At 51.2% G+C, this 71,281-nt stretch overlaps 1 protein-coding gene and 1 long non-coding RNA gene across 2 annotated transcripts; one reads left to right on the top strand and one right to left on the bottom strand.

Moving 5' to 3' along the window:
* Window positions 1-33,983: 33,983 nt before the first annotated feature.
* Window positions 33,984-62,051, bottom strand: LOC142069526 (uncharacterized). Its single transcript, XR_012665389.1, has 3 exons — window positions 61,496-62,051; window positions 55,253-55,319; window positions 33,984-34,484 (listed from the first exon to the last, which is right to left on the bottom strand). It is a non-coding gene; the product is annotated as an uncharacterized LOC142069526 (long non-coding RNA).
* A 415-nt stretch (window positions 62,052-62,466) lies between these two features.
* SVBP (small vasohibin binding protein) lies at window positions 62,467-70,518 on the top strand. Its single transcript, XM_048824975.2, has 2 exons — window positions 62,467-62,876; window positions 70,057-70,518. Exons 1-2 carry the CDS (start codon window positions 62,760-62,762, stop codon window positions 70,141-70,143), a joined length of 204 nt encoding a protein of 67 aa, XP_048680932.1. The 5' UTR covers window positions 62,467-62,759; the 3' UTR covers window positions 70,144-70,518.
* The last annotated feature ends 763 nt before the right edge of the window (window positions 70,519-71,281 follow it).

Here is a 71,281-nt window from a genome sequence, read left to right as displayed (position 1 = left end):
GTGGTTTCATAGAATCATAGAATATCAGGGTTGGAAGGGACCCCAGAAGGTCATCTAGTCCAACCCCCTGCTCGAAGCAGGACCAATTCCCAGTTAAATCATCCCAGCCAGGGCTTTGTCAAGCCTGACCTTAAAAACCTCTAAGGAAGGAGATTCTACCACCTCCCTAGGTAACGCATTCCAGTGTTTCACCACCCTCTTAGTGAAAAAGTTTTTCCTAATATCCAACCTAAACCTCCCCCACTGCAGCTTGAGACCATTACTCCTCGTTCTGTCATCTGCTACCATTGAGAACAGTCTAGAGCCATCCTCTTTGGAACCCCCTTTCAGGTAGTTGAAAGCAGCTATCAAATCCCCCCTCATTCTTCTCTTCTGCAGGCTAAACAATCCCCTGAGGAACCAGGGGCCAGATGGACATATCACTGACGAGGAGATAAAGGGTGGAGGCCTGTCAGGGCTGTGCCAGTGATAAACAAGACACAAAAATCACGTGTTCCCTTCAGAGGACATCAGTCCTGGAAAGGCAGCAAAGACCTAGGGCTGGAGGGGACCCCCTGGCTCTTCAAATTCAGGCCCCTGCTCACACAGACAACCCAACAATATCCTCCCATGCACAATGCTAAAAGGAAACCTGAAAGGGGCTGCCTTGTTCCCCAGGGCTCACCCTCCTTTACTGTGGTCCTCAACCCATCTTCAGATCAATGCCCCCCTCCACCTCATCTTCATTTCTCATAGGCCACAAGGCCATCACTATCTGCCATCAACTGGCCTGTGCCCACCAAACCAGCATAAAGCCAGAAACTCAACCCGCTCCCCAGAAATGCTCTCATTAGTGGCCTGAGATCATACCATGTGCTCCAGACACCACCCTCCCACCCACTGTCTTGCCATGAGCTGGGGAACTCCAGCTGCCTCCTCAACCCTCCCATTGACTGGAAGCCAGATGGTGCCAATCCCATTTACCATCTCATTCCAGAGACAAGCCTAGCCTCCCTTGCATCCTGTGCTCTCCCTGTCTGTGCGATCCTCCCAGGAGCTCCAGGCAGACGAACAGGAAGAGCACATGTGCCAATTCTACTTTGCTGCCCCTCCCATTTGTGAAACTTCAGTTTCAGACACTCTTCTCTTACATGTTTCAGAGTAACAGCCGTGTTAGTCTGTATTCGCAAAAAGAAAAGGAGTACTTGTGGCACCTTAGAGACTAACCAATTTATTTGAGCATAAGCTTTCATGAGCTACAGCTCACTTCATCGGATGCATCCCAATGAGCAAGCGAGCTGTAGCTCACGAAAGCTTATGCTCAAATAAATTGGTTAGTCTCTAAGGTGCCACAAGTCCTCCTTTTCTTTTCTTACATGTGGATGATCAGCTCCTTGGGGCAGGAACCGCTTTGACTTCAGTGTCTGCAGCACCTGGCTAACAGGACCCTTGGCCATGACCTGTTCCTTGGAGTTCACACAGCACAGATCATCAATGTCACTGAAAAATGACTACACTAATGGAGATCTGTATTCGTGAGTGGCATCAACTAGGGACATCAATGCTGCAGTCCCAGTAAAATGGCCCTCGGGGTCCCACAGCAAGACAACACATCACTCTGTCGTGCTAGTTGGAAAACAAGTTTCCATTTTGCAAACAATGTTGAGGTTCCAAACTTTATTTTTGTTCCCCATCAGAAAAAAAGCAAGACCTTCCAAAGCGTTCCTGTAAATCACCTGGGAGAGAGAGCCCCCATCCAGAACAGCCAATCCCACAGCAGTTAGGGCTCTTGTGAGAAAGTGAGGTTCAGGTCCCTGCTTTGAAGCAGGTAGAGAAAGGACTTGAACCTGGTGTGCTCTCTCTTTCTCTCTCTCTCTCTCATTTTGATCAGAAATCCCATCCTGTACCTAAGGAACCTTCCCAACAGACGTGACAGCAAAACCTTGGGGTTTCGGTAAAACGTTTAGGTTTCAATGAAAACACATTTTGCTGAAAAATTACCAGCCAGTTCTATGTCCCCGTTCAACCCAACCAGACCTAATTGGCATGACAAGCTACATAGGTCTGGGCAAGGTGTAACAGAGTCAGACCCATCAAGTATTCATTCCCCAAGGCACGTAAGATCTGCCATGGAGATGGCTGCCTGGGGACTTGGGGGTTCACCCCCTGGGCCTGTTTGTCACTAATGTCCATGCCTGAGTCAGAGCGCTTAAGGCCAGAAGGGACCATTAACTCATCTAGTCTGACCATCTGCTTAACACAGGTCAGGGAATTAACCCACTTATTCCTGTAATGAGCCCCACCCATCCATGGCAGGGAGATTGCTGCATAACACAATATTGTCTCTCTCCTGCCCCTGCCCCCAGAGTGGGGCATGGTCTGTTGCCATTACTTTCTGATGAGAAGTCTCACAGTTTTGGACCATTTGATGAAGTCTTTCTTGTGCTCGCCAGGTGACTTTTCTCCCCAGGTTCTATGGCTCAGCTTAGCTAGCCCTCCCCAAAACCAACACTCGCACTTTGGTTTTAGTTTTGGCTGGTTCAGTGGTTTGAGCATTGGCCTGCTAAAAACAGGGTTGTGAGTTCAATCCTTGAGGGGCCCATTTAGGGATCTGGGGCAAAAATTGGGGATTGGTCCTGCTCTGAGCAGGGAGTTGGACTAGATGATCTCCTGAGGTCCCTTCCAGCCCTGATATTCTATGGCCTTGTCTACACTATGAAATTAGGTCAAATTTATAGAAGTCGGTTTTGTAGAAAGCGTTTTTATACAGTTGATTGTGTGTGTCCCCACACAAATGCTCTAAGTTAACGTAGTCGGCGGAGTGTGTCCACAGTACCAAGGCAACCGTCGACTTCCGCAGCGTTGCACTGTGGGTAGCTATCCCACAGTTCCCGCAGTCTCCGCCGCCCATTTGAATTCTGGGTAGAAATCCCAGTGCCTGATGGGGCTAAAGCATTGTCGCGGGTAGTTCTGGGTACATATCGTCAGGCCCCCCCTTCCCTCCCTCCCTCCGTGAAAGCAACAACAGACAATCGTTTCGCTGGTTACCAATGCAGACACCATACCACGGCAAGCATAAAGCCCGCTCAGCTCATCGTCACCGTATGTCTCCTGGGTGCTGGGAACGCAGTACTGCATTGCTACACAGCAACAGTTTATTGCCTTTTGGCAGCAGACAGTGCAGTGTGACTGGTAGCCGTCATCGACGTAATCCAGGGTGCTCTTTTAACCGACCTCAGTGAAGTCAGGGGCGCCTGGGCAAACATGGGAGTGAATCAGCCAAGTCATTTCCCTTTTAAGTTTCGTCTCATGGCAATTCAGTCCTACCGGCAGTGCACTGTCTTTTAATCTGCAGCCAGCAGAAGATGATGGCCAGGAGTCATACTGCACCATCTTCTGCTGAGCACCCAGGAGATAACAATGGCTAGTGGTCGTACTGCACAGTCTGCTGCCAGCAAGATGTATAAAGATAGATGAAGTGGATCAAAACAAGAAATAGACCAGATTTGTTTTGTACTCATTTTCTTCTCCCTCCCTCCGTGAAATAAACGGCCCGCTAAACCCAGTTTTGAGTTCTATCCTTGAGGTTTTGAGTTCTATCCTTGAGGGGGCCATTCTGTTTCTCGCAAAGCCACCCCCTTTGTTGATTTTAATTCCCTGTAAGCCAACCCTGTAAGCCATATTGTCAGTCGCCCCTCCCTCCTCCAGAGCAACGGCAGACAATCATTTCACGCCCTTTTCCCTGGATTGCCCGAGCAGACGCCATAGCACAGCAAGCGTGGAGCCCGTTCAGCTCACCACAGCAGTTATGACCATTGTAAACACCTCACGCATTATCGTGCAGCTTATGCAGAACCAGCACCTGTAAAACCAGGCGAGGAGGCGACAGCAGCGCGGTGATGAGGACATGAACACACTTTTCTCTAAAACCGTGTTCCCCCGAAATTTGGAGATCATGGTGTTAATGGGGCAGGCTCATGCGGTGGAATGCCAATTCTGGGCCAGGGAAACAAGCACAGACTGGTGGGACGGGTTGCAGGTCTGAGGTGATTCCCAGTGTCTCCAAAACTTTTGCATGCGTAAGGGCACTTTCATGGAACCTTGTGACTTGCTTTCCCCTGCCCTGAAGCGCCAGAATACCAAGATGAGAGCAGCTCTCGCAGTTCACAAGCGAGTGGCAATAACCCTGTGGAAGCTTGCAACGCCAGACAGCTACCGGTCAGTTGGGAATCAATTTGGAGTGGGCAAATCTACTGTGGGGGTTGCTGTGATGCAAGTAGCCAACACTATCACTGAGCTGCTGCTATCAAGGGTAGTGACTCTGGGAAATGTGCAGGTCATAGTGGATGGCTTTGCTGCAATGGGATTCCCTAACTGTGGTGGGGCTATAGACGGAACCCATATCCCTATCTTGGCACCGGAGCACCAGGGCAGCCAGTACATAAACTGCAAGGGGTACTTTTCAATGGTGCTGCAAGCACTGGTGGATCACAAGGGACGTTTCACCAACATCAACATGGGATGGCTGGGAAAGGTTCATGACGCTCGCGTCTTCAGGAACACTGATCTGTTTAAACAGCTGCAGGAAGGGACTTACTTCCCAGACCAGAAAATAACCATTGGGGATGTTGAAATGCCTATAGTTATCCTTGGGGATCCAGCCTACCCCTTAATGCCATGGCTCATGAAGCCGTACACAGGCAGCCTGGACAGAAGTCAGGAGCTGTTCAACTACAGGCTGAGCAAGTGCAGAATGGTGGTAGAATGTGCATTTGGATGTTTAAAGGGTCGCTGGCGCAGTTTACTGACTCGCTCAGACCTCAGTGAAACCAATATTCCCATTGTTATTGCTGCTTGTTGTGTGCTCCACAATCTCTGTGAGAGTAAGGGGGAGACGTATATGGTGGGGTGGGAGGTTGATGCAAATCGCCTGGCCACTGATTACGCGCAGCCAGACACCAGGGCAGTTAGAAGAGCACAGCAGGGTGCGCTGTGCATCAGAGAAGCTTTGAAAACCAGTTTCATGACTGGCCAGGGTACTGTGTGACACTTCTGTTTGTTTCTCCTTGATGAAAACCCGCCCCCTTGGTTGATTCTAATTCCCTGTAAGCCACCCGCCCTCCCGCCTTCGATCACAGCTTGCTTGCAAAGGAAATAAAGTCACTATAGTTTAAAAAACATGTATTCTTTATTAATTGATTATAAAAATAGGGAGATAACTCACAAGGTATCCTGGGTGGGGTGTGGGCGGAGCCTAGGAGGGAAGGAAAAGGCCACTTTAAAACTTGCTGAATGACAGCCTTCTGTTGTTTGGGCTGTCCACTGGGGTGGAGTGGTTGGGTGCCCGGAGCCTCTCACGCCGTGTTCTTGGGCGTCTGGGTGAGGAGGCTACGGAACTTGGGGAGGAGGGAGGGCGGTTAAGCAGGGGCTGCAGCAGCAGTCTGTGATCCTGCTGCCGTTCATGAACCTCCACCAGACGCCAGAGCATGTCCATTTGATCCCGTAGTATCCCCAGCGTTGCCTCATGCCTCCTCTGATCTTCCTGCCGCCACCTCTCCTCACGTTCATCGGCCACTGTCCTGTACTCTGCTATTGTGATCCTCCACACAGCTCTGACAGTGCCGGACGACTGCATGAGCTCAGAGAACATTTCATCGCGTGTGCGTTTTTTTCACCGCCTTATCTGAGATAGCCTCTGGGACGGAGGAGGGAGGCTTGAAACATTTGCAGCTGCTGGAGGAAAAAAAGGGAGTGAAGTATTTTAAAAGATACATTTTACAGAACAATAGCTATACTCTTTCACGGTGAACAACGCTATTCACATTACATAGCACATGTGATTTTGGTACAAGGTCGCATTTTGCATCTTATTTTGAGTGCCTGCGGCTTTGGTGTTAGAGATCACACATGCAGTGCTGGGCAACAGAATTCGGCTTGCAGGCGGTCATGGTAAGCCATAGTCTTTTGGCTTCTGCAACCTTCATAACAGCAGCGCCCTCCTCTCCCATACCAAGCAAAGCACGTTGAGTTGGCCATTTGGTGCTGCGGTTTTCCTGTTAACGTGTAGCAGCAGAAACCAAACTAACCCCCTCCCCCCATCCAATTCTCTGGGATGATCGCTTTTCCCCTCCCCCCACCACCTGGCTGCTATCAGGGAAGATCCCTGCTAGCCAAACGCGAACAGCTCAGCGCCAATGCCCCCCTCCCCCACGTGGCTAACTGCAGGGAGGATTTATTTTCAGCCACAGGCGAACAGCCCAGTAGGAACAGCCACCTCTGAGTGTCCCCTTAATCAAATTCCCCTATTTCAACCAGATTACCATGAACGATATTACTCTCCTGAGGATAACACAGAGAGATAAAGAACGGATGTTGCTTGAATGCGAGCAAACACCGGGACCATACACAGCCAGGCTTTGTCATGCAATGATACCAGATTACTTACTACTAGCATGGCATGGTAAAGTGTCCTACCAAGGAGGACGGAATAAGGCTGCTCTCCCCAGAAACCTTCTGCAAAGACTTTTAGAGTACCTCCAGGAGAGCTTCATGGAGATGTCCCTGGAGGATTTCCGTTCCATCCCCAGACACGTTAACAGACTTTTCCAGTAGCAGCACTGGCCACGAATGCATCCCAAGTCCTCAGGACTACTTAATCATTAAAAAATGCTTGCTTTTATAACATGTATTATATTTAAAAAGGTACACTCACCAGAGGTCCCTTCTCTGGCTTCGTTGGGTTAGGAGGGTATTTCAGTCAGGGTGATAAAAAGATCCTAGCTGTTGGAGAGAACAGTGTGCTGTGTGCTCTCCTCAAGCTCCTTCTCCTCCTCCTCATCTTCCCCATCTGCAAAATCCTCAGCCATGGCGGATAGTATCCCATCCTCAGAGTCCACGGACAGGGGTGGGGTAGTGGTGGCGGCCCCCCCTAGCATTGCATGTAGCTCAGCATAGAAGCGGCATGTCTGGGGCTCTGTCCTGGAGCGTCCGTTTGATTCTTTGGTTTTCTGGTACACTTGTCTGAGCTCCTTAAGTTTCACATGGCACTGTGTTGTGTCCCTGCTGTAGCCTCTGTCCCTCATGGCCTCGGAGATTTTTTGAAATGTTTTGGCATTTCGTCTTTTGAAACGTAGTTCTGATAGCACGGATTCCTCTCCCCATACAGCGACCAGATCCAGTACCTCCCATTCGGTCCATGCTGGAGCTCTTTTTAGATTCTGGGACTGCATGGTCACCTGTGCTGATGAGCTCACCTGGCCAAACAGGAAATGAGATTCCAAAGTTCCAGGGGCTTTTCCTGTACACGAGGCCAGTGCATCCGAGCTCAGAGTGCTGTCCAGAGCGGTCACAATGGTGCACTGAGGGATAGCTACCAGAGGCCAATACCTTCTAATTGCGTCCACACTAACCGTAATTCAAAACAGCGATGTCGATTTCAGCACTAATCCCCTCTTTGGGGAGGAGTACAGAAATCGGTTTTAAGAGGCTTTTATGTAGAAAAAATGGCTTCATTGTGTGGATGGGTGCAGGGTTAATTCGGATTTAACGCTGCTAAATTCGACATAAACTCGTAGTGTAGACCAGGCCTATGATTCTACGGGTTTTGGTAGGAGACAGAACATCGAAAAAGAAGACTGGGTGTAAATAAGGAGCTCAATAGAAGCAGGGAAAAGCTGTACTGTACAAGAGGGCAAAGTGGCTGCTTTGTCTGACTTGCATAGGGCCTTTGCCTTTTCTGTTCATAAAACCTATTTGCTATTAAAAGCTTTTGGGGGCGGGGAAAGGTAGGAAATAACTTAGCAATATAACGTGAAAGCTAACAAAGGTTTCGTCTAGGATTTGTTTTTTTAAATACTATGATCATGACATCAATACAAGCACATAGCTCATGGTGAACAAACAGATTTTATTTTCTAGGTAAGTAGTGATGACACCCAAAGTTTCAAAGTCAAAGTGTGTTTTTATTTTGTCCGCGAGAAGCAAGGACAATTGTACATCTGAAGCTCTGTTCTCTCGCCAGGTGACATCAATCATGCTGGCAACCCAAAGGCACAGAGAGTACTGCAGTCTTTCTGAAAAAAACAAACATGTTTTTGGTCAGGAATTGCTGGTGCTTATTCTTCTCATTGCCACAGTCGTTCAGCAATATCTAGTTTGACATTTATTCCCACTAAGCTCATTTCACTGCAAGCTCCTTGAAGATAAATCATTCCATTGTAAACGGATGCAGAGTAATTTCTCCAGACTCACAGGAGATATACATTCAATAACATTTTTATCAATAAAACCAACCCCAGTTCATTTCAGATTGCAACCCAACCTTGTTCAAGATGAATCATTTCTCACAAGTTGTACTTATAGTCCTTGTCGAAAACCTTTTCTTTTTGGAAGAAAGCTCAATAAAATACATGCTTTGTTCATCAGGAAATTATGTCGCCTTGCTGTTTCTCAAGAGGAACCTGAGGCCTCTTTTATTGCAAATTTGTTCACAGTTAATCATTTCAGTGCACACTTAAGAGGAATTGTTTCATTGGTAGGTGTCCGATATAAAAGATCAGTTTGGTTCAAAACGATCCTATCCATTAACTCTTAGGAAGGGAACTTCAGGCTAGATTCACAAAGGGACTAAGGTGCCTAAGAGTACGTCTACACTGCAATACAAGACCCGCGGTGTGGCTGTGGCTGGCCTGGCTCAGCTGACGCAGGCTCACTATAAAATCGCCATGTTCAGGCTCTGGCTGGAACCCAGGTTCTGAGGCCCTGCGAGGGGGGAGGGTCTCAGAGCCCAGGCTCCAGTCCCAGCCCAAATGTCTACACTGCAATATTATACCCCACAGCCCGAGCCAGCTGACCCAGTTCTGAGACTGAGCGCTGCAGGGCTTTTATCACAGTGTAGACGTTCCCTCAGTCCCAGAATCAGGCCCCCTGGGGATTTGCATGATCCTTGCCCAGCTTCACCCAAACCATGTAGGTGCCTAAAAATCACTCAGCGCCTAAACGTTCGCAATAGGAGCTCTCTAGGCACCTGTGTTTCTGCCTCTGGGCACGTGCCCAGCCCCAGAGACAGCTGAGCCCCAGCTCCGGGGGGAGGGATAGCTCTGTGGTTTGAGCATTGGCCTGCTAAACCCCAGGTTGTGAGTTCAATCCCTGAGGGGGCCATTTAGGCATCTGGGGCAAAAGTTGGGGCTTGGTCCTGCTTTGAGCAGGGGGTTGGACTAGATGACCTCCTGAGGTCCCTTCCCACCCTGAGATTCTATGATTCTATGAAGCCAGTGAAGATGGACATGCCTCCACCTACCTCACCTGCAGGGTAAGCCTGCTGGATCGGGCTCCTATAGGTGAGCTCACACAATGGCTGGGGAGGGCCTCCTACACAACGTTTACCCCACTAGTTAGGGTATTCCTCAGGGACATGGCAAACCCTGGAACAAGTCCCCACCACCTGCGGGGGAGAAGCAATCTGAACAGGGATCTGCCACTTCAGGCATCAAGCTATGAGGTATTCGGCTGTGGTGCTCCTTCAGTCCCTACTGAGGATAAATAATGACAGAACCATTTTGCCAGAGTGAGCGAGAGCATGCGCACGCAAGCATGAGAAGGGCTCTGCAGCCAGGTGGCTGGAGCACTCCACTGGCAGCCCCTGGATCCAGTCCCCTGCTCCAGTCCCTCTTCCATTATTTATCCCCAGGGGACCAGCTTACCAGGAGGGACTGAGGGAGCCCCCCCAGCAGAATACCTGCAGCCCAGTGGTTAGAGCACCCGCCTGAGAGCTGGCAGCTCCCTGTTCAAATCTTCTCCCCTCCTCGGCTGGAGGGGGAACTTGAAGAGGGGCTTCCCGTGTCCCAGGCATATGCCCTAACCACGGGACTAAGAGCTATGGGCAGAGGGAGCGCCCCTTCCCCTGCCTAATGCCGAGACAGGGTTCAGCTGAGGCAGTTGGTGCCTTCCTGCAACCTGGACTTTAAGGTGCATCGCTCCAGGAAAGGAACAAGGCTCAACAGTTAGCACAGACCCCTCAGCGTGGCACCTCTCATTTAGGTCAGGCACTGCCTACCATGCTGGCCATTGTGAATCCCACTAGGAGGCCCTGGTCTCTCCCCAGTCACGGCACAGGGTGCCTGGGCCCTTAACTCTGGCTTTGTAAGTCCCAGCGATTTTCTAGGCACTGGAAAGGCTGAGTGCTGCCATGCCTATGGTTGTGTGTGAAGCCAGCCCTTCGGGCACTAGCTGCGAAGAGTCTGGGAGTTCAGGCTTCCCAGATCAGACACTGGCCACATTTACACTGGGGTTGGTCAGCTCGCTGGGGGAGGGGCCATCTTGTTGTTCTGTGTTTGCACAGCACAAGTGCAATGGGCCCATGGCTGGGGCACACACCAAAGAAATAATAACAACCCCTTTTGGAGCCAAGAATGAAATTCACGCCCCCCACCCCCACCCCCACCCCAAGAAATCCAGATAACTGAGGATTTAGACCAGTTCTGAAAGCAACGTACCTGAGAAGACTTTAGCAGCAGATCTCACCTCCTGGAGCCCAGAGAAAGTCCCAGGTGCCACAGGTGGGCGTCAGGTGTAGCTTGATGGGGAGTCCATGCAGTGAGACAGTGAGTTTGTCTGCTGGGTTATTGTTACATCACACAGGCTGGGAACTCAAGGAGACAGGCAAAATGCCCTAGAAAGCTGGTGTCTGGCCATGTGGGAATATATTTACACAAGGCGGGTTTTTTTCCAGGTTTACACCTAAAAAATAGGGTTATTGAGCCAAATTCACAGCTGGTGTAACTCTGTTAAATCAGTCAAATTTCTCCCGGGATAAATCTGGCACCATAATTATAAGGCACGGAGAACAGAGATTCTTAGAGATGAGACATGGAGAGCAGACAAGTCAAGAACCGTGTGCTCTGTGTATTGCATGTATCACCGTCGTAACTACAGCTCCCGCCCTAGGCCTGTTCTACGCTGGCTCAGTAAATTCTGGGGACACAGAATCTGGGGTCAGAGGGAGGAAGGCAAGTGGGTTTGGGCAAGAGCTTCTCATCTCTGGAGAGCTACATTCAATCCCTGGTCTAAGCCAAGTTCAATGAGACCGATGGGTCACTGGCTAGTCCAGGTCACAACCCCCCTGAGTATGGTTCCCAGGCAGCATGGCAATGAGCTTGCCCGGTGGCATAGGCGCCGACTTCTACTGGAGCCGGTGGGTGCTCGACCCCCCTCTGCCTCCAGCCCCAGTCTGACTCCACCCCTGCCCCGCCCTCTCCCACCCCCATTCCAACCCCTTCCCCAAAGTCCCCGACCTGGCCCCGCCTCTTCCCCGCCTCCTCCCCTGAGCGCGCCACATTCGCGCTCCTCCCCTCTCCCTCCCGGAGCCTGCTACAGCTGTTTGGCGGCGGCAAGCGCTGGGAGGTAGGCAGAGGAGCGGGGACGCGGCGCGCTCAGGGGAGGAGGCGGAGGTGAGGGGGGCGGGGAGCTTGGGTGCCGGTGGGTGCAGAGCACCCACTAATTTTTCCCTGTGAGTGCTCCAGCCTCGGAGCACCCACGGAGTCGGCGCCTATGCCCGGTGGCTATTAGCACATTATCTGCCCTGCCTTTCCTCTGTGTGCCACGTGCTACTGACAGCTACAGCAAGAGAGTGGAGAGGCTGCGTGAGCCCCACGCGATCTCTGCAGGCGGGTGCAGAGATTACTTGGCAGGCCCCCAAGGCTGCCACAGCATTGGGAGCTCTCCAGGGCATCCTCCCTCTTTATAATTATTTCCTGCCTGCAGAGAAAGAGGAAAGAAACAACAAGAGGCTACAAAGTACTAAACTTGATGCTGCTCCTCTGGAAGCCAATGGAAGTTTCCCAGAGTTCAATGGGGGCTGGATCAGGCCCGCCATAGACTAGAGACAACAAATAAAAGAGTTAAATAGCACATGGAGTCCTTGAACTTGAGCCCGATACCCAAGTGCCACATCTGCAATCATAAAACCGCCTGCTCTTAAACCTTTGCCCAGTGCTTCATGTCGTAACCTACCCACCAAGGCATCTGCATGTGGGAGAGGGCTCCCAGGTTACCTGAGCAGCTGGAGAAGAGAGGGAAGTGGCCAGGCCCTGTAGCATTACAGGGCACCCAGTTCCCTTCGCTGACACACACTTGCCTTTCCTGCTAGGAGCCCTGGAGCTGGGGCAGGTTGAGCCACACTTGTTGGACTTCTACACTTGGAAGAGGACACTCTCCAACGGGAAGCCAGCACCCTCACTGCAACTTCTCCAGTGGAGATTATCTCTGCATAATGATAGGTTTCAGAGGAACAGCCGTGTTAGTCTGTATTCGCAAAAAGAAGAGGAGTACTTGTGGCACCTTAGAGACTAACCAATTTATTTGAGCATAAGCTTTCGTGAGCTACAGCTCACTTCATCAGATGTTTACCGTGGAAACTGCAGCAGACTTTATATACACACAGAGAATATGAAACAATACCTCCTCCCACCCCACTGTCCTGCTGGTAATAGCTTATCTAAAGTGATCAACAGGTGGGCCATTTCCAGCACAAATCCAGGTTTTCTCACCCTCCACGCCCCCACACAAATTCACTCTCCTGCTGGTGCTAGCCCATCCAAAGTGACAGGACAGGCCTAACAAAGAAAATAACAGAACGCCACTAGCGGTCACCTTCAGCCCCCAACTAAAACCCCTCCAACGCATTATTAAGGATCTACAACCTATCCTAAAGGATGACCCAACACTCTCACAAGTCTTGGGAGACAGGCCAGTCCTTGCCTACAGACAGCCCTGCAACCTGAAGCAAATACTCACCAACAACCACATACCACACAACAGAACCACTAACCCAGGAACTTATCCTTGCAACAAAGCCCGTTGCCAATTGTGCCCACATATCTATTCAGGGGACACCATCACAGGGCCTAATAACATCAGCCACACTATCAGAGGCTCGTTCACCTGCACATCCACCAATGTGATATATGCCATCATGTGCCAGCAATGCCCCTCTGCCATGTAGAATCATAGAATCATAGAATCATAGAATATAAGGGTTGGAAGGGACCCCAGAAGGTCATCTAGTCCAACCCCCTGCTCGAAGCAGGACCAATTCCCAGTTAAATCATCCCAGCCAGGGCTTTGTCAAGCCTGACCTTAAAAACCTCTAAGGAAGGAGATTCTACCACCTCCCTAGGTAACGCATTCCAGTGTTTCACCACCCTCTTAGTGAAAAAGTTTTTCCTAATATCCAATCTAAACCTCCCCCACTGCAGCTTGAGACCATTACTCCTCGTTCTGTCATCTGATACCATTGAGAACAGTCTAGAGCCATCCTCTTTGGAACCCCCTTTCAGGTAGTTGAAAGCAGCTATCAAATCCCCCCTCATTCTTCTCTTCTGCAGGCTAAACAATCCCAGCTCCCTCAGCCTCTCCTCATAACTCATGTGTTCCAGACCCCTAATCATTTTTGTTGCCCTTCGCTGGACTCTCTCCAATTTATCCACATCCTTCTTGAAGTGTGGGGCCCAAAACTGGACACAGTACTCCAGATGAGGCCTCACTAATGTCGAATAGAGGGGAACGATCACGTCCCTCGATCTGCTCGCTATGCCCCTACTTATACATCCCAAAATGCCATTGGCCTTCTTGGCAACAAGGGCACACTGCTGACTCATATCCAGCTTCTCGTCCACTGTCACCCCTAGGTCCTTTTCCGCAGAACTGCTGCCTAGCTATTCGGTCCCTAGTCTGTAGCTGTGCATTGGGTTCTTCCGTCCTAAGTGCAGGACCCTGCACTTATCCTTATTGAACCTCATCAGATTTCTTTTGGCCCAATCCTCCAATTTGTCTAGGGCCCTCTGTATCCTATCCCTCCCCTCCAGCGTATCTACCACTCCTCCCAGTTTAGTATCATCCGCAAATTTGCTCAGAGTGCAATCCACACCATCCTCCAGATCATTTATGAAGATATTGAACAAAACCGGCCCCAGGACCGACCCTTGGGGCACTCCACTTGATACCGGCTGCCAACTAGACATGGAGCCATTGATAACTACCCGTTGAGCCCGACAATCTAGCCAGCTTTCTACCCACCTTGTAGTGCATTCATCCAGCCCATACTTCCTTAACTTGCTGACAAGAATACTGTGGGAGACCGTGTCAAAAGCTTTGCTAAAGTCAAGAAACAATACATCCACTGCTTTCCCTTCATCCACAGAACCAGTAATCTCATCATAGAAGGCGATTAGATTAGTCAGACATGACCTTCCCTTGGTGAATCCATGCTGGCTGCTCCTGATCACTTTCCTCTCATGTAAGTGCTTCAGGATTGATTCTTTGAGGACCTGCTCCATGATTTTTCCAGGGACTGAAGTGAGGCTGACTGGCCTGTAGTTCCCAGGATCCTCCTTCTTCCCTTTTTTAAAGATTGGCACTACATTAGCCTTTTTCCAGTCATCCGGGACTTCCCCGGTTCGCCACGAGTTTTCAAAGATAATGGCCAATGGCTCTGCAATCACAGCCGCCAGTTCCTTCAGCACTCTCGGATGCAACTCGTCCGGCCCCATGGACTTGTGCACGTCCAGCTTTTCTAAATAGTCCCTAACCACCTCTATCTCCACAGAGGGCTGGCCATCTCTTCCCCATTTTGTGATGCCCAGCGTAGCAGTCTGGGAGCTGACCTTGTTAGTGAAAACAGAGGCAAAAAAAGCATTGAGTACATTAGCTTTTTCCACATCCTCTGTCACTAGTTTGCCTCCCTCATTCAGTAAGGGGCCCACACATTCCTTGGCTTTCTTCTTGTTGCCAACATACCTGAAGAAACCCTTCTTGTTACTCTTGACATCTCTGGCTAGCTGCAGCTCCAGGTGCGATTTGGCCCTCCTGATAACATTCCTACATGCCCGAGCAATATTTTTATACTCTTCCCTGGTCATATGTCCAACCTTCCACTTCTTGTAAGCTTCTTTTTTATGTTTAAGATCCGCTAAGATTTCACCATTAAGCCAAGCTGGTCGCCTGCCATATTTACTATTCTCTCAGCCCAGCAGAAGCAGCTGTTCTATCTCGGGGCCTCTCCTTCTGCCCCTCCACCCCCACGAACATGATACAGTTCTGTGGTGACCTAGAATCCTATTTTCGACGTCTCCGTCTCAAGGAATATTTCCAAAATACCTCTGAACAACATACTAATCCACAGAGGTCTCCCTGCCAACACTACAGAAAGAGGGATTCTAGATGGACTCCTCCTGAAGGTCGAAACAGCAGACTGGACTTCTACATAGAGTGCTTCCGCCGACGTGCACGGGCTGAAATTGTGGAAAAGCAGCATCACTTGCCCCATAACCTCAGCCATGCGGAACGCAATGCCATCCACAGCCTCAGAAACAACTCTGACATCATAATCAAAAAGGCTGACAAAGGAGGTGCTGTTGTCATCATGAATAGGTCGGAATATGAACAAGAGGCTGCTCGGCAGCTCTCCAACACGAGTTTCTACAAGCCATTACCCTATGATCCCACTGAGAGTTACCAAAAGCAACTACAGCATTTGCTCAAGAAACTTCCTGAAAAAGCACAAGATCAAATCCGCACAGACACACCCCTGGAACCCCGACCTGGGATATTCTATCTACTACCCAAGATCCATAAACCTGGAAATCCTGGGCGCCCCATCATCTCAGGCATTGGCACCCTGACAGCAGGATTGTCTGGCTATGTAGACTCCCTCCTCAGGCCCTACGCTACCAGCACTCCCAGCTACCTTCGAGACACCACTGACTTCCTGAGGAAACTTCAATCCATCGGTAATCTTCCTGATAACACCATCCTGGCTACTATGGATGTAGAAGCCCTCTACACCAACATTCCACACAAAGATGGACTACAAGCCGTCAAGAACACTATCCCCAATAATGTCACGGCTAACCTGGTGGCTGAACTTTGTGACTTTGTCCTTACCCATAACTATTTCACATTTGGGGACAATGTATACCTTCAGATCAGCGGCACTGCTATGGGTACCCGCATGGCCCCACAGTATGCCAACATTTTTATGGCTGATTTAGAACAACGCTTCCTCAGCTCTCGTCCCCTAAAGCCTCTACTCTACTTGCGCTATATTGATGACATCTTCATCATCTGGACCCATGGAAAAGAAGCCCTTGAGGAATTCCACCATGATTTCAACAATTTCCATCCCACCACCAACCTCAGCCTGGTCCAGTCCACACAAGAGATCCACTTCCTGGACACTACAGTGCTAATAAACAATGGCCACATAAACACCACCCTATACCGGAAACCTACTGACCGCTATTCCTACCTGCATGCCTCCAGCTTTCACCCTGACCACACCACACGATCCATCGTCTACAGCCAAGCTCTGCAATACAACCGCATTTGCTCCAACCCCTCAGACAGAGACAAACACCTACAAGATCTCTGTCAAGCTTTCTTACAACTACAATACCCACCTGCAGAAGTAAAGAAACAGATTGATAGAGCCAGAAGAGTTCCCAGAAGTTACCTACTACAGGACAGGCCTAACAAAGAAAATAACAGAACGCCACTAGCGGTCACCTTCAGCCCCCAACTAAAACCCCTCCAACGCATTATTAAGGATCTACAACCTATCCTAAAGGATGACCCAACACTCTCACAAGTCTTGGGAGACAGGCCAGTCCTTGCCTACAGACAGCCCCGCAACCTGAAGCAAATACTCACCAACAACCACATACCACACAACAGAACCACTAACCCAGGAACTTATCCTTGCAACAAAAGCCCGTTGCCAATTGTGCCCACATATCTATTCAGGGGACACCATCACAGGGCCTAATAACATCAGCCACACTATCAGAGGCTCGTTCACCTGCACATCCACCAATGTGATATATGCCATCATGTGCCAGCAATGCCCCTCTGCCATGTACATTGGTCAAACTGGACAGTCTCTACGTAAAAGAATAAATGGACACAAATCAGATGTCAAGAATTCTAACATTCATAAACCAGTCGGAGAACACTTCAATCTCTCTGGTCACGCAATCACAGACATGAAGGTCGCTATCTTAAAACAAAAAAACTTCAAATCCAGACTCCAGCGAGAAACTGCTGAATTGGAATTCATTTGCAAATTGGATACTATTAATTTAGGCTTAAATAGAGACTGGGAGTGGCTAAGTCATTATGCAAGGTAGCCTGTTTCCTCTTGTTTTTTCCTACCCCCCCCCCCCCAGATATTCTGGTTTAACTTGGATTTAAACTTGGAGAGTGGTCAGTTTAGATGAGCTATTACCAGCAGGAGAGTGAGTTTGTGTGTGTATGGGGGTGGGGGGGATGTGAGAAAACCTGGATCTATGCAGGAAATAGCCCGACTTGATTATGTAAAGAGTTGTCACTTTGGATGGGCTAGCACCAGCAGGAGAGTGAATTTGTGTGGGGGGGTGGAGGGTGAGAAAACCTGGATTTGTGCTGGAAATGGCCCACCTGTTGATCACTTTAGATAAGCTATTACCAGCAGGACAGTGGGGTGGGAGGAGGTATTGTTTCATATTCTCTGTGTGTATATAAAGTCTGCTGCAGTTTCCACGGTATGCATCTGATGAAGTGAGCTGTGGCTCACGAAAGCTCATGCTCAAATAAATTGGTTAGTCTCTAAGGTGCCACAAGTACTCCTTTTCTTTTTATTATCTCTGCAGTAAATCCTGTACACTTCCTCTTGTCTAGGCTTCTTTGGGGTGTTCTCTGTGCATAGTCCTAATCTGTCTAGGCCTATCACCGAGCAATGGCAGCCACTCCAGAGCAAAGTTGGAAGCTAGCTTCCCATTAGATCCACGTACCAAACTCCACTCCTAACTTCCTCAAAAAGAAACCGGATCCCCTGATGGCACATGCCACCTCTCAGCCCAGGGGAGAGCTTGACTGGGAAGTTTTGGGAAAAAATATCAAAGTTGTGGTGTTTAAATCTTTACACCAAGTCACAACAGGGAAACGTGACCTAATTTTTATTTTTATTTTGGCTCATCACATCTTTAAACACCTTATTTTGTGCTTGGGTCACAAACACCCTATTACTAGTAATTATGTGTTACAATAACTTTCTAAGTGATTCTAAATGGAAACTGATACTCCGCTGCCTCGAGCCTGTGCTCCTTCCTCCCAGTGCTGTACAGAGGAAAGGCAAAGGGGCTGGAGCCAGGAACAGAAAATCTGGAGGGACCAATGAGGTGGGGAAGGGGAGAATACTGGGGGGCAAATGGAGGGGTGGTTTCAGAATGATCTCTAAAGGGGGAATTGGCAGGACATGGGGGTCAGTGAAGGGGCAAGAGCAGAGCTGGCTGGAAAAAAAACAAGAACATTTTCAAAAGTTGGAGAGTTTTAATACCAAGGATTTTATGGTTTTCTTTCTTTCCCCCTGAAAAAGAAGAAGGGAAGAAAAATAACCAGAAGGTCTGAACATTTTTCAGAGTTTAATAGAAACATTTCAAAATCAAAACACAAAAAAGTGACAACATTTTCATTTTTGAGAAAAGGCCAATTTGTGATGAAAAAAAATTTGTTCCAAACGTGTTGCTCAGGTGTTGGTACAAGACCCAGCGGTGGGGCAGAAAGGAGAGGGGGCATGGAGAGACAGGGGCTTTTATCCCGGTTTGAAAACCAGAAGCCTTTTAAACCATTGACGGCTTAAAGAGCTTCTCTCCCTTCCATTGTCCACCCAGAGAGTGGGTCACTAATGTTTGCAGGTGGAGAGTCCTTTGGAGGGCTCATGATATCAGACAGAGCAGAGCTGGCTGGCTTTATCATCAGCCAGACGATGTCTTTTACACAAACAAGGAAATTCCTAATCCAATAACTTGGTTGTGAGAGGAGTTAATGCTGAAGACATATTTTATCCTCAGCTCACGCCCCACTTACGAGAATGTTGCACATTTAAAAACAAAAATTAAGTGTGGCAATGAACAGTCACTCCCCACCCCAGCCCACGTCCCCTCCCCTCCCCTTCAGGCAGTCCAGCTATCACCATGACCACACCCCATTTATATACCTCACTCTCAACTTGAATTTTGCCCCCTTGTATTTGCAGAGTGAACATGCCAAGGTCAAAATAATGAGTTACTAGATTATAAAATCCCATTCCCTACTCAAAGGCTACGTCTGCAATGCACTCTAACACTAGCGTAATTTGCAGTGCGACACCCTGCACACTACCTTTAGTTGGTACACAATAGAGCTGAAATAGTTCAAAATACAAACGTGCAAGCTCTGTGTACCTTATCCAGCCCTATGGCATCACACACTCAACACACATCACAACACCAAGCGAAGCAACCGTGCATTGCATTCCTACAGGGCCCCTGCTGTCCCACCCACACATCACACTGAGAACACGGAGGATAAACTCCTGCCCTACTGAAATCCTTGACAAAGGCCCCATTGACTTCCCTGGCAGCAGGATCTCACCCATACAACCCAGTATTGCCACGCACAAGCATGGAAAAACAGGAGAGTTTTTAAAATACTGACACACCTGGAGTTGAGTTTGGCCTGCACTTCTGAGCCTTTTGGTTGCACTCAGGTCACATTCTCAAGATCTCCTCTGCAACCATGAGGCCTAAATGAAAGCTGAGATTCTCCTGCAATCTCCTGCTTTCAGCAGCTGCGCTGGTAAGAAACACACCCAAAATCGCTAGATGTTTAATAAAATCGTTTGAGTGGGGCAGCATAGACACCCCATCATCACCTAGGAGACTGCACTGTGGGAGTCTATGGAACTGCACTACACATTCAGGGTCTGATATTCAAGAGCTCCACACTCACAACTGAAGCCTGGTTTTTAGGAGCACTCGGACCCCGATCTTCAAAGGTGTTTAGGCACCTAACTCCCAGTGAGGATCTGGGCCTCCGCTCCCAGCAGCTGCCCCTGTGAGGACACAGATGGCCAGAATTGTCAAGGGTTCCCCACTCTGAACACTGTGTGCTAAGCTCTCTTGTGGAAAATATCCGGCCTTAATAAACAATACATAAAAAAACCTCAGCAGTCCCCTGCCAGCAGCAGCTCCCATAAGAGAATGCAATAAGAGGGCTGCTTGAAGGTTAGCTGGATGGCAGAAGTCGGGGATATTTGGATGCAGGGGATTAGACTTGGGCCATCTGGATTTTCCTCCAGTGAGGAAAAGCCACTAGAATGACTCTTCAGTCCGACACGTCACCTTGGAGGTGGGTTTCCCCTCTTGAGTCTGATTATTTTCTTCCTGGATATTTTCTCCTTTTGCCCTCCAGAAATCTTTCAAATGATCAATTTCCCTCCCATTCCTGTGTCCCATCTCAGAAGAGCAAGCAGTAGAGGAGAGCGGCACTGGCTTGAGCAAACAGAGTCTCTTTAGTCTCCCATTCAGGAGACACCTGCTGAGAAAGAGCTTTGCTCTGGGAATCTTTCAGCTCCTCAGCACTCAGACAGGAGGAATCCGAACAGGTACTCCAGCCAAATGGCCTCTTCAGAGCAACCGCTGATTGGTTCTACGAGACTTACAGGGCCAGCCCTGGAAGTCATGCAGGAAAGGGATTTCTGTAAGACGGCAGGTGCTATGAAGAGTGGTAGATACTTTAGAAGAAGAAGAAGGTGATTCTGGGGAAGAGCCTCAGTGGATCATGCACCGTTTTCATCTGCTCTCAAGAGCGTGGTGAGCTGTGTGAGTCATAGTTAGGTCCTTCCCTTTGGAAAACTCATTTGGGAGGAGGAGGATGGTGTCTGTTGCTTTCTATCTGGTTAAGGGGGCAGCCTGAGACACGTCTCTTCCCAAGAAATACCCTTGCTAGTCCATCTTAAAAGTAGTCCATTGCATTCCAGTCCAGGACTGGGGAGGAGGGGGGAATGCCAACAGCTGGGGTGTAACTATAGTCAAAGCAGGGGTGTCAAGTTTTCCAGTGCACTGCACCCAGCCGGGGGCTGGGGCACATGACTTACGAGGAGAGGCTGAGGGAACTGGAGTTATTTAGTCTGCAGAAGAGAAGAGTGAGGGGGGATTTTATAGCAGCCTTCAACTACCTGAAGGGGGGTTCCAAAGAGGATGGAGCCCGGCTGTTCTCAGTGGTGGCAGATGACAGAACAAGAAGCAATGGTCTCAAGTTGCAGTGGGGGAGGTCTAGGTTGGATATTAGGAAACACTATTTCACTAGGAGGCTGGTGAAACACTGGAATGCATTACCTAGGGAGGTGGTGGAATCTCCATCCTTAGAGGTTTTTAAGGCCCGGCTTGACAAAGCCCTGGCTGGGCTGATTTAGTTGGTGTTGGTCCTGCTTTGAGCAGGGGGTTGGACTAGATGACCTCCTGAGGTCTCTTCCAACCCTAATCTTCTATGATTCTTTCTCTAAGCCCTGGTCTACACTACGAGTTTAGGTCGAATTTAGCAGCATTAGATGGATTTAACCCTGCACCCGTCCACACGACGAAGCCATTTTTGTCGACTTAAAGGGCTCTTAAAATTGATTTCTGTACTCCTCCCCAACGAGGGGATTAGTGCTGAAATTGACATTGCTGGTTCGAATTTGGCATAGTGTGGACACAATTCAACGGTATTGGCCTCCGGGAACTATCCCAGAGTGCTCCATTGTGACCACTCTGGACAGCATTCTCAACTCTGATGCACTAGCAAGGTACACAGGAAAAGCCCCGGGGAACTTTTGAATTTCATTTCTTGTTTGGCCAGCGTGGCCAGGGTGGTTAGCATGCAGTCCCAGAATCGCAAAAGAGCTCCAGCATGGACCGAATGGGAGATACTGGATCTGATCACTGTATGGGGAGACAAATCCATGCTATCAGAACTCTGTTCCAAAAGATAAAATGCCAAAATATTTGCAAAAATCTCCAAGGGCATGAAGGACAGAGGCTACAACAGGGACCCGCAGCAGTGCCGTGTGAAAATTAAGGAGCTCAGGCAAGCCTACCAAAAAACCAAAGAGGCAAATGGCCGCTCTGGGTCAGAGCCCAAGACATGTTGCTGTTATGATGAGCTGCATGCAATTCTAGGGGGGCCCCCTACCACTACCCCACCCTGTCCGTGGACACCTGCAAGGGGGGAGTCTCATGCAACAGGAATGAGGATTTTGGGGACGAGGAAGAGGAGGAGGAGGAGGAGGAGGAGGAGGAGGAGGAGGATAGCACACAGCAGGCAAGCAGAGAAACCATTCTCCCCGACAGCCAGGAACTGTTTATCACCCTGGAGCCAATACCCTCCCAACCCTCCCAAGGCGGGCTCCCGGACCATGAAACTGGAGAAAGCACCTCTGGTGAGTGTACCTTTGTAAATATAATACAGGGTTTAAAAGCAACTGTGTTTAATTATTAATTTGCCCTGAAGACTTGGGATGCATTCGCGGCCAGTACAGCTTCTGGAAAAGTCTGTTAATGTGTCTGGGGATGGAGCAGAAATGCTCCAGGGACATCTCCATGAAGCTCTTCTGGAGGTACTCCCAAAGCATTTGCAAAAGGTTTCTGGGGAGGGCAGCCTTATTCCATCCTCCATGGTAGGACACTTTACCACGCTAGGCCAGTAGCACATAGTCTGGAATCATTGCATAATAAAGCACGGCAGCGTATGGTCCCGGTGTTTGCTGGCATTCAAGCAACATCAGTTCTTTATCTCTCTGTGTTATCCTCAGGAGAGTGATCGTCCCAGAGAATTGGGTGGTGGTGGGGGTTTAGTTGGGTTTGTGCTGCACGTTAACCTGAAAATCGCAGCCCCTCCTTTTAAATGGCCAACCCAACGGGTGTTTGGTATGGGAAAGGAGGGCACTGCTGTTTGAAACCATTCCCACATCTTATGAAGGTTGAAGAAGCCGAAAGACTGTGGCTTACTATGGCTGCCTGCAAGGCAAATTCTGTTGCCCGGCCCTGCGTGTGTGATCTCTCACACCAAACCAGCAGGCCCTCAATATAAGAGGCAAAATGCGACCTTGTACCGAAAGCACATGTGCTGTGTAATGTTAACAGCTTGGTTCACCATGAAAGAGTCTACCCATTGTTCTCTAAAATGTGTCTTTTAAAATACTACTCTCCCTTTTTTCCCTCCCACAGCTGCAAATGTTTCAACACTCTCCCTATCATCTCCATCCCAGAGGCTAGCGTAGATAAGAAGGCAAAAAAATGCACTCGTGATGAAATGTTCTCTGAGCTCATGCAGTCCACCCAAACTGAAAGATCCCAGCAGAATGTGTGGAGGCAAGCAATGGCAGAGTCCAGAAAAGCACAAAATGAACGCAAGGACAGGAGGGACACGTGAGAGAAGTGGTGGGAGCAAGAGGAGAGGTGGTGGCAGTGTGGTAAGAGGAGGCAGGAGGCAATGCTGAGGATCCTCCCTCCTCCCAAACCCCACCTGGTGCTTCCCTCCTCCCCCACCCCTCCCAGGCTACCTTGGCAGTTATCCCCCTATTTGTGTGACAAATTAACAAAGAATGCATGAATTTGAAACAACAATGACTTTATTGCCTCTGCAAGCGGTGATTGAAGGGGGGAGGGGAGGGCGGTTGGCTTACAGGGAAGTAGAGTGAACCAAGGGGGCGGGTTTTCATCAAGGAGAAACAAACAGAACTTTCTCACCGTAGCCTGGTCAGCCATGAAACTGGTTTTCAAAGCTTCTCTGATGTGCAGCGCATCCTGCTGTGCTCTTCTAATCGCCCTGGTGTCTGGCTGCACGTAATCAGTGGCCAGGCGATTTGCCTCAAGTTCCCACCCCGCCATAAACATCTCCCCCTTACTCTCACAGATATTGTGGAGCGCACAGCAAGCAGTAATAACAGTGGGAATATTGGTTTCGTTGAGGTCTAACCGGGTCAGTAAATTGCGCCAGCGCGCTTTTAAACGTCCAAATGCACATTCTACCACCATTCTGCACTTGCTCAGCCTGTAGTTGAACAGCTCCTGACTACTGTCCAGGCTGCCTGTGTACGGCTTCATGAGCCATGATATTAAGGGGTAGGCTGGGTCCCCAAGGATAGTATAGTCATTTCAACATCTCCAATAATTATTTTCTGGTCTGGGAAGTAAGTCCCTTCCTGCAGCTGTTCAAACAGACCAGAGTTCCTGAAGATGCGAGCGTCATGAACCTTTCCCGGCCATCCCACGTTGATGTTGGTGAAACGTCCCTTGTGATCCACCAGTGCTTACAGCACCACTGAAAAGTACCCCTTGCGGTTTATGTACTCACTGCCTTTGTGCTCTGGTGCCAAGATAGGGATATGGGTTCCGTCTACTGCCCCGTCGCAGTTAGGGAATCCCATTGCAGCAAAGCCATCCACTATGACCTGCACATTTCCCAGAGTCACTACCCTTGATAGCAGCAGCTCAGTGATTGCGTTGGCTACTTGCATCACAGCAGCCCCCATAGTAGATTTGCCCACTCCAAATTAATTCCCAACTGACTGGTAGCTGTCTGGAGTTGCAAGCTTCCACAGGGCTATTGCCACTCGCTTGTGAACTGTGAGGCCTGCTCTCATCTTTGTATTCTGGCGCTTCAGGGCAGGGGAAAGCAAGTCACAAGGTTCCATGAAAGTGCCCTTACGCATGCGAAAGTTTCTCAGCCACTGGGATTCATCCCAGACCTGCAACACTATGCAGTCCCACCAGTCTGTGCTTGTTTCCCTGGCCCAGAATTGGCATTCCACGGCATGAGCCTGCCCCATTGCCACCAGGATGTCCAAATTGCCAGGGCCCGTGCTTTGAGAGAAGTCTGTGTCCATGTCCTCATCACTCTCGCCACCGCACTGCCTCCTCGCCTGCTTTTGCAAGTTCTAGTTCTGCACATACTGTACGATAATGTGCGAGGTGTTTACAATGCTCATAACTGCCGTGGCGATCTGAGCGGGCTCCATGCTTGCCGTGGTACGGCATCTGCAGGAGAGCAGAGTGCGAGCGGAAGCGGTGGCTGACGACGGATGCCACAAGAGTAGATATTTATAGAGTACGACGAGAGGACCTGCGAGGCGGATTCATGAGAGCAGGAGAGCAGAGTTGCAGTGGAAGTGGTGGGGGACGACGGTTAGCACCGCGCACATTTCCCGAGAAAGAACACAAGTACCCGGAAGCCCATGACAGACAACATGGAGAAATTCACCATTGAGACAATAGCAGCAGAGCAGAGTTGCAGTGGAAGCGGTGGAGGACGACGGTTAGCAGTCCTACTGCACCGTCTGCTGCCAGCAGCACCCAGGACACAACAGCGGCGGTGGGGGTGAGCTGAGTTGAGCAGGCTGCACGCTTGCTGTGGTATGGTGTCTGCGTGGAAAAAAGGCACAAAACGATTGTCTGCCGTTGCTTTCACAGAGGGAGATGGCGACTGACGACATGTACCCAAAACCACCCACAACAATGTTTTTGCCCCATCAGGCATTGGGAGCTTAACCAGAATTCTAATGGGCGGCGGAGACTGCGGGAACTGTGGGATAGCTACCCACAGTGCAACACTCCGTAAGTCGATGCTAGCCACAGTAGTGAGGACGCACTCCGCTGACTTAATGCGCTTTGTGGTACATATGCAATCAACTGTATAAAATCGATTTATAAAAATTGACTTCTATAATATTGACCTAATTTCGTAGTGTAGACAAACCCTGTGTGTGTACCTGGAGTGACGAGTACAATGGGGCCTTGGTCTTGTTTGGGAGCTCTAGGCATCACTGCAATATAAATAATAATACTATTTTCCACAATAATAATAAATAATAACACACATCAATAAACCTGAATTTCTAACCTAAAAAAGAAGCAAGGGGGGAGAAAAGACTTTAAACACACTCTCAAGCCTTCTGTATGCCTCATAAGGAAGCAAAAAAATCCCAAACCCGTTTTTCTGGGTTGGAGGTCATCTTTAGTACTGGGACATCATCATTAGCCCTGGTCTACACTACACAGTTAGATTGACATAAGGCAGCTTATATTGACCTAACTATGTCAGTGTGCTCACTACAGCCTTGCTCCTGCTGATGTGCCTTCCTACACCAACATCATAACTCCATCTCCAGTTTAACAGTGAGAGTAAATAACCACTGGAACAATTTACCCAGGGTTGTGGTGGATTCTCCATCACTGTCCATTTTTAAACAAAGAAAAGTCTGCTCTAGTTCAAACAGGAGCTATTGTGGGGCAGGTCTCTGGCTGGTGCTCTCCAGGGGTCAGGCTAGAATGATCACAATGGTTTCACCTGGCCCTGGAATCTAGGAATCAGTTGAGGCTTCAGCACTGATAAAATCTGGCCTCCCTCAAATTGCCCTTTTCTGGAAAATATTGAATCTCTGTGACCATCAGACACTAGGAAGTTTTCTTTCTTCCAACTTCCCCAGCCATGTACCGGTGAGCGTACTCCAGCAAAGCACCATAGCCCTCCTGGCTACTCACTGCTAGAGCAAAGTGACAGCCCTCGTTCCCCTCTGATAAGTGGACTCTCAGCATGCCTGCTACTTTTCAATCGCCCCCAGCTGCTTCCTGGGAGCTGTAATAGTGGCTGCAGCATGTGTGGGTGGGTGGCCGGTGGCCTGCGTGGAGTGGTGTGGGTTGTTGGTTTTGTTTTTAAGTTAAAAGGGAGGTAGCATTAAGTAGCAGTTAGACCACAGGCCTGGGAATCAAGAGACCTGGGCTCTAATCCCAGCTGTGCCACTGATCTGCTGGACAGAGATTTAGGCAAGTCCCTTCTCCCCTCCATCCCTAGTGCCTCAGTTTCCCAATCTGTAAAATGGGGTAATGCCACTGACCTGCTTTAGTGAAGCCCGTTGACACCTGTGGGTGAAAACTGCTGCAGAAGTGCTACATCTGATTGGCAAGGGATGAAGTGTTTGGCAGCATGAGAGTGGTTTGCACTTGCCATGATCCGCCTGCTCCAGGGGAATGGGGCAGGCAGGGGTGTAATAGGGTACGTTTGTACGAGACAGATAACTCACAAGGGAACACAGCTCTTCCACTGGAATGGAGGGGCATTTCCCCCCAAAACAACTTTCCTCTAAGGCAGGGGTGACAAGCACATACCCACGCTAGCTGTGATGAAGCTAGTCACTAAAAATAGCAGCACAGCTGCAGCTGCCTGTGTGGTGGGATGGCTGAGCAGCCCTGAGTACGTACGGTCCCATGTGTGGCTGTGCACCTCCAGGGTAGATGGGCCCCGAGGTCCCGTGCGTGGGATGCACTGTGAGGCCCTGAGAATCTGTTGCGCAGCCCTGACTCCTGAAGAGAAGGGTGAGAAAGGGCCTGACGGCCTCTCTGTCTCCATCTTATCCGGGTGCCTGTGGCCAATCAGACTCAAGCCAATGGCATCTCCTTAGAGGCCAAGCAGGGATGTGCTTGGCCATAGGGTCCGACTCCTTGCCCAGCCTTTGTACCATCGGCCATTGCACCTAGCTCCTTGGGACTGACTGGGAGCTGCCAAGGGCTCCTTGCCAGCGCCGAGAGGGTCATCTCTAGCATCTCCCCTGGTTCTTTGTTGCAGATGAAAATGGGGTGTGGCACGCAGTGGTCGTTATCCCCTCCTTCCTGGCCTCCTCCATGCTGCTGGCGGTGGCAGCCATTGTCTGGAAGATGTGTCGGAGGGGGCGGGATGCTGAGAGGGAACCCATCGTCTTGCTGGAAGGTAAGGACACGAGCTCTGCAGCTTTGGGTCTCACTCCCGAAACAGGCCTTTGCCCATCTCCAGCCCCAGCGCCTGGATCTCGCCAAGATCCTCCAGTGAGCATGTCAGCAAAGCTTACTAGGTGAGTCCAAATTAGGAGAGTTTTCAAGCCCTAATGAGCCTCACAGCTCCCAAATGGCTTGTCTGGATCCCCTCCCGAAGCGACAGAACGCTGCCAGCTGCACACATGGCCTGCACCCAGGATGGGACGTGGAAAGGAGTGAAAAGGGGGTGTGCACAATGGTGCCTGTAAATCTCAGCCAAACCTTTGGAGTGGCTGCTGCTGTGTAATTCAGCTGCACAACCCCTCTGAGAAGTAGGTCAAGATGATCAGTGCACGCAGGAGTTGTGAGTCCAAGCCCTCTTTTCTGACCATTATGTCGCACTTCCTGCTGGCTAGAGATTGGTCAAAGTCAGCCAGTCATTGAGGGTGTAAGCTGAGCAATAGAGGAATTTCCCCCAGGTTACAGTCCTGTTCAGTTGCAGAGGTTCAGCCTGTGTAGCACACTGAAACAGGAAGCAAAGATTCTGCTAGACTGTATTCAGAGTAACAGCCGTGTTAGTCTGTATTCGCAAAAAGAAAAGGAGTACTTGTGGCACCTTAGAGACTAAAAAATGTATTTGAGCATAAGCGTTCGTGAGCTACAGTGCTCACGAAAGCTTATGCTCAAATAAATTGGTTAGTCTCTAAGGTGCCACAAGTCCTCCTTTTCTTTTTGCTAGACTGTAGAGATTCAGCCCGGTTTCTGTTGCGTCGGTCAGGGAGATGCCATGGCAGCAGGGATCCCAGCCCTCCCCTCACAGGGCTCTTGTGTGGCACCAAGACTGATTTAGTTCCAGGCCACAATCATTTCTGGGGACAGCTCTCTTGGCAGCGCCGGCCCTGGAGCCTCTGCAGTGGCAACATACAGTCCAAGCAGAGAAGATCTGGATCCTGAAGTAGCAGCCAGCCTGGAGGGAGCTCGTCAGTCCTGCCAGGGTTGAACATTTCCACTGAAGGTCATGTGTGTCAGCTCCACTTGTAGACAGAGATCAGCCTACAGCCCAACCCTGCTGAGGGCCAGCTGAAAGAACATCCATGAAAATACAGCACTGGAGACAGCCTGGCGGTTTAGCATGTCCCTTCCTCCCTCCTTGCGTTATCATCACATTTCATACCTCACCAGGCACAGCCCACGAGAACAGCATTACAGAGCCCTTTGCGCTAAATCACAAACGTAAGGGGAAAAGAAAGAGAAATACAAAGAACTGAAGCAAGGCCCAGAGCCATTCCACCTCCTCTACACCTCTCTCAGATCTGTGGTGCTGAGGGCTATCGAGGTACCAGGAAATCTCCCAGATTTAAGTGGTAATTTTATTTATGTCTGTTATTGTCCCAGGGGTTTGTTGCCATGTTAACAAACACCAACCAAAAGCAAACAAATTATTTGAGGAACAGATATTGCGATCATATCCAGATGGTATGCAAAGGTAATGGTAATACTACATTGCATCATTAGTTAATAGCCAATATAGTTGAGTGGTTAGTTGATTTTTTCAGTTCAGTGGCCAACCTGAAAAACCCGGGGAAAAAATGGTTTGTTCGAAACAAAAATTGTGGGTTTTTTCCCCTTGCCAAAGTGAAAATCCCCCAAAAATATTTTCAGGTCAAACAAAACATTTTGAATGTCGATTTGAAAATTATATTTACAAAAGAATTTGTTTGCATTTTCAAAAGAAAATGTCAAAACCATTCGTTTAGAAAATGTCAAAATCAAACATTGTGACATTTCCCCAAAAAACATTTTCAGAGTTGGAGGGAGGGGATTGGCCTAAACAATTTGACCTAGATTGGTGAGTAGTTTTGGTGTCTCAAAAATGGATTTTTCAATAAATCTACTGTGACCCGAGGTGCCTAGGGCAGCCTACATTGAAAATGCCGAGGGCAAGGCAGACTTCAAAGGGAGAGCAGATTCTCCCAGAACTGGAGGTTAACACTGTAGTTAGATTCACCAACCAAGCACAAACTGTGTTCCTGATTCCCCACATTGGTTATCAAGAAGCTAAACAAAAAAATAAATAAATCACCCAGCCCTCTTTATTGCATTCCAGTTCCCTGACTAGGTCCAGTAAGATGAGGAGTTATTTAAAACTCTGCTCACTATACAAAATGTTCTTCTGATCATAGAATTGTAGAATATTAGGGTTGGAAGGGACCTCAGGAGGTCATCTAGTCCAACCCCCTGCTCAAAGCAGGACCAATCCCCAACTAAATCATCCCAGCCAGGGTTTTGTCAAGCCTGACCTTAAAAACCTCTAAGGAAGGAGATTCCACCACCTCCCAAGGTAACGCATTCCAGTGCTTCACCACCCTCCTAGTAAAAAGCTTTTCCTAATATCCAACCTAAACCTCCCACACTGCAACTTGAGACCATTACTCCTTGTTCTGTCAGAGGGACAGAAATCCCCAAAGGGATCCAAAATACCATGCTGCCAGCCAGTCCTTTAGTAACTAAAACTAAAAGTTTATTAGAAAAGAACAAGAAGAGAGTTGTTAAATGGTCAAAGCCATCAGATACATACATAAGACTTCAGAGTCCATATATCAGGTTCTTAGCAGCATTGGTGAGTTTGCTGGCTTGTAGAGTCCCTCTGGAACACATCCAAAGCTTGGATGGGTCATTCAGTCCTTTTTTCAAAGCTTCAGTTTGTAGAGAAGTTGCTCCAGAGGTAAGAAGCCAGATTGAAGACAAAATGGAGATGGTGCAGCTGCCTTTTCTGTCCTTTGTCATGAGGCTTGTACATTCTCTGTCCCAAACACAAGCTCACAACACATGGGCCTGGAAAAACACTTGGAGTCCCCTGTCCACAGGCATGTCCCGACTTGTCCTGCTGACTCATAGTTGTAGCCCTTGGCTTCTCTCAATAGGTTCATTGTACAGCTGATTGCCATCAAGCAGGCCATCAAGAAGGCTGGATAGTGCTGATGCCAATCTGTCTGGGGGTGTGTGACGTTATTGACATAAGCTGGGACCGTATAGATCATTGTTGCAACCAAGGTCCTGTAGTGGCCCCAAATCTTGTATAAAGGGGGTCAAATAAGGTGTCTAAAATGAGGTTACGGTTTGCAGGTTAGGATTATGCTATCTGTATATGTGTATCATTTTTGTAGTTGAAGTTATGAATATTGTCTCTATACTGTCTGTAGTTCAAACTTATGCTATGTTTCTGGGTGACACCCCAGACAAGTTGGGGTCAGCTCTGCCTAGCCTGCTTGATGGCCCATTAAGGACCATCAGCGATACAAGTGACCCATTGAGAGAAGGCAGACACACCTTGGGACTCAGTCAGGTAGGCAGGGACCTGCCTAGGGACAGAACTCTGAGGTGTTTCCAGGCCATGGGATGGACAGCATGTCTTTGGGACAAAGAAAGACAGACCACATGGCAAGAGGCTATAAAAAGCTGCTGCAGCTCCTCCATCTGGTCTTCAGTCCTGCTTCCTGCCTCTGGAGGGACTTTGCTACACTGAAGCTTTGAACCAAGGACTGAACGACCCATCCCAGCTGGGGATGTTCTCCAGAGACTTGATTTGAACCTGCAGTTTGTTCTATCACTGCTGCAAGCCTGAACCAAGAACTTGGCCATCACTGTATGTCATCGATTCCATTGAACCAATTCCAGCTCTCGTCTCTATCCTTTTCCTTTTATGAATAAACCTTTAGATTTTAGATTCTAAAGGATTGGCAACAGCGTGATTGGTGGGTAAGATCTGATTTGTAGATTGACCTGGGTCTGGGGCTTGGTCCTTTGGGATCGAGAGAACCTTTTTTCTTTTACTGGGATATTGTTTTTCATAGCCATTTGTACCCATAACGAGGGGCACTGGTGGAAATACTGGGAAATTGGAGTGTCTAAGGGAATTGCTCGTGTGACTTGTGGTTAGCTAGTGAGGTGAGACCAAAGTCTGCTCCATTTGGCTGGTTTGGTTTGCCTTAGAGGTGGAAAACCCCAGCCTTGGGTTGTCACTGCCCTGCTTGAAGTAATTTGTCCTGACTCTCAGTTGGGTCCCGCCAGAACCAGCATCATAACAGGGTGTCACCCAGAAACACAGCACAAGTTTGATATACATGTAACCCTTCTGCCAGGCCAAGTTGATAGCAGCAAGGGCCGGGTTCAGTACACAGGGGTTCCCTCTCATTAAAGCAAATGCAAAACTGGCTTGAGCCCCCACCCAGTGACCTGGGAAAATCTTACACACCCCCTGGGCGCCTCAAGGAGGCAATACTTCCCCTCTCGCAAGCACAGAGTCTTGGTGTAGTAGAGAATCTTTAATAACATGAGGTAAACAACATCAGCATTAAATTGGGGAAACACCACAACTAGTGTTCATTAACCAAACCATGAACACCGACCCACCCCAGAAAAATTGGGCCACATCCTTTCCCTCAGGCTCTTGAGTCCCAGAACCCAAACGTCTCTTGAGTCCAGCAATCCACAAATCACCCAAAGTCCAAAAAAAAGTCCAGCCCCGGAGTTCAAAAGTTCATCTGCAGAGTGTTACTCCCCAGTCTGGCTAAAATGTGCCTGGGTGTGGGGGAAAGAGGTAAGGGGCACCTTACGTGTCCTGAAGTTGACTGCCCCACAGGGCTCTGCTCCGCTCCACCACGACCGGCTCCGCTCTGCACAGCTCGCCGTCTCACGACCGGCTCCGCTCAGCTCGCCGTCTCACGAACACACCGCTGTCTCACGACCGGCTCCGCTCAGCTCGCCGTCTCACGAACACCCCGCTGTCTCACGACCGGCTCCGCTCAGCTCGCCGTCTCACGAACACGCCGCTGTCTCACGCCCGGCTCCGCTCAGCTCGCCGTCTCACGAACAAACCGCTGTCTCACGCCCGGCTCCGCTCAGCTCGCCGTCTCACGAACACCCCGCTGTCTCACGACCGGCTCCGCTCAGCTCGCCGTCTCACGAACACACCACTGTCTCACGCCCGGCTCCGCTCAGCTCGCCGTCTCACGAACACCCCGCTGTCTCACGCCCGGCTCCGCTCAGCTCGCCGTCTCACGAACACGCCGCTGTCTCACGACCGGCTCCGCTCAGCTCGCCGTCTCACGAACACGCCGCTGTCTCACGCCCGGCTCCGCTCAGCTCGCCGTCTCACGAACACGCCGCTGTCTCACGAACAGCTCCGCTCAGCTCGCCGTCTCACGAACACCCCGCTGTCTCACGACCGGCTCCGCTCAGCTCGCCGTCTCACGAACACCCCGCTGTCTCACGACCGGCTCCGCTCAGCTCGCCGTCTCACGAACACGCCGCTGTCTCACGACCGGCTCCGCTCAGCTCGCCGTCTCACGAACACGCCGCTGTCTCACGCCCGGCTCCGCTCAGCTCGCCGTCTCACGAACACGCCGCTGTCTCACGAACAGCTCCGCTCAGCTCGCCGTCTCACGAACACCCCGCTGTCTCACGCCCGGCTCTGCTCACCCCGCCGTCTCACGAACACCCCGCTGTCTCACGACCGGCTCCGCTCAGCTCGCCGTCTCACGAACACGCCGCTGTCTCACGCCCGGCTCCGCTCAGCTCGCCGTCTCACGAACACGCCGCTGTCTCACGAACAGCTCCGCTCAGCTCGCCGTCTCACGAACACCCCGCTGTCTCACGACCGGCTCCGCTCAGCTCGCCGTCTCACGAACACCCCGCTGTCTCACGCCCGGCTCCGCTCAGCTCGCCGTCTCACGAACACGCCGCTGTCTCACGACCGGCTCCGCTCAGCTCGCCGTCTCACGAACACGCCGCTGTCTCACGCCCGGCTCCGCTCAGCTCGCCGTCTCACGAACACGCCGCTGTCTCACGAACAGCTCCGCTCAGCTCGCCGTCTCACGAACACCCCGCTGTCTCACGCCCGGCTCTGCTCACCCCGCCGTCTCACGAACACCCCGCTGTCTCACGACCGGCTCCGCTCAGCTCGCCGTCTCACGAACACGCCGCTGTCTCACGACCGGCTCCGCTCAGCTCGCCGTCTCACGAACACGCCGCTGTCTCACGACCGGCTCCGCTCAGCTCGCCGTCTCACGAACAAACCGCTGTCTCACGCCCGGCTCCGCTCAGCTCGCCGTCTCACGAACACGCCGCTGTCTCACGAACAGCTCCGCTCAGCTCGCCGTCTCACGAACACCCCGCTGTCTCACGCCCGGCTCTGCTCACCCCGCCGTCTCACGAACACCCCGCTGTCTCACGACCGGCTCCGCTCAGCTCGCCGTCTCACGAACACGCCGCTGTCTCACGACCGGCTCCGCTCAGCTCGCCGTCTCACGAACACGCCGCTGTCTCACGCCCGGCTCCGCTCAGCTCGCCGTCTCACGAACACGCCGCTGTCTCACGAACAGCTCCGCTCAGCTCGCCGTCTCACGAACACCCCGCTGTCTCACGACCGGCTCCGCTCAGCTCGCCGTCTCACGAACACCCCGCTGTCTCACGCCCGGCTCCGCTCAGCTCGCCGTCTCACGAACACGCCGCTGTCTCACGACCGGCTCCGCTCAGCTCGCCGTCTCACGAACACGCCGCTGTCTCACGCCCGGCTCCGCTCAGCTCGCCGTCTCACGAACACCCCGCTGTCTCACGAACAGCTCCGCTCAGCTCGCCGTCTCACGAACACCCCGCTGTCTCACGACCGGCTCCGCTCAGCTCGCCGTCTCACGAACACACCACTGTCTCACGACCGGCTCTGCTCACCCCGCCGTCTCACAAATAGCTCCGCTGCACACTAGATCTTCTGGCTCCCCACTACTTGACACAGTGCTCAGTGATTTTAGCTCTCAGTGATTTCAGCTCATAGTAGTGGGAGCCTTAGTGCTGGTGCACCATAAGGCTGAAGTGAATTCAGCACAGTACCTGTAACAAAACTCTTAATAGACCCAAAATTAGCTCTGACATTCCACAGTGGAGAGAGACAGAGGTGCAATTGGTGCTTCAGGCCCTCACAAAGAAGCCTACACCACCAGGCACTAATACCTGTCTCAAGTCTCTCTCAATTCACAGAGTTTTGGAACCCATGTCCCTTGCCTAGTGAGTGCTACTCAGTTGATGGTGAGTCCCTCCATCATAACAAAAGGCCAAGTACAGTTCCAAGCACAGTTCCCATAATCAGGGTAATAACAATTTATTCTTCCCGCCCCAATAACAGAGACACTGGGGATCCCACAGCAGCCAAAGTGACCATTTGGGCAGTTATGGCCTCATTCTAGGCGGGGTGGGTGTGCCTATGCAAATGAGATCAGCCCCTGAAGTTCTTTTCCACAACTTGCCACACCTCACCACCCGATGTCAGGGTGGAGCCCACCCTGTCTCTGCTTACATACAAATATATCACACATTTATAACTCGCAGTACAAAGATGATATATACATATAAACGTGATTAACATATTTAGCCAATCATAACTTTCCCACTAATACCTTACATGCAGTGATGAGCTGAACCCAGTTCGCACTGGTTCACTAGAACTGGTTGTTAAATTTAGAAGCCCTTTTAGAACCGGTTGTTCTGCAAGGGAGAACTGGTTCTAAAAGGGCTTCTAAATTTAACCGGCCAAAAGTGGCGCCTTAGGCGCCGACTCCACGGGTGCTCCAGCCCTGGAGCATCCAAGGGAAAATGTGATGGGTGCAGAACCCCCACTGGTAGCTCCCCGCCCCACCCCCCGCCCCAGCTCCCCTCCACCTCCCTGGGCCTGAGCGGGAAGCCACGGCCTGCTTCTCAGCCCGCCCCAGCTTCCCATGCAAACAGCTGATTCGCGGGAAGCTGGGGGGGCGGAGAAGCAGGGCGGGGTGGCACGTTCAGGGGAGGAGGCGGAGGCGGAGGTGAGCTGGGGCCGGGGGTGGGGCGGGGAGCTGCCGGTGGGGGTTCTGCACCCATCACATTTTCCCTTGGATGCTCACCACCACGGTATCCTGTCACCTTAAAAGACTTAAATTCAAACTCTCAGGTCTAGAAACCAGGCTCCATGCAGCAGAACTAGTCGGCTTGGGAAGCAGGATTTAAGCAGCTTAATCCAGCTGGGCAAAGAGGCATGTCTAAGAGCTGCCACATTCCTTTTGGTCGTATTTCAGCAGGGAGTGGATCCCAGAGGTCACTGCCAAGGAATCTCTGTTGCCAGCCTTTATAGGGTTATAACAGCACCGTTCCTTTGAAGACAGGGCTTTGCGTCTGCCCACCACCTTCCACTGGAGACCTCGGAGTGCTTTACCAACAATAACACAATCCCTGTGTGAGATGGGGCAATAGCTTCCTCCTCCTGTCACTGGGTGGAAAGTATGGAAAGGAATGGTGGCCTAGTGGTTAGGATGCTCGTTTTGCCCTTTGGAGAGCTGGGTTCAACTCCCTGCTCTACTGCAGACTCCACGTGGGACTTTGGCAAAGTCTCTCTGGGTCTCAGATCCCATGTGTACACTAGCAATACTAGTCCTGCCCTGCCTTGGGGGAGGGTGTGAATATACACACTGAAGAAGGTGAGGTGCTCAGATACTCTGGTAATGACAAGTACCCAAGCTAGATGTGCTGTGTCTGAAGTTACACAGTGAGTGTGTGCTGGAGCTGGGAACCGAACTCAGGCTCCCTGCCCTCAGTGCTGGCTGATGTCTCTTACCGTGTTCCCACGTATGCTGATTCTTTCTTGGCAGACGATGTTCCAGGGCAAGACAGGAAGGAATATGACTCCCTACCCACTGCCACTTCAGCAGAGAGAACACTGGAGTTTAAGGATTCCCCCCTCGCAAAGTGGGAGCTGCCTAAGGACTGGCGCACCCAGGAGGAGGAGTTTTTGTGCATGGGGCAATATGGACAGATTTCCCGGGCCACCCTCATCCAAACAGGTTCTTTGGGGCCTTCACTGTCTGTGATTCTGAGGAAACTACCAGGTGAGCAAGTTGGGGAGAGGAGCTTTCTCTCACTGCCAGGTCTGGGCTGTCTGGTGCGTGATAGCCCGGATGGGATGCCTAGAACAGGAGACGGGTCTAAAAGGAAAGTAGCAGGCATTAGCTAGAATTATACTTTAGCCATCTAAGTAAATGTCACAGCAGCCAACTTGGCCAACATAACAGGGCTTGAACCAGGGACCTCCAGAGCAAATGCATGAGCTACTACACCTTGAGTGAAGCCTCTTGCGGGGGGCTGCAACAGACTCGGGTCCTCTGTGACTCAGGCACCACGGGGAGAGGAGAGGGGGTCCTGTACACCACTTATTAAATAAGAGCATGTGACCAGGGAACACTAAGCAGCTTTAGAAATTCCTCCCTCAGTGTCTCTAGCTCCAGGATTCTTTGGAGACCACCAACAGCAGCAGCGACAATCTGATGGTGCAGGGGAAAGGCTCAGGCAATGCAGCTCCTATTGTGTGCATGACGGAAGCCGGAGACTTTCAGGGCAAAACATTCATAAACAGATGCCTACAAAAATGCATGTGTACAAGTGAAATTATTCCAATTTGCACACACGTGACCCCTTTTAACCCAGTAAAGGTCTTTGTCTCCCTCTAGTGGCTGGACAGGTAAAATGTTTGAGTCCACTACAGCCCCAAGATGCCTGTATCAGCTCCGATGGGTCAAAGAGTAGACATGCTTTTAGAGCCAGAGGTCCCTGGTTGAGTCACTGCAGATGACTGAGCCGGAGGCAGGGGGCACAGTGGATAACTGTGTGCACAGTAAGGGGCATTTTTGTCCACCAGCCTGGCTGCCTACAGTTTGAAAATCAGCCCCTCCAGTTTGTTGTGGGATAAACTCTGTTACTATTTAAAGGTAAGGCGGGTGAGAGGTTAGGTGCAATGGCTGAGTGGTTAAGGTGCTCAGCTACAATCTAGACGGGTGTGGGTTCAAGTTTGGTTGATCTCCCACTGAAAGCCTGCTTCCAGTTCACCCAGCTACAGCATGGGTAGCTGCTCTGCTGGGTCAGGGTAGCCCAAGGTGGTTGGCTGTTTCACATCCTCGGGTACTGTTGGCTATGAACCTTTTGTGTCTTAGCCATGGCAGCCCAATGAGCTGTTGGGTTAGGAGACCTTTGACTGTCAAAAGCAATAGATTCATGTTGGTACATTCTTTCTGTAGCCTGGCTATTGTGCTCTAGTTCTGGGCCACAGCCAACACACCTTGTCCAAATCAAGAGCAGATAATCTTCATATCACTAGAATGGGGAGAACCAAAATCATGGATCTAAACAGGGCATGTGATAGACCAAGGCTCATGTAGCAAACCTGGCTCTGTGCTGCAAATCCAACCCGTATCTAGTCCCTGTTGAGCCCCATTTTGCTCCTCAAGGGATAGTCCCCTTTCTTGTAGGCCATTAGCTTTCCTCCTCTTAGTGCCCATGCTTGGTATTAACGTTGCTTTTGGTTCCTTTCCATTAATGGCCACCAGCCCTCAGGAAATGAAGGATTTTATAGAAGTGATGAAGTTTCACATCAAGATCTGTAAACATGACAGCCTGGTGAAGGTCCTGTGGTGTCAGAGCCAAGCTCTGCCCCTCTGCCTCATCCTGGAGGCCATGAGCCTAGGAAATTTACTGCACTTCCTTTGGCAAGCTCGTCAGGTGAGAGGAGCTGTTTGGTTTTGACGTGGGCAAGCTGTAATGGGGGAAATGCCAAGCATTGCGCCACCCTCAGCCCCCTTCCACTTCTCTCTGCATTGCGGCCTTTTTAGGGTTAATGTAATTCTCCAAGCAGAAATGGGAAAACATTTGACTTTAGCAAATGCACTCCAAGCTGTGTTGGGATAAAGTCAGGAGAGTTGGAAAGTCTCATGATATCTGAAGTTTGTGTGAAAGTCCCAATTTGATAGAGTTCAAGGCCAGAAGGGATCATTGGATCACCTAGTCTGACCTCATGGATAGCCCAGGCCATTGCATTTCACCCAGTTACCCCTGTGTTGAGCCCAAAGACTTTAGTTAGACTAAAGAATTTCAGTCCTGGAGACCAAACTTGTGAGGCAGAGAACGGTAGTCTGAGGTGCCACCAATGCTTGAGGCCCCGGGATTGATATGTGAGATTTGCCCTGATGATTCCAGCAGGCGACCCATGCTCCATGCTGCAGAGGAAGGTGAAAACCCCCAAGTCCCCTGCCAATCTGATCTGTGGGGATCTGTCCTGACCTGGAGTCATGTTATTCCATGAGAAGCTCGCTTTCGTTTTTTTTAAAGTGCATCTTTAGCCCGCTTGGTGTAGAGAAAAGTGGGAAAATGCAACTCGTGTGACCTACAGGCTCTGACACCAGAAGGGGAAGGAGAAAACAATTCTTTAATCTCATGATTTTTGAACACTTGGAGTTGGCAACTCTGCAGCTGTACTCTGAGAACAGCCTGTAAATCTGACAATGTGAGGGCTCATTTATTCTCTCTGCTTCTGAGTGGAACTTGCTCACTTTACAGCGTAAGTCAGGACTCATGCTAGCTGCGAGCACCACAAATTCCAACTGGGATTTCAAATCCCATTTTTGTTTTGTGGATTCTCATTCCACCTCATCACCATAGTTTCTGAATGCCTTGTGCTTTCTGCCTCTGCACGATCACCAGTAAGAAAGCTTCTGCTGTCAGGGTTTAGCTGACAGTTCTGTTCATACATGAGATCAAATAGAATACAGGTCTCTTTCAAATAACTGCAGTGTGAAAATGAATAACAACTTAATTGTGTCAGTAAAGTGAACAGATATCACTAAAATTCTACAGAGCATAAGATACGATTTTTACCATAGTTACACCTATAAATGCGCTTTACAGGAGATGGGAATTCATGTTAAACATACTCAAGACTAGATGTGATTATTCCTAAATACTATGTGGTGACTGGTGCCCTAGCGAGACCTAAGATACCATAGATATCGGGAACTCTTTAAGAATAATCAAATCTCTCCTAGTCCTACCACAAAGCAGAGAGTAGGAACTAGACCAAAGGTGGGCAAACTACGGCCCATGGGCCACATCTGGCCAGCAGGACCCTCCTGCCCGGCCCCTGGCCTGGGAGGCTGTCCCCCGGCCCCTCCCCCGCTGTCCCCCTCCCCGCAGCCTCAGCTCACTGTGCTGCTGGCGCGATGCTCCGGGCAGGGGGCTGCGAGCTCCTGGGGCAGAGCAGCTGCAGAGCCCGACCTGACCCTGGGCTCTGTGCTGCGCAGTGAGGGGGCAGGAGAAGGGCGGGCTGGCTAGAGGGCAGGGGAGTTCGGGGTGGGGGGGTGGATGGGGTCAAGGTGGTCAGAGGGCGGAGAACAGGGGGATTGAATGGGGGCAGGGGTTCCGGGGGGGCAGTCAAGAAGGGGGGGGTTGGAAGGGGCAGGGGTCCCAGTGGGGAAGTCAAGAAGGAAAGGGGGGATTGGATGGGGCGGCGGGGGGGCAGTCAGGGGACAGAGAGAAGGGGTGATTGGATGGGGCAGGGGTCCCGGGGGGGCCGTCAGGGAACAGGGGGGTTGGATGGGGCAGGAGTCTCGGGGGTGGGCTGTCAGGGGGCGAGAAGAGGGTGGGCCACGCCCCCCTCCCCTAACCGGCCCTCCATACAATTTCCGAAACCCAATGTGGCCCTCCGTCCAAAAAGTTTGCCCGCCCTGATCTAGACGACTTACTCGAGGTCCCAACTGCCTTCGAACCCAAATGGCTCTATTTTGTACTGCAGCATATAGAAGAGAGTTTTGAGCAGAGCAAAGAAATCACTATTAATACCCAACAAGGAACTATAACCAGAGGATTATTGTATTTAGGTATTTTGCCTGTTTTCTGGTTAACCAATAAATTGTGCCTTGAGGTGACAGCCTGAGTCAAACTCTGGTGTGATGCTTCCCAGGCTGGTGGGCTACCCACCTGGAATTCTGACACTCAAATTTGGCGGGGAGAGGGGGGAGTCTAAAACTGAGAGGGTCTTGATCTTTAGTCTTCCCCATCTTGTCCGCAGTTTGAATTGGATTAGGATGTAATTATTGCGATCCCAAGCGGAAGATGTCGTGGAACATGGCAGTGTTTGTGGGGAGGCGGAGGCTGCCTGAGTGAGCTGTCTCTTCCTCTTTTGACTTGGTAGGGGGACTTACCCGATAAGGGACGTGTTTATGAGCTGACAGAGAAGAGCATGTTCACCATGGCAATCCAAATTGCACGCGGACTGGTAAGTGTTGTGTATTTGGTGGAGGAGAGTGGGTCAAATACACTGGTTTGTTTATTTCAAGGTCAATTCATTAATCTTTAGAGAATAAAGCATGGCTTGTTCCTGCGGTGATCTCAGTCCTGGAGGACAATCAATGGGCAAAACCTTGCCACAGCTGTTGCTTTATTTAGCTGATCCTACAGGAAGTTCCTGAGCTCACTTCCCAGCTGGGAGAGCACATAGATCATACTGGGAACAAAAGGAATCTCTTGGAGCGTTATTGCCCCTTCCCTACAAGACAAATGTAGGATTCAGCTAAGTAATGCTCCCAGAAAGGGGACTGGAATTTACACAGACATGCCCATGGCTAGGCCAACACCTTAACCTCTAAGCCATTCTAGATTACAGGCAGGATCCTCATTTGGGAGAGCACAGTTGCAGTAGTTAACTCTGTGGCTGCTGAGACCAGGGGTGGCAGACCACTTGCTACTCACGCAGTCCCAAAGTCTCCTTTGCAAATGTGAATGTGGCTCTTCTCATTTCAGGAATATCTGACAGCGAGCCAGAAGCTGATCCATGGCGACGTAGCAGCTCGAAATGTCCTGATCCACCAGGATATGACAGTTCGGCTCTGCGGCCTGGGGCTGGCGGGAGAGGTCTACTGCAGGGGCATGCTGCCATCTAGGAAAGCAGCTGAGGTGCCCATCAAGTGGCTGCCACCAGAAAGGATCCTGAAGCGCCCAGTCACAGCCAAGGGCGATGTGTGAGTTACTAAGGCCGGCTAGAGCACACCCAAAAGCAAGTTGTTCTCCAGAGCTGACTGGGGCATAGCAGAGGGGCAGCCTAGGAAACGCATGCTGGCTTTTAGGGGAAACCTGGGCACTAAAGCCTAGATGTTTGGGCTAGATTAAGGCCTTACAGGAGGGTTCCTGATGGGCTGCCGAGCTCTGGTCCTGTGTGCTGTGAGGAGCGTGTTAGAAACCAGGCTCTCTGGGGAGCGCGCACCCCGGCCAGCATCTAGGGAGATCTCACAAGCCCCTTCCAGCTCCTAGCAGCACTCTTCCCTCTTCCTGGCAGTGATTTGAATCCACAGTGGTGCATCCTCGCCTCCTCTCTGGTCTCCTGGGGCCCTTGTCTGTGGTGCACCCTACTGAGCTTCCCCTCAGCTCTGCAATGGCCTTTCCAAGCCTTCATCTTCTCCTGGCTCCTCCTCTGGGTACTCTGGTTTGGCCCACCGGCCCACTCATATGAAAGTCAAAACCGCTCCAGCGTAAGGGGAACAAGTCCAAATGAAAGTCCAAACAAATCTTCAAACTCAGAACCCTTCCACCCTGTTCAGACTCCACTGCAGATCCCTTGTTGGCCCTGCCTCAGGGCTCCCTGCAAGGGCCAGACCTGCACCCGTAGAGTTCTTCCCCATTGTTTCCTGTCTGTTAAACCCAATCCTGGGGCTTCTCTCCAGCAGGGACCTGTCTCCTCTGAGCTCCCTTGGTCCACTTACAAGGCCCAGCTCCACCTCCTCTGGCCAGGAGACAACTGGTTAACCACCCCTGCCCAGGTGCAGAGCATGACAAATTGGGGTTCTTTCCCTTGCCTTGCAGGTGATGGGGGTAAGCCCCGTCACAGAACCCTCTAACAATGACCTGCCACCTAAGCGTGCTCGAAGAGCACAGTTTGGTGCGATGGAGCTTCCTGCATGGGAAGCTGAGATAGGTCTGAGATAATGTTACTCTCCCGACCTCCACTTCTAGCTGCCTCCGCCCTTTGCTGTGCTTGGTATTCCCTCTCCCTTTCACAGTAGAAACCTACAGCTGCTGCTTGCTCTTCTGCAAGCAGTTTGACAATAGCCAGAAGGCCCCAGCTCTGCGATTACTGATGTATATGGCAGCTTCATTCTCAGCTGGGTTAAGCCTGAAGACTAGAAGGGGAACGAAGCTTCTAGGTGTGAGGAGAGAATGTTTGTTTGCAGGAGCTGTTTCTACCGGATTTAATGTGGCAAAGCTTTCAACAAGTGTTTTCTCTTGGAAAATTAATCATTAGACCATGAGCTCAGTCTCTGCCTAAGTGTAGCTCTTCTGAGAGTGAGTTTTATACCTCGCGAGCATGGGCGGTGGGTATCGTAGGCCAGGGGCGGCTAAGCCTCCCCTAACCCAGACCCTGGCCTCACCCATGCTCCATCCTGAAGCCCCACCCTCACTCCCCCTCTCCCCTGAAACTGACAGGGGTTCCTCCAGCCATGGCTGGGGGGGGGTCCCTTGGAGCTGCAGTGGGCAGGGCCTCCAGTGGAAGGGGCGGGAGCTAACCTCCCCAAAGGGGAGGTTCACCCGCCGCCCATGCTTACGAGCCTCCTGCTTTGCTAAGGAGGCCCCAGACAGACAGGGCTCCTGCAGGTGACCTGAAGTTTCAAACAGCAAAGTTATTCTCTCCCCCACGCCCTGTGCTCAGTGTTCTAACAACACACCTGGGGCTGGGGGAGCCTCAAAGGGTTCACAAGTTTGATTCCTTTGACCGGGAGGTGAGATTTTGATCAGTCCCTTCTCATGAGATTCCTCGGCTGTAATCAGGGTAGAATCACCCTGAAAATTGTATTTGTCTGGTTCTCCTGCATCTGATCCAAACCATCACATGTGGGTTAAGGCCAAGACTCATGTTACTTTTTACATCATTAGAAGGAGTTTATCCCATCCGTAACGGAGTATAATGACTGCCCGAGGTCTTCTCGGTGGCCTCAGAGTCCTGCTAAGGCACGAGCTCCCCCCACACATATGACCTACCAGTCACAAAGCCACTGCTGTATTCATTTAGATGGAATACAGGGGCCCAAAGATGTTAACATAATTAGGTGACTGTCCGACATTAGACAGTGTTAAACAGGGTTCAGGGTTTGGTAGAAAGAGACCTCAGCCTGCTTGGTACCATGGCAAACAAAATTAAACATCTGTTAACCTTTTAGTAAAGATACAGAGATGAAGGAAAAACAGTTAAAGCATCTGAAATATAAAGTATTAAATAAGGCTTTCATTTTAACAACATCCATTGTTCTCTTTCCCTTTATCTGGAGAATTTTAGAAGGAAAACCGCCTTGTCTGACAGTCTCCGAGATGGTAGCAAAGCTGGGGATAACTGTCTTTGGGGAGAAGAGAAGAAGTTAGCTGAGGTGGGCAGGGCTGGTTTGCTGCTAAAGTCCGATCCCATTTCATCTCAGGTGGTGGCTGGGATTCAGCTGGTAGAGGTGGAGGTATCTGGGTGCCTCTCTCTGGCCCTGTCTGGGCAGGACAATCCCTCTTGATTGGAGCAAAGAAGGACCAGGGTCCATGGAGGTGGTGGGGTGCCAGCCGTAATGGCAAAGCTTGCTTCAGCAGACTGTCTGTTCTTCCGTATTTCCCTCTCCCCACCAAATCTCTTTCTTTTAGGACCCAAAAAGGGAGTGGTGGGTGGAATAGCCCATCCCCTCATTATTTTGTCCACCAGTTGGGCCTAAAATCCGACTCACCAATTTTGGTTCATTAATTTCCAGATAACATTTTCTTGTTTACCAGGCATGGTCTTAACACAGTCCTTGAGATATACTAGTCGGCCTTTTTGTTTGGACTAATTCCGTCTGTCTCCCTTTCGTGTCTTCTCCCATCAACATTTGTTGTTATCGGTTATCATGACATTTTAGGAACTTGCACATACTTTTTACAGTTGAGCTCACAATTAGAGTAAATTTGTAGGCCCAGTTATCACAGCTCTACTAACAAGGCTCTCAGCTACTCCCATCCCACTTCCATTTCAGATCTGTGGGCTTACTTCTCTGCTGCTGCCTTGTACATCTTTTCCTGGAGCCTGTGTAGCTCACCACATGGCCTCACAAGCAATGGAAAGAGGGACACCACAGCCCAGGTAGAGCTGAAGCAGACAGGGTCTCAAGCCTCTATTTCTGGCTTTAAACTGGCTGCAGACAGAGCGACGTTGACAACTGATCATCGGTTCAAAACGACTCCCCAAACGCTAATTCTCGACCTGTACAGTGCTTCCAAACCACATGTTGCAAGTATTCAAAACTGAGCAGTCTTGACTGGACACATAGATGTCATGTACTAGGATTCCACTCCCTGACTGGATAAGTGTAACTCTGTGGCAATGCTCGCAATTCTGATTCTGAATTCAGACCTTCCACAAATTAGCACTAGACAATATCAGTGAAGGACATGTTAGACTAAGAACAGGCTAACTGATATATCCCAAAGGCAGTCGTCCATGGGAAATAGTTATCAAATAGGGGGTGTTTCTAGTGGGGTTCTGCAGGGATCAGTTCTGTTTCTGATGCTGTTCAGTATTTTCATCAATGATCTGGAAGTAAATATAAAATGTGCGAATGACAAACTTTTTATCAGCAAAGATCAATGGAGGGGTAAATAATAATAACTGGGCAGCCACACAAAGTGATCTGGATCACTTGGTAGGCTGGGCCCATTCATACAAAATATGTTTTAATACAGCCAAATGCAGTTATACATCAGGACCAAGGGATGCAGGTCAGACCAACAGAATGAGGGACGGGAGTACTTGTGGCACCTTAGAGACTAACAAATTTATTAGAGCATAAGCTTTCGTGAGCTACAGCTCACTTCATCGGATGCATAGAATGGAACATATAGTAAGAAGATATAGATATATACATACAGGGAAGGTGGAAGTTGCCATACAAACTGTAAGAGGCTACAGAGTAACAGCCGTGTTAGTCTGTACTCGCAAAAAGAAAAGGAGTACTTGTGGCACCTTAGAGACTAACCAATTTATTTGAGCATGAGCTTTCGTGAGCTACAGCTCACTTCATCGGATGCATACCGTGGAAACTGCAGCAGACTTTATATACACACAGAGAATATGAAACAATACCTCCTCCCACCCCACTGTCCTGCTGGTAATAGCTTATCTAAAGTGATCATCAGGTGGGCCATTTCCAGCACAAATCCAGGTTTTCTCACCCTCCACCCCCCCACACAAATTCACTCCCCTGCTGGTGCTAGCCCATCCAAAGTGACAACTCTTTACATAATCAAGTCGGGCTATTTCCTGCACAAATCCAGGTTTTCTCACATCCCCCCCACCCCCATACACACACAAACTCACTCTCCTGCTGGTAATAGCTCATCCAAACTGACCACTCTCCAGGTAGCCTGTTTCCTCTTGTTTTTTCCTACCCCCCTCCCCAGATGTTCTGGTTTAACTTGGATTTAAACTTGGAGAATCCAACTTACAATGAAGAGTTTCGAAGGCCAGAAGGGACCATTGTGATCATCTAGTCAGACCTCCTGTACTGCACCGGAGAGAGACCTGCCCACAAATAATTCCCAGAGCAGATCTTCTAGAAACACATCCAAGCTTGAGTTAAAAATGGACAGTGATGCAGAATCTACCCTGACCCTTGGTGAACTGTTCCAGTGGTTGATTACCCTCACTGTTAAAATGCTACACTTTATTTCCGGCCTGAATAAGAGTTATTGCATTATCTAAAATAAGGGGATGTTCCAGGGCTAGGGGAAGCAGGGTGACCTAGAAACCCATGGGGGGTTGACATATTTGTGTGTGGCTGGTCACAGCATAGCCCGTTCTTACCAAGTGCGGTGAAAAGGCTTGAACCCGTCACCATCCCTGTAACCAACAGAAGCAGTAAAACTTGACTGGCCAGGCTCTGGGGTGGGTTGTCCAGGTCAGGAGGCTTTGCTGGAGAGAGAGTGAGCAAAGCTAAGGCACTTTAATGGGGTGTCAATGGACCAGAGGTCCAATACCTGGTGGACTTGCACATCAGGCAGCCTAATAGTGTATAACTTGATCTGTAGCCTTTGAGAACGGGGCGCTCCTGGTGCAACACCCAATGCAGAATGCTTTCACTGTGCTTGAGAACACAGAGTCTGGAGCCAGCCACACAGGAGTCAGAATCAAGGTTGATCCCCAGCCCCACAAAGCAAGGTCTTGTGAACTCCTCACTGGGAGGCAGAGCACTCTCCAGTGGAATAGTATTTGCTGAATGCAGCCTGGCACTGCCAGGAACCCATGGATTATCAGCGAATCTATTTGCTATTCAGAAATATTGGACAAAAAGCAGCAACCAGCAAAAGGCCAGAATGTCCTGTGTGGATGCTAGAGCTTTGGAACCAGTCATTTGTGTTACGGTGGCAGCTGAGCTCAGGGTCCCATTCTGCTGGGTGCTGCATAAACATATGGAAAGAGACAATCCCTGCCCTGAAAAGCTGAGTCTAAATGTAGAAGACAAAGGGCAGGCAGAGAAACAGAGCAGGGAAGTGACTGGCCCCGGGTCATCCAGCAGGCCAGCGGCAGGGCTGGAGATGAAAACCCAGGTCTTCTGAGGCTATGGCTATACTAGAGAGCTTCAAGTGGCACAGCTATACTGATGTAGCTGCACTGCTGTAAGCTCTCTGGTGTAGCCACGCTCAGCTGATGATATCACAGTGCTTGAACTCAGTTACATCAGACAGAAACTGGTGTTTGCAGAATAGTCACAATTTCCACACACACCCCACCCCCAATCTTTATGCATCTCTCATGTCTGCACTCAGTGATGCAACAGGGTCAAGCCATTCAACTATCTTAGCTAGGCAAAATAACAGAGCCCCTGACGCAGGACACCTGGGTTCCCTCTTGGGGTAGGCCTCTTTCAAGGGCCGGTGCCATCCATCTAGGCAGCCACATGAATCCTGCCGGGATGGAGGGATGCGCAAGAGCACAGATGTGGTTAAGGAGCCATAGATACAAGGTGTGGAAAAGAGGAGGCTGTTGGAATAAACTCAGGGTTTTAAATGCATGAGAGGAGCTGTTTTGACTTTGTCTCACTCATGTTTTCTCCCCAGATGGTCGTTTGGGATTCTGCTGTATGAAATGATCACACTAGGTAACTGCTCTCATCTCCCTTGTCTTTGTTGTTGTAACTGAATTGATCAATGACTGTTCAAGGAGAAATCCCATCACATGGCCACGTTTCCTCTCCACTGCACCAGCCATCTGGAAGAAAAGCAGCCCCACTCTGGGAAGGTGGCCTGCGTCCAGTCCCCTAAATTCTGACAGTGACTTCTGTACAAATCAAACTGTCATACCGCAAATGCCAAAACTGTTTCCCTAAGAAATGGCTTGAGAACATGTTTAGCACATCTCTAGCCCCTTCGGAGGATCCCAAAGCACTTTGCAAGGGAAAGTGTCATTCCTAATTTAGAGATGGGAAAACCGAGAGACAGGTGTGAAGTGACTTGGAACAGTACCCAGACCCTGCATCTCCCTGCCCTGTGCCCTAACCAGTAGACAGCACTGCCCTCCTGAAAAAATACTGGTTTGTAACCTTTGCGAACGTGATGATGCAATCAAACCTGCAGCATACAGGCAGTGGGGCGTGTGATGTAGGAGTTAGAGTACAACACTAGGAGGGGTTTCTCCCTGGCTCTGGCTCTGCCTCTGACTTCACTAAACTATCTGTGCCTCTGGTCCCTCTTGAAATGTCACCAAGGGTTGACAGCTTAGGGGGGAGCGAGGTAAACACACCACTGCAGGTGTCAGCGGTCCCTGCTCAGAATGGGTGGTGGGGAGACTGAAGACACACCAGTGTGTGAGGCAAGTGAAAAGGCACCCTGAGCCTCCAGCCCCCGCACCACAGGGGGAGAGTTTGTAACTCCTTGTGCTCTGTGCCTCCCTGCACACAGGTGGAGGTAGCCTGAGCACCCCTGAGGTTCTCTGGGGACCCAGGAGCAGTATGGCCTGGGCTAGTTAATGGGTGTGACGGGCTTCAGGCCCTTCACCAATGGCTAGCCCCTGCCCTCCTCCAAGCTGGAGGAGAGCACAGAGCAGGTGTGTGAGCCTGCCTCCTTTATCCTTCCAGTTCACCATGGAGGCTCAGCAGGAGCTGGACAGTGGGTTACTCAGCGCCATCAGCCTCACAACCCCAGGGCCATCCTCTCCCAAACAGCTTTCGAGCTGAGCCGCATGTTAGACCATTCCCATTTCTGCCTAGCCTATCCCACATCCTCACCACAGGGGCAGGTCTGGCTGCCTGTGTACTTGCTAGATCTCTAGGGGCCAGCAGACCCATCCATGGGGCTTTCCCCCACTGATAGAATCATAGAATATCAGGGTTGGAAGGGACCTCAGGAGGTCATCTAGTCCAACCCCCTGCTCAAAGCAGGACCAATCCCCAACTAAATCATCCCAGCCAGGGCTTTGTCAAGCCTGACCTTAAAAACTTCTAAGGAAGGAGATTCCACCACCTCCCTAACTAACACATTCCAGTGTTTCACAACCCTCCTAATGAAAACGTTTTTCCTAATATCCAACCTAAATCTCCCCCACTGCAACTTGAGACCATTACTCCTTCTTCTCTCATCTGCTACCACTGAGAACGGTCTAGAGCCATCCTCTTTGGAACCTCCTTTCAGGTAGTTGAAAGCAGCTATCAAATCCCTCCTCATTCTTCTCTTCCGTAGACTAAACATCCCCAGTTCCCTCTGCCTCTCCTCATAACTCATGTGTTCCAGTCCCCTAATCATTTTTGTTGCCCTCCGCTGGACTCTTTCCAATTTTTCCACATCCTTCTTGTAGTGTGGGGCCCAAAACTGGACACAGTACTCCAGATGAGGCCTCACCAGTGTTGAATAGAGGGGAATGATCACGTCCCTCAATCTGCTGGCAATGCCCCTACTTATACATCCCAAAATGCCATTGGCCTTCTTGGCAACAAGGGCACACTGTTGACTCATATCCAGCTTCTGGTCCACTGTAACCCCTAGGTCCTTTTCTGCAGAACTGCTGCCGAGCCATTCGGTCCCTTGTCTGTAGCGGTGCAGGGGATTCTTCCGTCCTAAGTGCAGGACTCTGCACTTGTCCTTGTTGAACTTCATCAGATTTCTTTTGGCCCAATCCTCCAATTTGTCTAGGTCCCTCTGTATCCTATCCCTACCCTCCAGCGTATTTACCTCTCCTCCCAGTTTAGTGTCATCTGCAAACTTGCTGAGGGTGCAATCCACACCATCCTCCAGATCATTTATGAAGATATTGAACAAAACCGGCCCCAGGACCGACCCTTGGGGCACTCCACTTGATACCAGCTGCCAACTAGACACTCTCCCTAAGAGTCTGTGCTGCAGCCCAGCATATATGGTGGCCAGGAGCTTTCCTGCCAAATTCAGTTCTTCCATTTTCATCCTCTCCCTCTTAGTTATACACCCTGGAACCACCCATCAGCCTCTGGTTGCTCCCTTCACACACCTCTAGAAGCTCCCTTCTCCCCAGTCTTTAGTTGCGGCTTAGCCAAGCAAGAAAGACTGAGAGCAAAGGGGCCATAAGGCATCCAAAAGGTGAAATACCCCGGGTGTCTGAAGTCCGCTTCCTGCAGCAGCCTCCAGGGCAACAAGCACATCAGAGACAAGCCAAAGCAGGAGGAGATAGCCAGGGTGTTCGTATACCAGCTAATCCCTGGCTGCTGCTGCATCCCCCTAGGAACTGTTGTCGCCAGGGGGCCAAGTAGGGCAGCTCATGAGGCTCCTCTGACCTGTCCAAGTCGGCCCTCCGTAACCCAGGACAGGGGGCACATTCCCTTCCCTTTTGTCCTCAGGCCAGCTAGCGACATGGTCCCTTTAATTCTTCAGGAATTAAATTAATCCCTTGGCGGACTCGGGGTCTAAACTGCTGATGGCTCCTTATTCTCCATCCCCAGGTGCTCCCCCTTACCCAACCCTGCTGCCCTCTGAAGTGTTACCCTGGCTACAGTGACAGCACTGCATACAGAAGCCGGAGGGGTGTGGTAACAATCTGTAAGTGACTTGTAACCCCCAAAGAATAATCCAACCACAGTACCTTCTAACCATGAGGCCTTAGCTATAACTGTGCTCCGGGCTGACCATTCAGCCTAGCCACTCGTAACCTGCCCTGCTCAGTAAATACCCAGGGTCTCTCCATGGTAAAACACTGATTGATTCCAATGGGGCAGAATCCATCTATAAAAGCACGAGGAGAGGGACCTGACTGGATAGAGGAAGAATAGCCTTGTGCTTAGAGCCCAGGGCTGCCTGGCTGGGCTGGGTTTGCAGCTGTGATTTCTGTCCCCTTCCCTCTCTGTGCCTCCTGTGTAAAATGGGCATCATGAGGCTGACCCACCCCAGTGGGGGCTCTGAGCCATAAGCTCCCTGATGCCCTAAAACCCCTGGAGATCTGTAGCTGAAAGGTGCCAGAGCGACACAAATTACATTAATAAAGCACTTGGCAGGGAGATGTGTCAAGATAGAGCTAAGGAGCTCTTGGATTTGTTCCTTCTACAGGCTGGGAGATGATGCAAGCTGCCAATCTCCTAAAATAGTGGGTGCATGGATAAGAACGGGGGATGAGACCATTGCTATCTCCCATGACCTGCTGCTCTGTTCCTTCAGTATCACACTCGTGGTGATTAAAGGCAAAAAGGCATCCTTTAAAAATTGGACGTCACATGCTACTGAGGAAAACAGAAAGGAGCATAAACGCTGGCAAGTCAAGTGTAAGAATATTATTAGAAAGGCCAAAAAAGAATGTGAAGAGCAACTAGCTAAAGACACAAAAACTAACAGCAAACAAATTTTAAGTATAACAGAAGCAGGAAGCCTGCCAAACAGTAAGAGGGGCCACTGGACAATGGCAGTGCTAAAGGGGCACTCAAGGAAGACAAGACCATTATGGATGAATTCTAAACAAATTATTTGCATTGATATTCACTGCAGAGGATATGGGAGATATTCCCATGCCTAAGACATTCTTTTTAGGTGACAAATCTTAGGAGCTGTTCCAGATTGAAGTGTCAGTAGAGGAGGTTTTGGAACAAACCGATAAATTAAACAGTAATAAGTCACCAGGCCCAGATGGGATTCACCCAAGAGTTCTGAAGGAACTCAGATATGAAATTGCAGAACTACTAACTGTGGTATGTAACCCATCGCTTAAATTAGCTTCTGTACCAGATGATTGGAGGGTAGCTAAAGTAATGCAGATTTTTTAAAAATACTCCAGAGGCGATCCCGGCAATTACAGGTTGGTAAGCCTAACTTTATTACCAGGCAAATTGGTTGAAACTACAGTAAAGAACTAAATTATCAAATACATAGATGAACACAATATGTTGGGGAAAAGTCAACATGGCTTTTGTAAAGGGAAATCATGTCTCACCGATCTATTGGAATTCTTTGAGGGTGTCAACAAACATACGGACAAAGATGATCCAGTGGATAGAATGTATTTGGACTTTCAGAAAGCCTTTGACAAAGTCGCTCACCAAAGACTCAAACTAAGCAGTCATGGGAAAAGAAGGAAAGTCCTCTCATGGATCAGTAACTGGTTAAATGATAGGAAACAAAGGGCAGGAATAAATGGTCATTTTTCAGACAGGAGAGAGGTAAATAGCGGGGTCCCCCAAGGATCTGTACTTGGACCTGTGCTGAAGAATATATTCATAAATGATCTGGAAAAGTGGGTGAACAGTGAGGTGGCAAAATTTGCAGAAGATACGAAATTACTCAAGATAATTAAGTCCAAAGCTGACTGCGAAGAGTTACAAAAAGATCTCACAAAAGTGCGTGACTGGGCAACAAAATAGCAGATGAAATTCAATGTTGATAAATGTAAAGTAATGCACACTGGGAAAAACAATTTCACTATACATACAAAATGATGGGATCTAAATTCTTTATCACCAAGAAAGAAATCATGGAGACATCCTGGGTAGTTCTTTAAAAACATCTGCTCAGTGTGAAGCAGTGTCAAAAAAGAGAACAGAATGTTAGCAACCATTAGGAAAGGAATAAATAATAAAACAGAAAGTATAATGCCGCTATATAAATACATGGAACCCCCACACCTGAATACTGTGGGGTTGTGTCATCTTTAAAAAGAGATATATTAGATTTGGAAAAGGTGCAGAGAAGGGCAACAAAAATGATTAGGGGTATGGAACAGCTTCCTTACGAGGGGAGATTAAAAACACTGGGACTGTTCATTTTAGAAAAACAACGACTAAGGGGGGATATGATAGAGGGCTATAACATCATAAAAGGTGTGAAGAAAGTGAAAAGGAAGTGTTATTTATCCCGTCACATAACAGAAGAACTAAGGGTCACCCAAAAAATTAAGAGTGAGCAGGTTTAAAACAAACATAAGGAAGTACTTCTTCCCACAGTGCACAGTCAACCTGTGGAACTTATTGCCAGGGGACACTGTGAAGGCCAAAAGCATAATTGAATTTAAAAAAGAGCTAGATAAGTTCCTGGAGATAGGTCCACCAGTGGCTATGAGCCAGGATGGTCAGGGACACAACCCCGTGCTCAAGGGGTCCCTAAACCTCCAAATGCCCACAGCTGTGACTGGATGGCAGGGGATGGATCGCTCAAAATTGCCCTATTCCATTCATTCCCTCTGAAGCACCTGGCACTGGCCACTGTCAGAAGACAGGATGCTGGGCTATATGGACCCTTGGTCTGACCCAGTGAGACTGTTTGTATGTGTGTCCTCCCAGTGCTCGTCCTTACCTCCTTACACTACTTTCAGGTCAGCCTGAGCTTGGTATATTTCACGACACCCAGGTTTCATGGCAACAACCCTTTTCACTACATGGGGCTCAGCTACCATATGTGATTTCTCCAGCGATGCTCGAAACCCTTGCCCCTAACCAGTGTTCTGGGATGCCCCACATGAAGCAGTGCCATGGCTTGATTGTTTTTAATGGACATTCTGTTAGCACAGCCCCTCCCACTCTCTCCAAGCTCTTTTATCAGCTCCGGAGCAAGGTGTTGCATTGTGTGGCATGCCTCCATTTTCCCCTTGCTCATTATTTTTAAGCTGGGGCTAGACCAGAAGTGGGCAAACTATGGCCCGGGAGCCACATCCGGCCCTCCAGCCTATTTAATCTGGCCCTCGAGCTCCTGCTGGGGAGTGGAGCCTGGGGCTTGCCATGCTCCCTCGCTCCAGGCGGGGAGCAGGGTCGGAGACCACTCCACGCGCGTGTGCCGAGGCTCCTGGAAGCAGCAGCATGTTCCCCCTCCAGCTCCTAAGTTTAGGGGTAGCCAGGGGTTCCACACGCTGCCCCCACCCCAAGCGCCACCCCCGTAGCTCCCATTGCGCCTGGCTGCACCTCCACATAGGAGCCAGAGGGGGGGACATGTTGCTGCTTCCAAGAGGTGCTTGAGGTAAGCGCCTCCCGGAGCCTGCACCCCTGACCCCTTCCTGTGCCCCAACCTCCTGGCCCAGCCCGGAGCCCCCTCCTGCACCCTGAACTCATTTCTGGCCCCACCCCAGAGCCCGCACCCCCACACATCCCACACTCACCCAATTTTGTGAACATTCATGGCCCACCATACGATTTCCATACCCAGATGTGGCTCTCGGGCCAAAATGTTTGCCCACCCCTGTGCTAGACTGACAGTCCTGAGGCCCTGAATCAATCCCTGGGGCAGAAGCAGTGCAAGCCTTCCCCAGGCTGCCCTCAGCCGGAGGGACCACTCCCAAGTGTGAGAACAGGACTCGCTCTCTATGGTGCCTTCTGCACTAACACCGTAGACGTAGGCCCCATCCTGGTGGTGGATTCTGGGATGGGGACATATGCCCCTGGGAACTGAGACTCAAACTATTTCACGCAAGGGCGCAACTTCCCACCTCAGCAGGGTTTGAACTGGCCGCCTGCAGCTTATGAGAGACACTTGGCATCTCATTGAACTTGGCCAGCCACCTGCACCACGCACCCCCCTCACTTCTTTCATCTGTGGTTGTGAGGGCCACTGGAGACAGGGTGTATAATCAGGGCTATGGATATTTCCTCCTCCAGTAATAAAGAGGGAAGAGGCAACAACGGAGTTAGGATGGAAGTGACCTAGTAAGACTCTGGCTTCCACCTCTCAAGCTGCCATAGCCCGCATCTAAAAGTCAAATTGTCCTCTTCCTCCTTCCCACACTGAGCTGCCCCCACCCCACCGCTTTCACAGACAAAATCAGAACTGAGCTTGTCAAGGGAACAGCTGCCATGTTATATCCAGGAAGTGCCCAACACCTGCTACTTGGCAGGGGCTGAGCTTATACTGGGGGTTGGGGCTTGGACAATTGACCAGACCTATTTGCCGGAGGCTGACACACAAGACAGAGGAGTTACCCACAGGCACACCCATTGATTGAGAAGCCCAGCCCCATGCAGTGTACTGGCAGAGATCTAACCTGGGGAGGGGGAAGGAGAAGGCAGCTTTCAATGCCAGCCGTGGCTTGTGGGTGTCTGGTAAATCAGAAGGTTGCTCCTTCACCCGTTCTCACCACCGTCTCTCTCTCGCCTTCTCCCAGACCGAGTGGGAGCCATCACAGGTCTTCCCCCCCCCCCCGCGCCCCGCCCAACGTTCTCTCTGCGTTCTAGAAGCAGGGCAATGTGCTGAAGGAGAGCAGCAGGGCAAAAGAACCACCAGGTCAGAGGCAGGACTAACAGCACCCCAGGAGTCCTCAGAAGTGCTCTCAAGAGCTGTTGGCACTCAACAGAACAAAACCCACACTTGCCAGTGATGAGAGGGTGCCCTACCTGCAAGCAAGGTGAGGGATCACTGGGATTGGATGCATTGTTCTCCAGCCTCTTTAAACAACCAACCCTGAAAATAATAATAAATACAGTTTAGGGCTCCGTTGCCCAAAGGCCTCCCAGCTACTAACCACCTTCCTGAACCAAACTGAATCCAAAAGACAACATGACCTGCCAAGTGTCCTGAATCCATCTGAACACAGATCAGTCACCCCCCATATGGAATTTAACTTGTACCTTTAAATCTCCAAGGTCTCTACTCTGCAGCCAATTTAAGTATGCGAGAGCTAAGCTATTATCACCATGCGTTGAGTTCAATGCAGAGACACATGCCATGGGACTTTGCTTCTTTCTTGGTTTGTTCTCTTTACTTCAAGCAAAGCTTGTGCATAAATATAACTTGTATCTGTTATTAACGACAGGTATCGTATCATGAGGAGTTGCTGGCAGTGGAAAGCTTCTAAGAGGCCTATGTTTTCACAGCTGATCAACCAGCTGGACTCTCGCATGCCCCATGCAAATGGGGCAGAGCCACTTACTGCCACTGAGAGGCTGGACCTCAGTGACTATCAACGCATTGCTGGGGTCTCACCTGGGGAAGTCCCCTTGGAACTCTGTCTCTCTGATCCTTGTTTAAAGCACAACACGGACAACAACAGTACGCCCTTGTGAAAGAGCCTGGCAGAGAAGTAGCTGGAGAAGGTGACTGCGGCCAAGTTTATATTTCCATGTTTATTATTTTTTCAATGTGAAAAATGCAAGGGAAACCCTTAGGAGAAGAGGGAAGGGATCTGAAAACTCCACTGACCTGACCAGGACTAAGGCAAGGAAACTCCTCCTGCCTGAACCCAGCATCAAGGAGCAGCGTCTGATGTCTGTGTGTTTTCAGAAGTAAAAAAAAGCACTAGGCGCATGGCAAAGAAGGTAACCAATAGGGTTGTCAACTGTCGTTGCACAAATTCAAACACCCTTGCCCTGCCCCTTCTCTGAGGCCCCGCCCCCGCTCACTCCAGCCCCCCACAGTCCATTGGTCGCTCTCCCCCACCCTCATTCATTTTCACCACGCTGGGGCAGAGGGTTGGGGTGTGGGATGGGGTGCGGGCTCTGGGCTGGCGCTGAGGGGTTCAGAGTGTGGGAGGGGGCTCTGCGCTGAGCCTGGGGCAGGGTTTGGGGTGTAGGCTCTGGGAGAGAGTTTGGGTACAGAAGGGGGCTCAGGACTGGGGCAGGGGGTTGGGTACAGCAGGGGGTTTGGAGTGCAGGCTTTGGGAGGGAGTTTGGTGCAGGAGGGGGCTCAGGGCTGGGGCAGGGATGCGGGAGGGAGTGCGGGCTCTGGGAGGGAGTTTGGGTGCAGGAGAGGGCTGGGGCAGGGTGTTAGGCTGTTGGAGGAGTGTTCAGGGTGCAGCTCCAGCCGTGTGGCGTGTATATCAGGTGGCTCCCGGAAGCGGCAGCACATCCAGGCAGCCACTCCAAGGCTCAGGGGCAGCCAGGCAGTTCTGTGCGCTGCCCCTGCCTGCAGGCACCGCCCCCGCAGCTCCCATTGGCCGCAGGTCCCCGTTTCTGGCCAATGGGAGCTGCAGAGTTGGCGCTTGGAGCAGGAGCAGCACACAGAGACCCCCTGGCTGTGCCTCCTCCTAGGAGCTGCTGCCAGACATATCGCTTCTTCCGGGAGCAGCATGGAGCCAGAGCAGGTAGGGAGCCTGCCTTATTCCTGCTGGGCCGCCGGATTTATGGGGGCCTCAAATCTCCCGGATTGGCTTCAGTAGCCTCCAGGAGATCGAGCCCGATTCCCGGAGACTCCTGGCCAAACTGGGAGGCTTGGCAACCCTAGCAACCAAGAAAGTGATCTTGGCATTAACGAGAATATGGACAGAACACATTAAGAATAAAAAATTATATCCTTCCCCTATGCCAAAGCATCTGGGCCACTGACCAACAGGAAAAACACATCTTAATTACAAATAAAATCCCACCCTCAAACTGCAAATCAGGGAGGCAGCTTGGTCTAGTGCTTAGAGTAGGAGAGTGGGTGCCAGGATTTTTAGGTCCAGCTCTTCTCCCTTTGAAACACCTGGCATTGGCCACTGTCAGCAGACAGGATACTGGGATAGATGGACCATTGGTCTGACCCAGTGTGGCTGTTCTTATTTAAAAATTAGTAACAAGATCATGGTTATTTAGGCACCCAATTTTCTCCTCCGGGTAGCTCTTCAGAGACTTGATTTCATTTGCAGAAGGCACTAGTAGCCAGGGGAAAGGGAAGACCAGGAATCATTGAGCTCAGCAGAGTTTTGTTTCTGTTATACCAACCAGGTTTTTACGTGCTGGAATTTCTTCACCACACTGTTCTCAAAGACATATGTGATAAGAAGACTCACGTGTGTGAAGGTTTATGGGCCAAAAACTTCAGGAGCTGAATTGAGCTAAGTCTCCCTCCCAGGTAGTCTTGTTATGCTGGAAGGCATTAATGGTGGCTATCAAGCAGGTCTTTGATCTACAGCCAATTGCAGGCCTGATTAAAGCCAATGGGTGTGCTAAGCACCCTGCTTTCATTCTAAATTAAGTCCCTTTACACAGTGATAGCTGGAAACAAAAGTGACTGCTCAAGGTACTGGCCGCAAGGCAAGGCCTGGTCAGAAGCTAAACCATGTGGGTTGCGAGGTTCAGTCACTGCAAACACAGAGCCTAGGAAATGGTTTGGCAAGCTGTGTGCGTGTGTTAAAGCAGAGAAAACAAGTGAAGCGGTCAGGTAATTGATGAACATGTGTGGCCCTAAGAGGGAGCAGAAACAGAGCTCCTTGGGCACAGGACTGATGGAAGGGGCAGACTTGGAGACTGTGAGCAAGAAACTGCTTCCTGCTGTTTATTCCTACCGAGTTGAGGGGAAAAGGTCTTTGCAGAGATTCTTTGTAAATAAACAGGATTCACCAAAGATACATCTGACTTGATTTTTCCTTTTAATGAAAACAACACAGAAAGGCACCGAATACTGGCTCACCACCAATGGGCAACAGTCAACATCAGGCCCATGGTTACTGGGCCTTTCCAAAGGGCTGCAGAACATCTGGTGGGTTTTGGACGGATCTCACCAGCACAGCTCGCGTGGGGAAGGGAGTAGGAATGGAGGCAGGGAGTGCGAGACAGATGCTTTCTTAGACATGCATGATGCAGGAACGTTAAACCTCCCCCCTCCACCAAGGGAAATCCGAGCTTGACCGGGGCAGCAAGGCCACCGACAGCACAAGGCTCTCAAGCCAGGCGGCCACAGACTGGCAACCCCGTAGTGCCCAGCACCAGGGCCCCTGCCTCTGGCACCTGCACCCCGGCCCCACCTTGTCCCCACAAACCTGCGCCACAGGATCAGAGATCATAGAATATCAGGGTTGGAAGGGACCTCAGGAGGTCATCTAGTCCAACCCCCTGCTCAAAGCAGGACCAATCCCCAGTTAAATCATCCCAGCCAGGGCTTTGTCAAGCCTGACCTTAAAAACTTCTAAGGAAGAAGATTCTACCACCTCCCTAGGTAACGCATTACAGTGTTTCACCACCCTCCTAGTGAAAAAGTTTTTCCTAATATCCAACCTAAACCTCCCCCACTGCAACTTGAGACCGACCCCTGGGGCACTCCACTTGACACCGGCTGCCAACTAGACATGGAGCCATTGATAAAGGCCAATGTAGTGCCAATCTTTAAAAAAGGGAAGAAGGAGGATCCTGGGAACTACAGGCCAGTCAGCCTCACCTCAGTCCCTGGAAAAATCATGGAGCAGGTCCTCAAAGAATCAATCCTGAAGCACTTGCATGAGAGGAAAGTGATCAGGAACAGCCAGCATGGATTCACCAAGGGAAGGTCATGCTTGACTAATCTAATCGCCTTTTATGATGAGATTACTGGTTCTGTGGATGAAGGGAAAGCAGTGGATGTATTGTTTCTTGACTTTAGCAAAGCTTTTGACACGGTCTCCCACAGTATTCTTGTCAGCAAGTTAAGGAAGTATGGGCTGGAAGAATGCACTATAAGGTGGGTAGAAAGCTGGCTAGATTGTCGGGCTCAACGGGTAGTTATCAATGGCTCCATGTCTAGTTGGCAGCCGGTATCAAGTGGAGTGCCCCAAGGGTCGGTCCTGGGGCCGGTTTTGTTCAATATCTTCATAAATGATCTGGAGGATGGTGTGGATTGCACTCTCAGCAAATTTGCGGATGATACTAAACTGGGAGGAGTGGTAGATACGCTGGAGGGGAGGGATAGGATACAGAAGGACCTAGACAAATTGGAGGATTGGGCCAAAAGAAATCTGATGAGGTTCAATAAGGATAAGTGCAGGGTCCTGCACTTAGGACGGAAGAACCCAATGCACAGCTACAGACTAGGGACCGAATGGCTAGGCAGCAGTTCTGCGGAAAAGGACCTAGGGGTGACAGTGGACGAGAAGCTGGATATGAGTCAGCAGTGTGCCCTTGTTGCCAAGAAGGCCAATGGCATTTTGGGATGTATAAGTAGGGGCATAGCGAGCAGATCGAGGGACGTGATCGTTCCCCTCTATTCGACATTGGTGAGGCCTCATCTGGAGTACTGTGTCCAGTTTTGGGCCCCACACTTCAAGAAGGATGTGGATAAATTGGAGAGAGTCCAGCGAAGGGCAACAAAAATGATTAGGGGTCTGGAACACATGAGTTATGAGGAGAGGCTAAGGGAGCTGGGATTGTTTAGCCTGCAGAAGAGAAGAATGAGGGGGGATTTGATAGCTGCTTTCAACTACCTGAAAGGGGGTTCCAAAGAGGATGGCTCTAGACTGTTCTCAATGGTAGCAGATGACAGAACGAGGAGTAATGGTCTCAAGCTGCAGTGGGGGAGGTTTAGATTGGATATTAGGAAAAACTTTTTCACTAAGAGGGTGGTGAAACACTGGAATGCGTTACCTAGGGAGGTGGTAGAATCTCCTTCCTTAGAGGTTTTTAAGGTCAGGCTTGACAAAGCCCTGGCTGGGATGATTTAACTGGGAATTGGTCCTGCTTCGAGCAGGGGGTTGGACTAGATGACCTTCTGGGGTCCCTTCCAACCCTTATATTCTATGATTCTATGATCACTACCCGTTGAGCCCGACAATCTAGCCAACTTTCTACCCACCTTATAGTGCATTCATCCAGCCCATACTTCTTTAACTTGCTGACAAGAATACTGTGGGAGACCGTGTCAAAAGCTTTGCTAAAATCAAGAAACAATACATCCACTGCTTTCCCCTCATCCACAGAACCAGTAATCTCATCATAGAAGGCGATTAGATTAGTCAGGCATGACCTTCCCTTGGTGAATCCATGCTGACTGTTCCTGATCACTTTCCTCTCATGTAAGTGCTTCAGGATTGATTCTTTGAGGACCTGCTCCATGATTTTTCCGGGGACTGAGGTGAGGCTGACTGGCCTGTAGTTCCCAGGATCCTCCTTCTTCCCTTTTTTAAAGATTGGCACTACATTAGCCTTTTTCCAGTCATCCGGGACTTCCCCTGTTCGCGACGAGTTTTCAAAGATAATGGCCAATGGCTCTGCAATCACAGCTGCCAACTCCTTTAGCACTCTCGGATGCAACTCGTCTGGCCCCATGGACTTGTGCACGTCCAGCTTTTCTAAATAGTCCCTAACCACCTCTTTCTCCACAGAGGGCTGGCCATCTATTCCCCATGTTGTGATGCCCAGCGCAGCAGTCTGGGAGCTGACCTTGTTCGTGAAGACAGAGGCAAAAAAAGCATTGAGTACATTAGCTTTTTCCACATCCTCTGTCACTAGGTTGCCTCCCTCATTCAGTAAGGGGCCCACACTTTCCTTGGCTTTCTTCTTGTTGCCAACATACCTGAAGAAACCCTTCTTGTTACTCTTGACATCTCTCGCTAGCTGCAGCTCCAGGTGCGATTTGGCCCTCCTGATTTCATTCCTACGTGCCGGAGCAATATTTTTATACTCTTCCCTGGTCATATGTCCAACCTTCCACTTCTTGTAGGCTTCTTTTTTATGTTTAAGATCTGCTAGGATTTCACCATTAAGCCAAGCTGGTCGCCTGCTATATTTACTATTCTTTCGACACATCGGGATGGTTTGTCCCTGTAACCTCAACAGGGATTCCTTGAAATACAGCCAGCTCTCCTGGACTCCTTTCCCCTTCACGTTAGTCCCCCAGGGGATCCTACCCATCCGTTCCCTGAGGGAGAAGAAGTCTGCTTTCCTGAAGTCCAGGGTCCGTATCCTGCTGCTTACCTTTCTTCCCTGGGTCAGGATCCTGAACTCAACCAACTCATGGTCACTGCCTCCCAGATTCCCATCCATTTTTGCTTCCCCTACTAATTCTTCCCGGTTTGTGAACAGCAGGTCAAGAAGAGCTCTGCCCCCAGTTGGTTCCTCCAGCACTTGCACCAGGAAATTGTCCCCTCCACTCTCCAAAAACTTCCTGGATTGTCTATGCTGTATTGCTCTCCCAGCAGATATCAGGAAAATTAAAGTCACCCATGAGAACCAGGGCATGCGATCTAGTAGCTTCTGCGAGCTGCCGGAAGAAAGCCTCGTCCACCTCCTCCCCCTGGTCCGGTGGTCTCTAGCAGACTCCCACCACGACGTCACCCTTGTTGCTCACGCTTCTAAACTTAGTCCAGAGACTCTCAGGTGTTAGATGGGGCAGCCAAAGGGGCACTGACCCTCGCTCTGCGAAACCGAGCTCAGCCGGGGCCCAGTGGGTGGAGGGAGCCAGGGCTGGCCCCCTTGGCCCGCCTGGGTCCGGGTGGTCACTGCTGGGCCAAGCGGAGCGACTGGCGCGGTGAGCTGGGCTGCAGGGCCCCAGCGCGGCCCCAAATGCCCCTTCTGGTGGTTTGGCCTCCCCCCCTTGCCAGTCTTCCGGTGCCCTGACCTGCGCCCCAGCGGGCCCCCACCACCCAACAGGCCCCCCGGCCCCGCGCAGAGCCTGGCCGGGCCCAGCTGCCAGGGGACCCTCCCCCGCCAGGGGGCGCTGCGCTAGGCGGTACCCCACGAGATGCCGGGCGCTGTTGGCGCCCTGCCCAGCTCGCGGCCCCGCTGCAGGCGCATGCGCGGGGCCTGCTCTCTCCGTTTGCCACGCTCGATCCCCCGGTGCTGTCCCTGCGCATGAGCCAGTTTTCACGCAACGTTTACGCATGCGTATTCTCGCGCCTGCGCACTCGCTCATATTTCAACGCGCGCTGCCCTAGGCCCCTTACCCTACCCGCCGAGGTCGGGTAGGAGCAATCGAGCGCCGAGTCCTCGATGGGACCAGCCCCTCCCCCGCCATTTTACACTGGCGAGAAGCGGCGCGGCAGGCGCGTACCCGCCCGGAACGCGGGAGGCGGGGCTGGGCCCCGGGCTCCGGGGAGGAGGGTGGCAGCGCTGGGGTGGCGGCTTGGGCGAGGCCGGGGCGCCAGGGCTGGAGGCCGCGGGGCGGCGCGGGCCTGACGCTGCGGTCTCGCTTGCAGGCCCGGTCCCTGCCCGGGCCGAGCGCGGCGGCCGGTGAGGAGCCATGGAGCCCGGCGGCGGGCGGAAGGAGAAGCCCAAACCCAAGGAGCCCGGCAGCCGCCTGGAGAAGGCCAAGCAGAAATCCGCGCAGCAGGAGCTGAAGCAGAGGCAGAGAGCAGAGGTGGGGGCGGGGGGGGCCCTGGCTGGGCGCGGGGGGCGCGGGGGGGGAAGAGAGGGGGGCCCTGGCTGGGCGCAAGGGGGGGGGAGAGAGGGGGGCCCTGGCTGGGCGCAAGGGGGGGGGGAGAGAGGGGGGCCCTGGCTGGGCGCGGGGGAACTTTTTCTCTTACGCTGTAGGCAAATGGACTCGCGTTTATTCCCTTGGAGGGAAAATGGGCTGTGGGACTCGTAACCCTGGTCTACACCAAAAAGTTCCATCCACCTAGCCGCCTTGCTCAGGGCTGTGGGAAACTTTCCTCTCCAGTTTGATGTCGTTAGGTCGCCCTAACCCCCACTGTAGACTCAATGGGGAAACTCTTCAGGAGACCTAGCCGCTGCCTCTCAGGGAGGTGCTTTTACCACAGTGACAGAAAAGCCACGTTTGTTGCGGTGGGAAGTGGCTACGCCCTGGTGCTACAATGGCAGAGCTGAAGCACCATGGGTGTGCCGCTGTAGTGTAGACGTACCCCTCGGGAGCACTGCTTACTCTTTCTCCCATCTTAGTACTTGTTCTTTCCTGATCTTTTGGTCTCAAAATGTTTCCGTGATCAATGGCATTGTGACGGGGTGGAGCGGCCCCACACTGGTACCGCAGGGGCTAATCCTTCCTTCCTAGCGGAGGAAGCCACGCCTCTGAGGCTCTGCTGGGTATGCTCCAACTGGAGAACAGGTATAAAAGCCTGAAGAGCTGATCAATCTGGGTGGACCGCTGGAGGGGAAGAAGGCATGCTGCCAGCTCCTGAGGAGGGACAGCCTGCACCCCAGGATCCGGAAGCCAGCCAAGCCAGGACATGCCCAGATGGAGCCCATCGCAGCAGGGGCCAGACCTGAGGACCCCTCCACATGATGGTTAGGGTAGGAAGTGACCAGGGGATCTTGAGAGGAAAACAGCATTAGAGCTGCACAGAGGCTCGGGGTGTTTCAGGCGGATCCCCACTGAGCCGGTGGCAAGGGGGACTTGCCACTGCCAGGGCCCTGGGTTGAGACCCGGTGGAGAGGGCGGGCCCAGGTCCCCCTACACCTTCCCCGTCCCCCCCCAACTCCTGCCCCCACTCAGGGTCGGGTGGGAGGGGTGGCCTAGCACTGGACTCCGGCTGCTAGGCTGCGCTACCCCGCCAGTGAGGGGTGATTGTCTGAACTCTGGCTACTAGGCTGCTCTACCCTGCCTGAGGGGGGTGACTATGTGGACGTTTGCCTTTGGACCACACAGCCCTGACACTTGAGGCGAGCCACATGGACTCCGGCTGCTAGGCTGCACTACCCTGCCTGCAAGGGGGGGTGGGTTATATGGACTCTGGCCACTGTGCCGCACCACTCTGACACTGGGAGCAATTTATATAGAGTCCAGCCATTAGGGCACACTGCCCTGACTAAAGGGTAATTGCATGGAGGCCTCATTGGGCCGCCCACAGAGAGACGAGCATGCAAACTTGGGAGTGGCAAGGTTCCAACACCCAGGCTCCCCCCGCCCCAAAGGGGTGGTAAGGTGCCAGGCCTGCCACAACAGATGGAGAATGTGGGCATTGATCAGGGCCTGAAAGAAGGACCAAGACACCCAAGATGGAGTCAGAGAAGCTTCTGAAATGGCTGCTGGACAACCAACAGCAGCAGGTGGCACAGCAGCAGCAGCAAGCACAGTTGCTCTGGCAGCTAGCACAGAGGTGGGCAAACTACGGCCCACATCCGGCCCGCAGCACCATCCGGCCCGGCTCCTGAGCTCCCAGCCGGGGAGGCTAGCCTCCAGCCCCTCTGTCCCCCCTTCCCTGCAGCCGCACCGCTGCGCAGGCAGCGCTCCGCTCCTGTCGGGCAGCGCGGTGACGTGGCTGTGTCCGGCATGGTGAGGGGGTGGGGAGTGGCGGGGTTGGATATGGGGTGGACAGGGGGTGGAGGTTCTGGGGTGGGGGGCAGTCAGGGGGAGTTGGATAGGGGGGTGGGGTTCCAGGGGGCAGTTTAGGGTGGGGGTTGTGGCAGACGGGTGGGGCCCTGGGGGGCAGTTAGGGGTCAAGGAACGGGGGGGGTGGATGGGTTGGGAGTTCTGAGGGGGGTGGATGGGGGCTGGGGCCAGGCTGTTTGGGGAGACACCACCTTCCCTACCCAGCCCTCCATACCGTTGGGCAACCCTGATGTGGCCCTTGGGCCAAAAAGCTTGCCCACCCCTGAGCAAGCAGCAGAACAGCAACTGCAGGTGGCTCAGCAGTAAGGACAGCAGCTGATTCGGGAGCTGGCTGCCCAACAAGCAAACCAGGAGCGACTATTCCAGCAGATGGCAACTTTGCTAAGACATGCACCAAGTCCTCCCCCAGGCGGGGCAGGGGATGGCCTTGGAGGACCACCAGTGCACCTAACAAAGATGGGGCCCAGGGACCACCCCGAGGCCTTTCTCATGACTTTTGAGCGGGTTGCAACTGCCGTCCAATGGCCCACCGCATACTGGGACTCTATCTTAGCCCCTTACTTAACTGGCCCAGCTCAATCCGCATATTGCAACCTCGATCCACAGGAGGCGCTGGAGTACTCTACGGTCAAGGCAGCCATCTTGGCCCAAAACGGGGGTCAACCCCAAGACTTACCACCAGCGAATCCACATCCAATCTCTATTGGAGGTTGCTAGAACCAGAACACCGGACGAGTGTTCAAGTATCCGAGACTGTGGCCCTAGAGTAGTTCTTCCAGACCATACCTTTCAGGGGGAATGAGTGGGTGCAGCAGCACCGCCCAAGGAGCCTTGCTGAAGCGACCTCTCAATGGAGGATTACATGGCAGCAGAGGGAGGGGAGAAGACAGTCTCCAAATTGGGGAACTCGGGTGAACGGAACCCAACCCTGGCACAGGGGCCGTGCAAGGTAGAGGGGAGGAGCCCCTGTTTATATGCCCCCGTCATCGGGGACCCCACCAACCCTTAGTGCAAGGGACCCAACGGTGCAAACCTCACGCGGGGCCAAGATGACTCGTTGGGAAGGAAGAGCACCCCCCAAAACACCCCACCCAGAGAAGGAAAGCGAGACCGGTGTTACGAGTGTGGACAGATAGGGCATTTCTGGAGCGAGTGCCCGTAAATGGATTGTAACTATGGGCAGGTTTGGGCCGCCGGTCAACACACCCAGAAGTGGGAGCTGGCTAAGATTGTTGTACCAGTGAAAGTGGATGGGATATCTACTGTGGCCTTGGTGGACTTGGGATGTAGCCAGAGAGTCATCTGGGCTGGGCTGGTAGAACTCACCAGAGGCCCCAAACACCTGCAGTGTATTCATGGGGACGTGAAACCCTACCCCACTGTCTGGGTGCAGCTTGATGCCGCTCAGCAAGGCGGGCGATGCCTAGTTGGGGGTGGCCCCGAAGTTCGCTTACCCAGTGATTTGGGTATGCAGTTGGCTGGGCTTTGCTGAGTTCCTGCAGGAGTGGGGTACTCAGCCTGTGAGGAAAAGGGGTGTGTGGGCCGGGAGGCATGGATTACTAGGCCAACCAGTGCTGGACAACCCCCCTGGAGGGGCCCTCAGAGAATCCAGAGATAACCAAAGGAGGCCGAGCCCCTGCTGAGGCACCAAAAAGGGAGGGCCAAGGATAGCTGGATGTAGATGCTGACTTCCTAGAAGAGGAACACCTCTTCCGACACCAACAGCAAGGCCCCCGTTTTGAGATCCATAACGACTTACTCTATTGGGTGGTCCAGGAGCCCCAAATGAAATAAGACCTGCACCAACTGTTGGTCCTGTGGCAGTTCCAGGGGAACTCTACTCCACTTGGCTCACTCAGTACCTTGGGCCAGGCATCTAGGGAGGGAGAAAACCCTGTAACGGGTGGCCCAGAGGTTCCTCTGGCCAGGCATCCATCAAGAGGTGTGGGATTACTGTGCCTCTTGCCCTGAGTGCCAGAAGGCCAGACTGAAAGGGGTACCAAAAGCCCCCCTTGTGCCCTTGCGGGTGATTGGGATGCCCTTTGAGCAGATTGGTATGGACTTGGTGGGGCCCTTGGAAAAGAGCAACTCAGGCCACAAGTACATCCTCGTTGTGGTTGACTATGCAACGAGGTACCCAGAGGTGGTACTTTTATGAACCGCCACAGCCCCGGTCATCACCAACAAGCTCCTCCAGATCTTTGCCCGTGTTGGTCTGCCCCAGGAGATTCTGGCGGACCAAGGGACTAACGTAACTTCTAGGTTGGTGGTGGAGATATGCCGTCTGTTAAATATCCACGCTCACGAAACCTCCGTCTACCACCCTCAGACAGGTGGGTTGGTAGAGAGATTGAATGGCATCCTGAAAGCCATGTTGCGAAAGTTTGTGGAAGATGACCCTCGGCACTGGGATAAGTTTCCCCCAGTTTCTTCACTGTGCGAGAGGTGCCACAGGCTTCCACAGGGTTCTACCCCTTCAAACTTCTCTACGGGAGGAAACCCCGGGGAATCTTAGATCTCCTGAGAGAAACATGGGAAGAACAGGAGACCTGGGTCAGAGGATCCATTCAATATATCCTCCACCTACGGGAGTGGCTCTGAGAGTTGGGAGCTTTGGCATGAGAGAACCTGGTGCAGGCCCAATGTAGTCAAGAGGCTCAGTATAATAGGGGGGCGAAGATGAGGAGTTTTGAGCCTGGGGACCGCATCCTCTTGTTGTTACCTGCCTCTGAATCTAATCAAAGTGGCAAGGCCTCTTCCAGGTGGGCCCGTCAACTACAAAGTTCAGGTGTCGAGGCAAAGGAAAGACACTCTCTGGTCTACCATGTGAACCTCCTCAAGGCCTGGAGAGACTGGGAAGGCCTGATGATCACCCCGTACCCTCCAGAACCTGAATTGGGGCGATTGGCCGGCAAACCAGCAGAGCCAGGGGTAGCAGCCAAAGGCCAGGAGCTTGGCCCAGTACAGCAGGAACAGGTACGACGGTTGATATCCACCTTCCCCACTGTCTTGTCAGCCCAGCCAGGGAAGACCACCTTGAGCAGCTATCATATCGCCACCATCCCTGGCCACAAAGTGAGGGAGAACCACCGCCTGCCCTCAAAAAGATGTGGGAGACCGTGCGGAAAGAGCTCGAGGTGATCCCTGCCGAGCTGGTGGCAAGGGGCACTTGCCACTGCCATGGCCCTGGGTCGGGACCCAGTGGAGTGGGCAGGCCTGGGTCCTCTTACACTTACACACAGTCCCCTTCACCCCCCAACCAGGGGGCGGGGGGCCTCAGCACAGGAACCATGTGGACTCCGGCTGCTAGGCCGTGCTACCCTGCCTGAGACGGGTGATTATTATATGGATGTTGGGCCACACTGCCCTGGTGCTGGGGAGATTTCTATGACTGGCCATTGGGCCACACTGCCTTGATGCTTGAGGCGAGCCACTTGGACTCCGGCCGCTAGGCCGCACTATCCCATCCGTGAGGGGGATTATATGGACTCTAGTCATTGGGCTGCACTGCTTCAATGCTGGGAGCAAGTTATATGGACCCTGGCCAGTGGGCCACCCTGCCCTGATGTTTGGGGCGAGTTATAAGGACTCGGGCCGGTAGGCCGAACTACTCCACCTGCGAGGCGTGGTCAAAGGGACTCTGGCCACTGGGCTGCACCGCTCTGACGCTGGGAGTGATTTATATGGACTACAGCCGTTAGGGCACACTATCCTGACCAAGGGGTGTTTGCATGGAGGGAGGCCATTAGGCCGCATCGGGCCACCCACAGAGAGGCGAGCACGTGAACTTGGGAGTGGCAAGGCTCCAACACCTCATCTCCACCCCGCCCCAAAGGGGCGGTAAGGTGCCAGGCCCGCCAGAGGCAACAACTAAACATTCTCATTTAAAATGCCTGTCATCCACTCCCTCCATAGCCCTCTCTGGGTGTAAAGTGACTGCTTGTTGCAGAGGGCTCATAGCCCTAGAGTGACACAGCAGGGAGTGGGGAGTATTGACCTGGTAATGTTGCAGGGGAGTTTCACTGGGACTGTCTACATTGGGGGTAGGAGACTTTCCTTGAGGGAAGATATCTGAGCATGTAACATGAGAGCCCAGGACGGGGGTTGGGGCCAGGTGACACCTTCTGCCCAGGAAACTGGATAAAGGCTGGAGGAGGAACCAGGGGAGGGCGGTGAGAGATGGCTAGAGAGGGTTTCAGTTTGGAGCTGGCTGGGGAAACGGAGGGAGTGTCTAAGCTCCCTGTCCCCCAGAAGGACTTGACTGAGGGGTCCTGGTTGTACCTACAAGCTCTGTTTGGGACTATTTGTGGTCCAATAAGCCTTCCGTTTTACTGGCTGACTGAGAGTCACGATGAATCGCAGGAAGTGGGGGTGCAGGACCCTGACTCCCCCACACTCCATGACACCTAGTCAACTTCCCGTCCTTCTCTCATGTGCAAAGTGCTGCTTTGGCAGCAGACATCGGATTAGGAGCTTTGGCGAGGGCAGTGGGTCATTGGATGCAGTAGCTTTAACATCAAGTGGTCTGGGAGAACCCCAGTGGCAGCTTGATGATGAGATGTGCTCCCTTGAAAATCAACACAGAAGGGCAGCAGAGGGGAAGTTACAGTCAGCCTGAAAGTGCCTTCAGCATTCATCTGCAGAGAACCCACTCATCCTTGGAGCCCGAGCCCACTTACAGCGGAGGGTAAACATGTCAGGGGCCACAGCAGCTCTGGGATCCGCTCCTCTTTCCTGTGTGCTCCACTGATGCTGCCACCTTCAGGAATGAGTTAAATGTGGCTTTGGGGGCAAGCCCTGCCCCAAATCACCCAGACCATGGGGGCTCACTTTACATTTCAACATGTATTTCTTTCTCCTCTGCCATACAGAGACCCACAAACAGGACAGTTCCTGACTGAACAGGCAGGACTGGCTGCGTACCCCGACAAACTGACTAGACTGCAGTACTGATAAGTGTGCAGGAAGCAGACTGAAAAAACAGCAAATCATTTTTCCTCCTCTCAGCTGTGGGAATCTTTGGGGATTACTTGTAGTAGCAGGTAAAACTATTTGAGACAAGTGTGACTTTTAGAGTGATACGGTCTCTTTGCAGTTAGAAGTTGAGGTGCCTGTTGGCATGGATACAGTTTCTTTAACACTTTAGAGAGACAATTCCCAACAGCAGAGTAGGACCCCAGTCTCCCAGCACGAAAACTACAGCCCCCTTTGGCAAGTGTGTTGTTCTCACACCTCCCTTTTCTCTGCACAGATCTACGCCCTGAACAGAGTGATGACAGAGCTTGAACAGCAGCAGTTCGATGCCTTCTGCAAGCAGATGCAGCCCTCTGGAGAATGAGACCCTCTGTCTGCCATCCCAGGATTGCCAGGGCCATTTTAAAGCAGGAAACAACATGGATGAGTGGTGCTCAGGGCTCAGTGTCCCCAGGCATCTTTCTGCTGACCATGGGGAATAATTAATAAAAGGATCATGCAGAACTGCACACTTGCAGATATAGAGGGGGTAGGATCACTTGTACGGCATGAACCTTGTTCCACCTGCCCTTCATTGTAACTGCCTCTGACCCATTGTCTGGAGTTTTCCCACAGCAGTGCAGAATTCTCTGGTTCATCCTTGTTAAGATGGCATATTTTTCATTTTTTTTTAAACACTGTTCTCCTTAAAGGTATTTATTACTTTGGTTTGACAAATAAACATTTTTTTAAATAGAAATTGTTGTTGCACTTACCTGGTCCTGATGCATAAGGGAAGCGTCTTCTAAAAGCAGCACGTGTCATGGCTGGAGCTGTGAGCTGTTGGCCAGGAGAATGAGACTACCACCCATTTCTTTTAAATGCTACTGGATACAAGACAGACCAGTAACTGGGTGGGGGCTAAGAACCTGCATGCCACAGGCACACACTGCTTAGAGCAGGTTGGGAGCAGAGAATGGACCTGCAGAAAGCATGCCATAAGCACACAGCTCTGAGCTTGGGAGAGGGTTGGGGAAGAGAATACCCGCTGACAGGATCTGACACCTCTCAGCTATTGTTTCAGTCCGTATTCATCTCCATGGGGAACGGGGGGGGGAAATGTGTGCTCATTCACCTAAGAACTTCCCATTGCGATCAATGGGCCATGTGACACCTTTGTGAGCCTCGTATGCTGCAGACAGACGTGTAGAGTCTCTACCCTAGTAGAATCTACCCCTTGCTGTCCTCCAGCTCGCAGATGCACTCCTCACAGCCCTATGGCTACCACATTCCCTCTCTCTCGTATCGCGGGTAGCTTGAGCAGGGATGTAGAGAATCGGTAGATGAGCGGCAGCAAGCTGTGACGGGGGAGCTCCCTGATTGCCTCTTCCCTTGTGTGTTGAGAAAGTGGTGATGGTGAAACAGCTGAAAAGGGAGTTGTGGCTGCCTGGCAGTATCTCGTTTTCTTCCTGAGCGTTTCTGAAAACGTTCACTTTGGCTGAAAAAAATTCAAGTGAATTTTT

This window comes from Caretta caretta, chromosome 18 (genome assembly GCF_965140235.1).
Source record: "Caretta caretta isolate rCarCar2 chromosome 18, rCarCar1.hap1, whole genome shotgun sequence".
NCBI classification, from domain to species: Eukaryota; Metazoa; Chordata; order Testudines; family Cheloniidae; genus Caretta; species Caretta caretta.
Note: the sequence above shows the minus strand (reverse complement) of the source record. Positions and strands in the feature narration are given on the sequence as shown.

Excerpts from the sequence above, each read along its gene's own strand:
- SVBP (XM_048824975.2), top strand. The coding sequence starts at position 62,760 with ATGGAGCCCGGCGGCGGGCGGAAGGAGAAGCCCAAACCCAAGGAGCCC. Across the intron at positions 62,877-70,056 it reads AGCAGAGGCAGAGAGCAGAG|ATCTACGCCCTGAACAGAGT; the intron begins GTGGGGGCGGGG and ends TTCTCTGCACAG.